The sequence below is a fragment of the Salmo trutta genome, chromosome 12 (genome assembly GCF_901001165.1).
Source record: "Salmo trutta chromosome 12, fSalTru1.1, whole genome shotgun sequence".
NCBI classification, from domain to species: domain Eukaryota; kingdom Metazoa; phylum Chordata; class Actinopteri; order Salmoniformes; family Salmonidae; genus Salmo; species Salmo trutta.
Window position 1 is genome coordinate 73,234,507 of NC_042968.1, and position 65,328 is coordinate 73,299,834.

General features: G+C 41.8%; 3 protein-coding genes and 1 pseudogene across 4 annotated transcripts in view; all 4 read right to left on the reverse strand.

Moving 5' to 3' along the window:
• The window catches only part of LOC115204132 (bile salt-activated lipase), a 7,094-nt gene extending 2,627 nt beyond the window's left edge, over window positions 1–4,467 (reverse strand). The window contains exons 1-8 of the mRNA XM_029769471.1: window positions 4,385–4,467; window positions 3,678–3,828; window positions 3,367–3,486; window positions 2,720–2,917; window positions 1,593–1,723; window positions 923–1,030; window positions 711–825; window positions 300–486 (exon numbers count right to left, since the gene is read on the reverse strand). Coding sequence (XP_029625331.1) covers window positions 300–486; window positions 711–825; window positions 923–1,030; window positions 1,593–1,723; window positions 2,720–2,917; window positions 3,367–3,486; window positions 3,678–3,828; window positions 4,385–4,456 — 1,082 coding nt within the window. The 5' untranslated portion in view covers window positions 4,457–4,467. The remainder of the gene's footprint in view (window positions 1–299; window positions 487–710; window positions 826–922; window positions 1,031–1,592; window positions 1,724–2,719; window positions 2,918–3,366; window positions 3,487–3,677; window positions 3,829–4,384) is intronic.
• An 11,646-nt stretch (window positions 4,468–16,113) lies between these two features.
• Window positions 16,114–35,534, reverse strand: LOC115202608 (general transcription factor 3C polypeptide 5-like; annotated as a pseudogene).
• A 961-nt stretch (window positions 35,535–36,495) lies between these two features.
• LOC115204133 (bile salt-activated lipase-like) lies at window positions 36,496–38,794 on the reverse strand. 2 transcript variants are annotated; one of them, XR_003880309.1, is made up of 5 exons: window positions 38,744–38,794; window positions 38,038–38,188; window positions 37,727–37,846; window positions 37,071–37,277; window positions 36,496–36,695 (listed from the first exon to the last, which is right to left on the reverse strand). XR_003880309.1 is itself a non-coding variant. In XM_029769472.1 (4 exons), exons 1-4 carry the CDS (start codon window positions 38,786–38,788, stop codon window positions 37,168–37,170), a joined length of 426 nt encoding a protein of 141 aa, XP_029625332.1. In that variant the 5' UTR covers window positions 38,789–38,794; the 3' UTR covers window positions 36,804–37,167. The 2 variants fall into 2 exon arrangements, 1 of the variants encoding a protein (XP_029625332.1); XM_029769472.1 differs by lacking the exon at window positions 36,496–36,695 and having other exon boundaries at window positions 36,804–37,277.
• Window positions 38,795–50,864: 12,070 nt separating this feature from the next.
• Window positions 50,865–63,756, reverse strand: gtf3c5 (general transcription factor IIIC, polypeptide 5). The gene is made up of 11 exons (XM_029769473.1): window positions 63,362–63,756; window positions 62,840–63,038; window positions 62,009–62,207; window positions 61,539–61,734; window positions 59,854–59,958; window positions 59,269–59,383; window positions 59,062–59,142; window positions 58,864–58,949; window positions 58,656–58,738; window positions 55,882–56,024; window positions 50,865–51,141 (listed from the first exon to the last, which is right to left on the reverse strand). The coding sequence occupies exons 1-11, from the start codon at window positions 63,596–63,598 to the stop codon at window positions 50,990–50,992; spliced, it is 1,596 nt and encodes a 531-aa protein (XP_029625333.1). The 5' UTR covers window positions 63,599–63,756; the 3' UTR covers window positions 50,865–50,989.
• Window positions 63,757–65,328: the final 1,572 nt, after the last annotated feature.

Consider the following 65,328-nt stretch of genomic DNA (forward strand, 5'->3'; position numbering starts at 1 on the left):
GCTACACCATGCACATGGCCAACACCGAACAGAGTGCCCTCTTCCTCCCAGGTAAATAATCAGCCCTCTTCCTCCCAGGTAAATAATCAGCCCTCTTCCTCCCAGGTAAATAATCAGCCCTCTTCCTCCCAGGTAAATAATCAGCCCTCTTCCTCCCAGGTAAATAATCAGCCCTCTTCCTCCCAAGTAAATAATCAGCCCTCTTCCTCCCAGGTAAATAATCAGCCCTCTTCCTCCCAGGTAAATAATCAGCCCTCTTCCTCCCAAGTAAATAATCAGCCCATAGCATAGCCACTCACACAGGGACGTTTTCACTTGGATTGTTGATATTGGGGATGTCCTGGCCAGTGAAGAGGTGGGCATCCATGCTGTTGACCCCGGCGAGGTAGTCAATGTCAGCGGCGTTGTGGAACAGGTTACCTGGGTGATCAGGCAGGAAGTCCCCATCGATCACAGGGGAGAGGACCAGGTTGTCTACCATGGGGGCTAGAGAAGACAGGCAGAGACAGATATACCTCTTGATGCTATCGGCAGGACATGGCCATCACCAAATTACTGTGTAAAATGGTGGGCTGAGGAGACGTGAGCATCAGGCTAATGCTCATCTATACAGGTATCATTACGGCATCAATGCATGCAAATCACATCCTCCTCAGCATGTTGCTCACAGTGTGCCACAGCCCCGTACATTAATCTCAGTGAATACTCACTGGAGGGAGAACCACTCATGGACGTGGTACCGGCCAGGGTGAGAACCTTAGCGTCAATAAGTTTCAGGCAGGCCATCATCTGATCATCCTTGGGGCAGCCCACCTTCTCAGCAACCTAAAGAGACAGAAAGGGGGATGAAACATCCCTTTAACAGCCAATATCCCTCTCTGTCAGTCCATATTCCACCTCATTGTAACAGAAGTACACATACCTTCTCTGCAAAGGCACGGGGGTTCATGTTGATAGCCCAGGGGCAGAGAGCAACACCACTCTGGGAGATTGCCCTGCGGATCAGCCCTTTGTTATGGGGAGACAGTGTCTGTGTGGCGGTAAAGTACATTCAAACTCGAATTAGTACATTGCATTCAAACTCAAATTAGTACATAGTACATCTGTACCTATCTTTGCTTACAATCATAGCAGGAGAACCCTGCTTAATGCTTACACATATCTAACTATCTAAAAAGTTAAATGTTAAAAAGGTCTGAAATACAAGTTTTTTCCATCAACCTTTTTAGACACAGGACACAGAGTTCTCCGACATCTCAGGAACTTGTGACAAACAGCTGACTATGTAGCGTACAGGACATCATGGTCCAGAATAAAGAAGCAGAAATCTCACTGTTCTCATTGTTAAATGTATCACCACCCTACCAACTAACTGCATAGACACAACAGTTAACAGAAACTAGACACTTTGACAATTAACGTATGCTTTATGACAGGGAGACACTGAATAATCATGACATTTTAATGAAGAGTATATAACATTAAGACTGAAGAAACATCATTCTACTAGACTTTCTTTGTATTTTGACATCACTACCTTTGCCCTGAGAGCTCTGTATTAAAAGTGTTCCTCTCCTTTTTTAGTCCCACACCTGTAAGCTGGAGCTAACAGCGCCGGCAGACTCCCCGAAGATGGTGAGGTTGTTGGGGTCTCCTCCAAAGGCCCGGATGTTCCTGTTTACCCAAGCAATGGCAGCGTGCTGGTCCCACAAACCATAGTTACCTGACATGGAAGACAGCTCTGTGAGCCAGCAGCAGTACTCTACCTACTAATTTCCCGTGGGCAGATTCTGCATGTCAGGGCATTCTGCATGCTCCAGGCATAAGCAGTCGCTTATGGAACTCAGTCTGGGGTCTTAACTTACTGTTGAGAGTTTGAGTAGTAGAATACATAAGGAGTGATTTCAAAATGTTGTTGTGCATCAGCAGTTTCTCTTGTTATGTCTGTTACTGACAGTCACTCAATTAGCCATGTCAGCTAAGAATTTTTTGATTGGTAAGTTAGTCTAGCCAGCAATCATTGCCGAATACCGATTGGGCATGCAGGGCACGTGGCCAGGGGACTTGACCTCCAGGGGGCCCCCATTGATTTTGTTTGTCACTCTCACTCAGATATCATTAACATGGCATAAATTACGTTTTGGATAAATGTGTAGAATATCAGGAAATTTGCTTTAAAACGGCAAAAAAAGTCTCTCCACACCATGGCTAGATGGGTAGAGTTTCTTTTTGAGTTACCTTTCGCGAGGTTGGACACTTTGTTTTTGAGGGAAGTTTCAATTTCTAACACATACAGTATGGACACGGAGTTAAAGCATTCACGACACTGACCAAATTTCTCAAAATGTAACTTCCGGGTTAAGAGAGATTATCTACGTACACGAAGTTAAAGCAATCACGACGTAGACCAAATTACTCAAGATTTTACATCCTGGTTAAGAGAGATTATCTACCTGCTCACATACTGTACATCTGGCTCCAACAGAATGGCTCAAGTTTCTGAAAGAGCCAGTTGATTACTAAAAGTTAGAAAAACACAGTATTCTTAAACAGTATTCTCATATATTGGATTCAGTCACCTGAGAATCAGTACATGAAGAAAAGGTCAATGTCATACATCAGCTGATGTGACACTGATTGTGCCACGGCCATTCACCCACCCACCTAGCCAGCCAGCCAGCCAGCCAGCCAGCCAGGCAAAGCGTTGGTTGACACCTACCAGGTCCACTGGCATCTCCAGAGCTGAGGAAGCCCAGGGTGCCCACACGGTAACCCAGGGTCACCACGATTACATTGCCTCTGTTAGCAATCTCCTCCCCGTCATACAGATAGTTATCCAGGAAGTTAGCGCCCATAGAGCCACCAACCTGGAAACCACCTCCATAGATCCACACCATTACTGGCAGACCTGTGGAGACTAGAAAGAGAGGAGAGATATTTCAATACATTTGTAGAATTACACCATATAGTCATATCAATATTAGTATTACTACAATTGAGCAGTTCATACTGTATGATGTCTCAATATGTGGATGGAAGACAAGGGCTGATGCCTTATTAGCTGTTGTCCTACTCTAGTGACAGGTAAAGACACAGGCACAGGTGTAGGATCTTAATTTGAGCTAGTTTGCTTCAGAAGGAAAATAATCCTGCAGCAACAGCAAATGTGAATTATTATGTGGATTATAGTCAATGGACATTTTCGTTGAGGTTTATACAACTTTCGAAAGAGAAAATCAAGTCGGAAATTTCAAAGTGGAAATGACAAACTTCAGAAGCTTTTTTAAACCTCAAATAGATTACAAGTTTTAGTTCACTGCAACTGGGTGATCAAATTAAGATCCTACATTTGTACATAATACATACCGCTGCTGCCCTGGGGGACCCATATGTTCAGGTAGAGGCAGTCCTCTTGGCCACGGGTGTCAGACTGGAGCAAGTTCAGCTGCATACACCTCGGTTTGAACTTAGTGGCCTTGAGAACACCTGGAAGGAGACACAGGGAGAAGCAGTCAGTCAACTGAGATCAGTGTTAGTAAGAGTAAGGTCTGATACATGAATGTCAAATATTTATTTTAAAATCTGCTTCAGTATTGCTATATTGTTTTGTACAAATAACATGATATTCCTTGCTGAATGGATAGACATCTGAGGCATTTCGTTTTTTTGGTACCCACCATCCCATCCAGGGTGACGCTTGGGCTTCTCAAACTTGCCGGGCTTGTCAGCGAAGGGGATTCCTTTAAAGACGTCCATGGTACGGAACAGTCCATCTGAATTAATGTTCTTCCCCTGCACCATGCCTCCCTCAGTGTACACCACTCCAAGCTACATGTCCACACCCAAAGGGCAGATACCAACTCATTAAACATTCACTAATATGTGCATGTGTAAAGTGTGAAACTGTTTTTATAATAGGCACCAATCTATTCAGTGCTGCTGTTTTATGGATGTAGTGTCATTGTTTTTTGTTGTTCCTAAGAACGAACTGTTGCAAAAAAGATGTTCAGCTGTTGAATTCACACCGCTTGTCAACCCATTGCTGATAAACATGTGAAAAAACCTGCAGCGTGAGTACAAATGCAGGAGATGTTCTTAACTCTTTGATGTTTTAAGCCTTTGTGTTTTACTATTGTTTATTTTCTCAGTATAAACTCTTTTATACTTAGTAGCCTTTTTTTTGTCCAACTACATTTCTATAGTATCTTCTTCACCTCAACGAGGTGATCAAAACAACAGATCGTAAGAGAAAACATAGCTACATTAAAACAGCTACATTAACAAATATCACATTTGGAAATGTGTTTTACTAAAAAAGCTAATCATTTCTTTAACTACAGTAAAGATCAAATGATCAAAACCAAATCAACTAAAAAGGACTTACAGTGGCAGCAGAGGCGGACCCCAGGAACAGGGCAGCAGAAACCAAAATCCCCAGCGTCTTCATAACAGTCATCCAAAGACACCTGTAAGCACACCTTTTATATAGGAGGAGGCCCCTCCCATATTATACCATCACGGAGCCTGTTTTGTTCAAGACAAAGTCCATAAAGGTGCCCGCAGGTTAAGTTTTGTTCTGCTCCTAGCAGAACTCGGTGAGGCAAAAGGGAACGTTTGTGCTAGCTAGTGCTGAATGATCAGTGCTTTTTGAGTTTGTTTCGGTTTGATTATGACATTGCCTTCCCTGTAGCTCAGTTGGTAGAGCATGGTGTTTGCAACACCAGGGTTGTGGGTTCGTTTCCCATGGGGGGCCAGCACAGGGGAAAAAAAAAAAAAAATGTATGAAATGTATGCATTCACTACTGTAAGTCGCTCTGGATAAGAGCGTCTGCTAAATTAGTAAAATGTAATTGTTTTCACAGTTTTCGATTTCAATTATATATTTTTTAATTAAATGTGTTATGCATTATGTGGGTTGAATGTTGTAACCCAGATTAAAATAATGAATTAAAAAAATAATCGAATGTAATTTTATTGGTCACATACGCATGGTTAGCAGATGTTATTGCAAGTGTAGCGAAATGCTTGTGCTTCTAGTTCTGACAGTGCAGTAATATCTAACAAGTAATCTAACAAATTCACAACAACTACCTAATGCACACAAATCTAAAGGGATGGAATAAGAATATATACATAGAAATATATGGATGACCGAGCGGCATAGGCAAGATACATATGAGATGAGTAATGTAAGATATGTAAACATTATTAAGGTGGCATTATTTAAAGTGACTAGTGATCCATTTATTAAAGTGGCCAATGATTTGAGTCTGTATTTAGGCAGCAGCCTCTCTGTGTTAGTGATGGCTGTTTAACAGTCGGATGGACTTGAGATAGAAGCTGTTTTTCAGTCTCTCGGTCCCAGGGTTGATGCATCTGTACTGATCTCGCCTTCTGGATGGTAGCGGGGTGAACAGGCAGTGTCTCAGGTGGTTGTTGTCCTTGATGATCTTTTTGGCCTTCCTGTGACATCGGGTGCTGTAGGTGTCATGGAGGGTAGGTAGTTTGCCCCCGGTGATGCGTTGTGCAGACCGCACCATCCTCTGGAGAGCCTTGTGGTTGAGGGCGGTGCAGTTGCCGTACCAGGCTGTGATACAGCCTGACAGGATGCTCTCGATTGTGCATCTGTAAAAGTTTGTCAGGGCTTTGGGTGACAGGCCAAATTTCTTCAGCCTCCTGAGGTTGAAGAGGCACTATTGCGCCTTCACCACATGGTCTGTGTGGGTGGACCATTTCAGTTTGTCTGTGATGTGTACACCAAGGAACTTAAAACGTTCCACCTTCTCCACTACTGTTCCTTTGATGTGGATAGGGGGGTGCTCCCTTTGCTGTTTCCTGAAGTCCATGATCATCTCATTTGTTTTGTTGACGTTGAGTGAGAGGTTGTTTTCCTGACACCACACTCCGAGTGCCCTCACCTCCTCCCTGTAGGCTGTCTCGTCGTTGTTGGTAATCAAGCCCACTGCTGTTGTGTCGTCTGCAAACTTGATGATTGAGTTGGAGGCGTGCATGGCTACACAGTCGTGGTTGAACCGGGAGTACAGGAGGGGGTTGAGCACGCAGCCTTGTGGGGCCCCAGTGTTGAGGATCAGCAAAGTGGAGATGTTGTTTCCTACCTTCACCACCTGGGGGTGGCCTGTCAGAAAGTCCCGGACCAAAATGCACAGGGCGGGGTTGAGAGCCAGGGCCTCAAGCTTAATGATGAGCTTGGAAGGTACCATGGTGTTGAATGCTGAGCTGTAGTCAATGAACAGCATTCTTACATAGGTATTCCTCTTGTTCAGATGGGATAGGGCAGTGTGCACTGTGATGATTATTGCATCATCTGTGGACCTGTTGGGACGGTATGCAAACTGAAATTGGTCTAGGGTGGCAGGTAAGGTGGACGTGATATGATCCTTGACTAGCCTCTCAAAGCACTTCATGATGACAGAAGTGAGTGCTATGGGGCGATAGTCATTCAGTTCAGTAATCTTTGCCTTTTTTGGTACAGGAAAAAATGTGGCCATCTTGAAGCATGTGGGGACAGCAGACGAGGATAGGGAGCTATTGAATATGTCAGTAAACACACCAGCCAGCTGGTCGGCGCATGCTCTGAGGACGTGGCTAGGGATGCCGTCTGGGCTGGCAGCCCTGCGAGGGTTAACACGCTTAAATGTCATACTCACGTCGTCCACGGAGAAGGAGAGGGGGGCCCACAGTCCTTGGATATCGGGCCGCGTCGGTGGCACTGTATTATCCTCAAAGCGGGCAAAGAAGGTGTTTAGTTTGTCTGGAAGCAAGACGTCAGTGTCCGTGACATGGCTGGTTTTCTTTTTGTAGTCCATAATTGACCGTAGACCCTGCCATATACGTCTTGTGTCTGAGCCGTTGAATTGCAACTCCGCTTTGTCCCAATACTGACATTTCGATTGTTAGATTGCCCTGCGAACTACGCTGTGTATTTTTGGCCATATTCCCATTCATCTTTCCATGGTTAAATGCAGTTGGTTGCGCTTTCAGTTTTGTGCGAATGCCGCCATCTATCCACAGTTTCTGGTTAGGGTAGGTTTTAATAGTGACAGTGGGTACAACATCTCCAGTGCACATCCTTATAAAGTCACTCACCAAATCAGAGTATAAATTGATGTTATTCTCTGAGGCTGCCTGGGAACATTTCCCAGTCCGCATGATCAAAAGAATCTTGAAGCGTGGATTCCGAATGGTCACACCAGCGTTGAATGGTTCTTGTCACGTGTGCATCCTGTTTGAGTTTCTGCCTATAGGACGGTAAGAGCAAAATGGAGTTGTGGTCGGATTCGCTGAAGGGAGGCGGGGGAGGGCCTTGTACGCATCGCGGAAGTTAGAGTAGCAGTTGTCCAGTGTATTGCCCGCGCGAGTGCTACAGTCAATGTGCTAATAGAATTTAGGTAGCCTTGTTCTCAAATTTGCTTTGTTAAAATCCCCAGCTACAATAAATGCAGCCTTGGGATATATGGTTTCCAGTTTGCATAGAGTCCAGTGAAGTTCCTTGAGGACTGTTGTGGTATCTACTTTGGGGGATATACACGGCTGTGACAATAATCAATGAAAATTCTCTTGGGAGATAATATAGTTGGCATTTGATTGTAAGGAATTCTTGTTCAGGTGAACAAAAGGACTTGAGTTCTTGAATGTTGTTATGATTACACCATGAGTCGTTAATCATGAAGCATACACCCCCGCCCTTCTTCTTCCCAGAGAGATGTTTATTTCTGTCGGTGTAACACATGAAGGAACTCAGTGGCTGTACCTACTCCTCCAACATATCTCGAGAGAGCCATGTTTCTGTGAAACAGAGAATGTTACAATCTCTGATGTCTCTCTGGAAGGCAACCCTTGCCCTAATTTTGTCTACCTTGTTGTCTAGACACTGGACATTGGCAAGTAATATACTCGAACCGATGGGTGGTGTGCACACCTTCGAAGTCTGACCAGCAGGCCTCTCCGTCTACCTCTTCTGTGGCGGCGTTGTTTTGGGTCTGCCTCTGGGATTAGATCCAATGTCCGGGTGGTGGTCTGAACAAAGGATCCGCTTCGAGAAAGTCGTATTCCTGGTCGTAATGTTGGTAAGTTGACGTCGCTCTTATATCCAATAGTTCTTCCCGACTGTATGTAATAACACGTGACATTTTCTGGGCTAACAATGTAAGAAATAATACATAAAAAAAAATACTGCATAGTTTCCTAAGGACTCAAAGCAAGGCGAACATCTCTGTCGGCGCCATTTTGACTACATCACTATTCAGACCCTTTGTCAATTGATTGGACATGATTTGGAAAGGAACTGTGGGGAAATTCTAAAGAAGAGAGAGACTGTAGATTCTTCTAACAACAAATGTATTTTTAGATTTGCAAAAATGAAGCAATCAGCCATTAGTAAGAATAGTTCAGAGTGTAAAGCTTAACGAACATACTGTAGTTGGGTCTCAGCTTTTATAAAAAAAAGTACCACCTCTTTTGTCTACATGGCAGTTTAGCAGAAGTGTGGAAACGGGCGGAACATAGTGTAAAAGGCGATTGGTTTGTCTCTGCAGATTAAGATAGCCCGAGGTTGATAGCACGAGGGCTCAACCATATATAACTGCATTTTGTCACAGTTCACACCATAATGTGCTCTTTCCTGCAAGGCTCCATACAGCTGACTTCCTGCAGATAGTAAACCCAGGGGATGTCTCACATGCCGCGGTCACACCTAAACGGATCTCAGCTATACGCCCAGTCTTATGTCTAAGTCACACAAAGACAAGTTTGTATCAGGTGAGAAAAAACACTAGCACATAACAAGAGACTATTCTTTTAGCAGTAAAACACGGGATAGCAGGACAGATTATGTAATTTTCCATGACAGCACACACCTGTCTATATAAGGTCCCACAGTTAACAGTGCATGGTCAGAGCAAAAACCAAGCCATGAGGTCGAAGGAATTGTCCGTAGAGCTCTGAGACAGGATTGTGTCGAGGCACAGATCTGGGGAAGGGTACCAACACATTTCTGCAGCATTGAAGATCCCCAAGAACACAGTGGCCTCCATCATTCTTAAATGGAAGAAGTTTGGAACCACCAAGACTCTTCCTAGTGCTGGCCGCCCGGCCAAATTGAGCAATCGAGGGTGAAGGGCCTTTTTCAGAACCCGATGGTCACTCTGACAGAGCTCCAGAGTTATGGAGATGGGAGAACCTTCCAGAAGGACAACCATCTATGCAGCACTCCACCAATCAGGCCTTTATGGTAGAGTGGCAAGACGGAAGCCACTCCTCAGTAAACGACACCTGACAGCCCGCTTGGAGTTTGCCAAAAGGCACCTAAAGATTCAAAGACCATGAGAAACAAGATTATCTAGTCTGATGAAACCATGATTGAACTCTTTGGCCTGAATGCCAAGTGTCACGTCTAGAGGAAACCTGGAACCATCTTTACGGTGAAGCATGGTGGTGGCAGCATCATGCTGTGGGGATGTTTTTCAGTGGCAGGGACTTGGAGACTGGTCAGGATTGAGGGAAAGATGAACGGAGCAAAGTACAGAGAGATCCTTGATGAAAACCTGCTCCAGAATGCTCAGGACCTGAAACTGGGGCGAAGGTTGACCTTCCAACAGGACAATGTCCCTAAGCACACAGCCAAGACAATGCAGGAATGGCTTCTGGGACAAGTCTCTAAATGTGTCACACCTCCTCCCACTCCTCCTCTCTTGCGCTCAAGGGCGCCAGGCTGCCCATCATTATGCACAACTGTCACCATCATTACGCGCATCAGCGCTCGCTGGACTCCATTGCCTTGTTGATTTCCCCTCCTATATCTGTCTGTTCCTCGGTTAGATCCCTGTGTCAGCATCATTGTCATTTTTGTTTTCCCCTGTTCAGACGCTGTACATATTCTGCCTCTATCCGTGTTTCATTAAATGTTCACTGCCTGTATTTGCTTCTCATCTCCAGCGTCTGTGCTCCCCATCCAACCTGACAGAGCTTGAGAGGATCTACAGAGAAGAACGGGAAAACTCCCCAAATACAGGTGTGCCATGCTTGTAGCGTCATAACCAAGAAGACTCGAGGCTGTAATCGCTGCCAAAGATGCTTCAACAAAGTACTGAGTAAAGGGTCTGAATACTTATGTAAATGTTATATTTTCGGTTTTAATTTTTTATAATTTAGCAAACATTTCTAAAAAAACATGTATTCGGGGAGTAGATTGACTCTATTGTTTGTAGATTTATGAGGGAAAAAACTATGGAACCAATTTTAGAATAGGGCTGTAACCTAACAAACTGTGAAAAAGGTCAAGGGGTCTGATTATTATCTGAAGGCACTGTTCCTAGTCAGCTTGTTGTTGTGTGTTTTATGCAAGATAAATACTCCAGTTGAGGTGCATTCACGAGTGCATAGGAAGAGAGACGTGCATTCTGACAAGAAGTCAATGCACAACAATTCTTGAAATCATGGGGGGAAAAACAACAGTTTTAATGGCATTTGTTAAAAGGAGGGGGATCCCAGCTTTCCATTCCTATTTTATTTATGCATCAACTGCTAAATATGCACGATCTGCACCATTTTAAACAGGGAGTTTTTAGCAGCAGCATGTGAGTGCTTTGGGGTGTGCTTTGCGGAGAGTTGGGCAAAATGTAAGAGGGATCAATTGTAGAGTAACTTGGGGTAAAACACCAACCTACCCAAGTTACCCTAACAAGTAGGCCTACATTATTTTCACTGTGTTTATGCCTGTTTTTTGGGGACCTTTTCCCCGCACTGCACATTTTTTAGGATGCTTATGCTGTCTGACAAGATCACTATTTTAGTAGTTCTTCAAAGTAAATAGGGCATACTTTTTTGACTGCTGAATAAAAACTATCAATCACTTAGATCATGTATTTTCAGGTAGAGATTTCACGAAGCAACTGCTGTCTGTTGCATGTCTGCCTCCACACAGACCGGACAAGTAAGCGCACAATTAATTATGGTCATTGTAGTTAATTACCAAGTTTTTGCACCAAACTATATAGAATATTAGCCTGTTGAAAACTACAACTCCCTACTATTTCGCACAGGTCGAGCTTGATCTGATTTATCTCTAGAGAAACTGCTCACTGAGCTCACAGAAAAAAATGAACTAAATGGAATTCAAATAATTGAGCCAATGACGGTCAATTAGTTGTTTAAAAAACGGAAAACCCCTGAAATGTTGGTTAATCGCTCAGCACTAGTGCTTCCATATTCCCTTAAAAGACCTTCACTTGAAAAATCCGAAAAAAGCGGCAATATTACTGTAGCAACAACATAACCAGTAACACTTCTTCAAAATAGTCATAATTAATTTAAGATAAATCAACAAAATCTATAAAAAAATGTAGGTTTTGCCAAGGAGGTCTTAGTCACACCATTTTACATTTAACTAAGATCTTTGGTGCAGTTTTTCTGAAGTGAAAAAATGTGCAAGACTAGTAGTCTCTCGTTGACTGACAGCAAACACTTAATTGACGAACCCCATCCATAGTTCCTTCTCCTACTAGGAGTAGTAGTGTTGAACAATCACCAACGAAGGGGCATAGACTTCAGCTACCGAACTTCGACTTGCTTCATGAAAACATTTTATGTGCACGAACAGCTGGGAAAAAACCTGCTGAAGACCAAAACGGAAAAAAAGTTTGGACACATTCTACATTGTAGAGTAATAGTGAAGCCATGAAAACTATGAAACAACACATATGGAATCATGTAGTAACCAAAAAAGTGATAACAAATCAAAATATCTTTTATATTTGAGATTCTTCAAAGTAGCCATCCTTTATATTGATGACAGCTTTGTATACTCTTGGCATTCTCTCAACCAGCTTCATGAGGAATGCTTTTCCAACAGCCTTGAAGGAGTTCCCACATATGCTGAGCACTTGTTGGCTGCTTTTGCTTCACTCTGCAGTCCAACTCATCCCAAACCATCTCAATTTGATTAAGGTTTGGTGATTGTGAAGCCCAGGTCATCAGATGCAGCACTCCATCACTCCCCTTCTTGGTCAAATAGCCATTACACAGCCTGGAGGTGTGTTTGGTCATTATCCTGTTGAAAACAAATAGCTTGCTTCTAGAAAAAATGTTGTGTGCACGAACAGCCAAAAAGAAACCTGCCGAAGATCAAAACTAACAAAAACGTCACAAAATTTCGCCATAATGTATTGCCAACTGTTTTGACTGGGAGGCATACGGTATCTTCCCCTCTACCCAGACAGTTGGGAACAGAGAAACATAAACATGGGAGGGACATTGTCACTGTAGCTTCCATGGTGGGCCCTGGTATATGACATGTTTATTTTCAACTGATTCAAGATGACCATTTATACTAGGGTCTATAACCCTCAAGTTCAAATCTGGACCTCGAAGGCGTTTTTTCATTGATCCCCTCTAATCAGGGACAAATTTAGACCTGTGATACCAGGAGGGGGCAATAATTATCAAATCAAATTTCAAATCAAATGTATTTATATAGCCCTTCTCACATCAGCTGATATCTCAAAGTGCTGTACAGAAACCCAGCCTAAAACCCCAAACAGCAAGCAATGCACGTGTAGAAGCACGGTGGCTAGGAAAAACTCCCTAGAAAGGCCAAAACCTAGGAAGAAACCTAGAGAGGAACCAGGCTATGAGGGGTGGCCAGTCCTCTTCTGGCTGTGCCGGGTGGAGATTATAACAGAACATGGCCAAGATACAAATACTTTTTGTGATCAATCGACACTAACCAAAGAGGTTTGACCAAATTGAACAACTCCTTTTAATTTGTATTTCATTCCCAATAGAACTAATTAATTGTTTCTCTCTAACATGACTACAAGAACTGATTACATGATTTCATTGAGAAAAGTAACTTAATTAAATTATCAGGTAGAACAGAAAGACCTTAGGGTAACATTTGAATACCCCTGGTCTATAAGATGTTCAGTCACACACACAACAACTGTCACGTCCTGACCAGTGAAAAGGGTCATTTGCCATAGTAGTATGGTCAGGGCGTGGCAGGGGGGTTGTTTTGTGTGTTTTGGGGTTTGTTTGTTTCCAGGGGAATGTGTTCTAGTTTTCATTTTCTATGTTTCGTTTTCCAGGTTTGGCCGAGTATGGTTTCCAATCAGAGGCAGGTGACTTTCATTGTCTCTGATTGGAAGCCATACTTAGGCAGTCTGTTTTCCTTTGGGTTTTGTGGGTGGTTGTTTTTTCGTATAGTTAGTACCTTACGGAACTGTCGTTTGTCGTTTGTTTATTTTGTTGAAGTGTTCTCTTTAAAAAATAAAAGAAGATGAGCACTCAACACGCTGCGCTTTGGTCCCCTTCATACGACCCTTGTGACAATAACGTAATTTCCTGTCACAAACTCAGATACCTCCAGCTGTTGTTTCTGAAGTTTAACTTTTTATTTTATTTTTTATAAGTGTTTGTGTCAACACCTTATACCAGCTAGGCTGCAATGGAGCCCACATCGCCTGGAATAGCTAACAAACGTGTCCTGCGCTGTAGAAGCTGTGTTTATTACACTCTTGTCCGGGACAATATTGACAATCCGGAGTTACAATGTGCCAATTGTTTGCTAGTGGAGGATTACATGAATGAGGTGGCTACGCTTAGCAAGCAAATCTCAATTCTGTCTGAATATATGGGCAAAACGCAAATTGGAACTTTCTCGTTCTCAACTCTTATGGCTGGACGCTGCTCGGGCCTGATGGATGTTTCCCCGCCTTGTCATTTGTCCCTATCCGAATGGCCTGTGCTACCTGGAACTTGCCTGCCAAGGAAGTCGCCTCCATCTGCTTATCCTGCTGACTCCAACTACGCTGACTCCAGTAGCAGCTTCGTCGTTGAGTTTGGCTCTTTTCCCTCTTTCTGGATCTGACGGGGCACTGCCTGCTGTGGGTGGTCTGGACCTATCGGCGGGAGCAGCGGCCGTACGCTATCCTGCTTCTCGTGGACCCTTGAAAGATTCAACAAATTATGTGAGGGGTAGGAATGGGCACATTTCTCTATTCCCTTCTCAGGCCGTTGTACTGGGCAGTTCAATGGTGAGAAATGTCTCAGTCCCTGGAGTAAAAACATTGTGCTATCCAGGAGCACGAGTACAGGACATCAATAAGCTGCTCCCAAACATTTTAAACCAGCATCAGGAAATGTTGTCTATCATAGTTCATGTGGGATTCAATGACATTATGAAGGGCAGCTGGATTTTAAGGCATGTTTTAACTTCTATGGGCTACGTGGGACGCGAGAAATATCAGGGCAGCAAATTCAAAACAACAAAATGTCATAATTCAACTTTCTCAAACATACAACTATTTTACACCATTTTAAAGATACACTTCTCCTTGATGTAACCACATTGTCCAATTTCAAAAAGGCTTTACAGCGAAAGCAAAACATTAGATTATGTTAGGAGAGTACATAGTCAAAAATAATCACACAGCCATTTTCCAAGCAAGGACATGTGTCAATAAAACCCAAAACACAGCTAAATGAAGCACTAACCTTTGACGATCTTCATCAGATGACACTCCTAGGACATTATGTTACACAATACATGTATGTTTTGTTCGATAAAGTTCATATTTATATCTAAAAACAGCATTTTACATTGGCGCGTGATGTTCAGAAAATGTATTCCCACCAAAACCGCTGGTGAATGTGCACATCAATTTACAAAAATACTCATCATAAACGTTGACAAAATATATAACAATTAGTTAAAGAATTATAGATAGACTACTCCTGGATGCAACCGCTGTGTCAGATTTTAAAATAGCTTTACGGAGAAAGCACATTTTTCAATATTCTGAGTACATAGCTCGCCATCACAGCAAGCTATACAGACACCCGCCAAGTTCGGGGTCACCTAAACTCAGAATTAGTATTATAAATATTCTCTTACCTTTGCTGATCTTTGTCAGAATGCACACACAGGACTGCTACTTCCACAAGAAATGTTGTTTTTGTTCGAAATAATCCATATTTATGTCCAAATACATCTGTTTTTTTTCGTGCGTACAGATCACTTATCCAAAGGCATAACGCGCGAGCGCAGTACCAGAGATGAAAAGTCAAAATGTTCCATTACTGTACTTGGAAGCATGTCAAATGCTGTTTAAAATCAATCTTTATGGTATTTTTTACGTAAAATTGCGATAATATTCCAACCGGACAATAGCATATTTATTCAAGAAGAAAAAGAAGGAACGGCGCGCTCGCAGGACCGCGCATATTCAATCCCTTTGTCCACAGGCAGTCCACTGATTGACTGAGCTCCTATTATCTGCCCAGTGACAGGAGAATTCTGCAAGAACTTTCTGAAGGCTTTTGACAGCCAATGGAAGCCTTAGGATGTGCAACGTGACCCCACATAAACTGTAGTTTCGATAGAGAATCAAAAGAAGAACTACAATTCTCAGACTTTCCATTTCCTGGTTGGATTTTTCTCAGGTTTTTGCCTGCCATATGAGTTCTGTTTTACTCACAGACACCATTCAAACAGTTTTAGAAACTTCAGAGTGTTTTCTATCCAAATCTACTAATACTATGCATATTCTAGTTTCTGGGCAAGAGTAGTAACCAGTTTAATTTGGGTATGTTTTTTCATCCGGCCGTGAAAATACTGCCCCCTTCACCCCAACAGGTTAATTAACCAGGGACAGATTTAGACCTGGGATACCAGATGGTGGCAAAAATTATCAGGTAGAACAGAAAGACCTCAGGGTAGGATTTGCTTACCCCTGGTCTATAAGATGTTCAATCACATTACTAAATATTTTGCAGCTCATGTAACTCAATCTTTACAATCGATAGATTAGTTAGGTGTCAGAGAATATGCAGACAGGCAGCAAAACAAATGGCATCCTGGTGGATGGTATACAGGTATGTGACCTTGGGTGTGGGCAGTAGTATGCATGGTGACAGAGTTAGATTGCAAACACATGCTATTTTTGGAGGTGTGTTGACAGTGTTTCCTGTCACTTTTTCCATTGGTTATGTGTACAGCCAGAAACTCACCAACTGATAGCTTATTGATAACTGATACACTTCTTCTCCTGAATACATTTTTCCATTGTGGACAATAAAAAGAGGAAAGACCCCTCCTTAATTTAAACATATTTATTCACACTAATTTGCAAATACACAAAAACATACGTTTTTACAGTGAACAAAGCAAGTTTGTACAATTCCAGTCCATTTGTCAGGGCAGGAATAGACCGTGTCCATCCTCACATATAATCCAGCATCTCTGTCTGCATCTCATTGTCACTCCTCTTCATCATCATCCTCTCCACTCCCTAGGGTCTTTCTCCTGGTAACAGAACTCTCAGGCCCAGAAGACTATGGTGCTGCAGAAAGCACAGATATACTGTATGATTGACATAGAAACAACTAAAACATTCACTGAGTGTCCCCATATTTGATTTAAATCTTACATCAGCAAGTCATCAAAACATACACTGTATACTCACACAAACACACTTATTTCATGTACAATTAATTCATCCACATGTCATCTAACATACTAGATTGCACTCCTTATTGTGCCCACACTTGCACACCGGCAGTGGGGAAGTAACCAAAACCTCAGACAGACTGTTGTGTCCAAAGCTAGAGGAAAGTATTCTCATGGTGACTGGGCCTACAGTATGGTTAATCTTGGACCACACTAGTTCACTTCACATCAGGGATAGGAGGAAGTAGGGGGTGCGGAAGGTGCGGCCGAATCCCCTGGTCAGCGAACCGTTGAAGTTCAGATGGGTGAAATGGAAAAGCAAGTGAAGTCAGGACATCGACTGTAGAACTATAACCTCTCACATGTAGAATAATATAATATTAACTCCTACTGAATTAAGTATTTCTTGCAGTAAATTCATACATCAAATGATAATTTTGCCAGGGAACAGGAGTGGAGAAATGTGATTTACTTCTTTCAGCATCTTGAGAGAATGTGAATATGCGGTTAGGGACTGTGTATAAATATTTTTCAGCAATATAAAGGCTGACAGTATTCCAACCAACCACATAAAATATACATCCCAGTAGAACTTAATATTATCAGTAAAAAGTTGGATCGTTTTCCCAGCCTTTCATTTCCTTAAAACCAGTCAAACTGAGGTTATTTGGACATTTTGAACAGAAAATCTATCCGCTGTTTTAGAGTTATTGCATTTTCTCCCCAATCACTTAATGCCCTCGTTCCGTGAGAGAAGCAGTTTTTGGAAACTCTGGTCCAGGACTCTGGTCCAGGACAGAGAGAAATGGTAGAAAAGAAGCTGCATCTATTTAAATATAGGCAAGTTGAGTAAATAATTGCCTACCAAATGTCAGAAATGATATGCACTACATCTGAACATGAATAAAAAGCAGCTTGACCTGTGGGAAGGACTGTAGTCATCACTTGTTGTGTTTAGTAACAGTTTTATCCCCGACCAGGGGGTTCTCCTTCAACTCTTATGAAAGAACTGCAAGTCAAACTTTGCCAGGTCGATGATAGGTGAAAGCTGCACCAGTGTTAGAGAGAGAGGTCTCACCTGGCCTCTTGGCACGGATAACCTGCTTGATCATGGAGGACATGATATCTCGGAGGTCATCAGAGGTGTGGGACAGACACCAGCCATCCCTCTCGTCACACTCCTCCTCCTGGCCATCGCTCCGACTGATCACGTTCCTTATGCTGAGCCAGGAGCAGGGAAATAACATTAGACACACACAGAAAACAACATGCAGAGACCTTTGCCACTGCAATTCCAAACGAGATTGGCCCAAAGTTAAAACTTTTTCCACATTTTGTTGTGTTATAGCCTGAATTGAAAATGGATTACATATTTTTTTTAAACTGTCACTGGCCTACACCCAATATCCCATAATGTTAAAGTGTAATTATGTAAAAAAAAAAAAAAAACATATATTTCATTAAAAATGAAAAGCTGAAATGTCTTGAGTCAATAAGTATTCAATTGGAAAGCCTAAAGAAGTTCAACAGTATTATTAACCTCTCTGGGCCAGTGGGACGCTGTATTTACACGGCCGGATAAAAAACGTACCCGATTTAATCTGGTTACTACTCCTACCCAGTAACTAGAATATGCATATAATTATTGGCTTTGGATAGAAAACACCCTAAAGTTTCTACAACTGTTTGAATGGTGTCTGTGAGTATAACAGAACTCATATGGCAGGCAAAAACCTGAGAAGATTCTTTACAGGAAGTGCCCTCTCTGACAAGATCTTGTTCTTCTTGTCTCTGTTTATTGAAGACTGAGGATCTTTGCTGTAACGTGACACTTCCTACGGCTCCCATAGGCTCTCAGAGCCCGGGAAAAAGCTGAATGATATCGAGGCAGCCCCAGGCTGAAACACATTTGCGCTTTTGGCAAGTGGCCGATCAGAGGATAATGGGCTTAGGCGTGTGCACGAGTCGACCCAGTGCTTTATTTTCTTTCGTCTATTTACCTAAACGCAGATTCCCGGTCGGAATATTATCACTTTTTTACGAGAAAAATGGCATAAAAATTGATTTTAAACAGCGGTTGACATGCTTCGAAGTACGGTAATGGAATATTTAGATTTTTTTGTCACGAAATGCGCCGTGCTCGTAACCCTTATTTACCCTTTCGGATAGTGTCTTGAACGCACGAACAAAACGCCGCTGTTTGGATATAACTATGGATTATTTGGGACCAAACCAACATTTGTTATTGAAGTAGAAGTCCTGGGAGTGCATTCTGACGAAGAACACCAAAGGTAATCAAACTTTTCTAATAGTAAATCGGAGTTTGGTGAAGGCTAAACTTGCTGGGTGTCTAAATAGCTAGCCCTGTGATGCCGGGCTATCTACTTAGAATATTGCAAAATGTGCTTTCACCAAAAAGTTATTTTAAAATCGGACATATCGAGTGCATAGAGGAGTTCTGTATCTATAATTCTTAAAATAATTGTTATGCTTTTTGTGAACGTTTATCGTGAGTAATTTAGTAAACTGTTAGTAAATTCACCGGAAGTTTGCGGGGGGTATGCTAGTTCTGAACGTCACATGCTAACGTAAAAAGCTGGTTTTTGATATAAATATGAACTTGATTGAACAAAACATGCATGTATTGTATAACATAATGTCCTAGGTGTGTCATCTGATGAAGATCATCAAAGGTTAGTGCTGCATTTAGCTGTCTTCTGGGTTTTTGTGACATTATATGCTAGCTTGAAAAATGGGTGTCTGATTATTTCTGGCTGGGTACTCTGCTGACATAATCTAATGTTTTGCTTTCGTTGTAAAGCCTTTTTGAAATCGGACAGTGTGGTTAGATTAACGAGAGTCTTGTCTTTAAAATGCTGTAAAATAGTCATATGTTTGAGAAATTGAAGTAATAGCATTTCTAAGGTATTTGAATAACGCGCCACAGGATTCCACTGGCTGTTACGTAGGTGGGACGATTTCGTCCCGCATACCCTAGAGAGGTTAAGAAGAATTTAAGCTTTCTGCCAATATCAGATATTTTTACATTTACATAGATATGTCTATGTCCTAGGAAATGTTCTTGTTACTTACAACCTCATGCTAATCGCATTAGCCTATGTTAGCTCAACCGTCCCATGGATGGGATACCGATCCCAAATAATTATTTTTTAATGACTACCTCATCTCTGTACCCCACACATACCAGATACAATGTTATTTTACAGTAAACAAACTGACAACAGACTTTCAGCACTCTTATAGGGAAGGATATTCAACAAGCACAGCACTTACAAAAATGACTGATGATTGGCTGAGAGAAATTGATGATAAAAAAGATTGTGGGGGCTGTTTTGTTAGACTTCAGTGCGGCTTTTGACATTATTGATCAAAGTCTGTTGCTTGAAAAACGTATGTGTTATGGCTTTACACACCCCACTATATTGTGTATAAGGAGTTACCTTTCTAACAGATCACAGAGGGTGTTCTTTAATGGAAGCCTCCCCAACAAAATCCATGTAGAATCAGGAATTCCACAGAGCAGCTGTTTACTTTTTTCAATCTTTACTGAAGACATGCCACTGGCGTTGAGTAAAGCCAGTGTGTCTATGTATTCAGATGACTCAACACTATACACGTCAGCTACCACAGGGACTTAAATTACTGCAACATTTAACAAAGAGCTGCAGTTAGTTTCAGAGTGGGTGGCAAGGAACAAGTTAGTCCTAAATATTTCAACAACTAAAAGCATTGTATTTGGGACAAATCATTCACTAAACCCTTAACCTGAACTACATCTCGTAATGAATAATATAAAAATTGAGCAAGTTGTAAACTGTCATGGTCCAAACATATGGTCCAAACATATACAACAGTAGCTAAGATGGTGAGAAGTCTGTCCACAATAAGGTGTTCATAACAGCACTATCAACAAGGCAGGTCCTACAGGCACTAGTTTTGTTGCACCTGGACTACTGTTCAGTCATGTGTCAGGTGCCACAAAGAGGGACTTGGCTCAGAACAGGGCAGCACGGCTGACCCTTGGATGTACACAGAGAGCTAATTAATAAAATGCATGTCAATCTCTCCTGGCTCAAAGTGGAGGAGAGATTGACTTCATCACTACTTGTATTTGTGAGAGATATTGACAAGTTGAATGCACCGAGCTGTCAAACTAGTGGTACACAGCTCGGACACCCATGCATACCCCACAAGACATGCCACCAGAGGTCTCTTCACAGTCCCAGAGTCAAAAACAGACTATGGGAGGTGCTCAGAGCCATGACTACAAGGAACTCCACATCAAGTAACTCATGCAAGCAGTAAAATTTGACTACAAAAACAGATTAAAATACACCTTATAGAACAGCAGGGAATGTGAAGTGACATACACAGGCACATTCATACACACACACACGATAACATATGCACTATAAACACACATACACATGGATTTTGTGTTCTAGATATGTGGTAGTAGAGTAGAGGCCTGAAGGCACACACTTAAGATGTTGTGAAATTTGTTGTCACTGTATTGTAATGTTTAAAAAATGTATAACTGCTTTAATTTTGCTGGACCCCAGGAAGAGTGTAATGGGGATCCATAATAAACACAAATACAAATACATACAATTATCTTTAAGGTCCCTCAGTCGATAAGTGAATTTCAAACACAGATTCAACCACGAAGACCAGGGAGGTTTTCCAATGACTCGCAAAGAAGGGCACCTATTGGTAGATGGGTAAAAATAGAAAAGCAGACGATGAGTATCCCTTTGAGCATGGTAACGTTATTAATTACAATTTGGATGGTGTATCAAAACACCCAGTCACTACAAAGATACAGGCGTTGTTCCTAACTCAGTTGCCAGAGAGGAAGGAAATCGCTCAGGGATTTCACCATGAGGCCAATGGTGACTTTAAAACAGTTACAGAGTTTAATGGCTGTGTTAAGAGAAAACTGAAGATGAATCAAAAACATTGTAGTTAATCCACAATACTAACCTAATTGACTGGGTGAAAAGAAGGAAGCCTTGTTTACAACAAGGCACTAAAGTAATACTGCTAAGTATTTGGCAAAGCAATTCACTTTTTGTCCTGAATACAAAGTGTTATGTTTGGGTCAAATCCAATACATTACTGAGTACCACTCTCCATATTTTCAGGCATATGGGGGCTCCATCATGTTATGAGCTTGTAATTGTTAAGGACTGGGGAGTTTTCCAGGAAAAAAGAAACCTGGTTCAGTCTGCTTTCCACCACACACTAGGAGATTAATTCACTTTTCAACAGGAAAATAACCTAAAACACAACGCTGAATCTACACTGGAGTTGCTTACCAAGAAGAATGTGAAGGGTGTGGCCAAGTTACAGTTTTAACTTAAATCTACTTGAAAATCTACGACAAGACCTGAAAATGGTTGTCTAGCAATGATCAGCAATCAATTTGACAGAAAGACTCACAGCTGTAATCAATGCCAAATATGCTTTACAAAGTATTCACTCAGGGGTATGAATACTTATGTAAATGAAATATTTCTGTATTTCATTTTCAATAGATTTGCTAAATATACTAAAAACTTTTTTTTAGGACTTTATGGGGTATGGTATGTAAATGGATGGGAAAAATAATACATTTATTTCCTTTGGAATTCAGGCTGTAACACAACAAAATACGGAATAATAATGAATACTTTCTGAAGGCAGTGTTGTTATGATGTTTTGAATCTTTCTGAATTGAAATCCATAGAAAGGTCCCCTGTGGGAAGGATGTTTGGCATATCTTTGAAGTCTGTACCCAAAATCATTACTGAGAAATAATTGATTAATGCTAGCCAATTTTTCACATACCCCAGCCTTCTTTTAGACACTATAACAATGAGTCTGTAGATGCTGTAGATGCTACAAAGCCATTCTTGGTGTCATTTGAAACCTTACTGTGTGCTCTGACCCATTTATTTATTGAAATTATCGGCCAATCACAGCCCTCCTTTAGGATTGCATATTCAGTAAGTCACCAGCAGAGGGAGTTCGTTTGAATACATTTTCCCATTCAATGTGTTGGTGTTGCCCATAAAATACATCATAACTTCAAGTAGCAGAGAACCAACTGGAAATGTTATGTATTTGTAGAGTATATTGTTTAAAACAATATGCCAAATAATGAAAATCAACAAGGGTACTTAAGAAATGTAGGTTTATATTTTTAATGAAGCATAAACTAATGTACAGAAATGGTATTCTTAATCTCAACACTACTCATTTCAGAGCACACAGTACTATTTCAAATGACACTAAGTCTGGCTTTGTAGCATCTATAGACTCATCGTTGTAGTGTCTTAAAGAAGACCTGGGTAAATCCAAAATGTAAAAAATGTCCCAACTTGAATTAGTTATTTCTCAATCGTTATTTTGGATACAGATTTCAAAAGGTACGCCAAACATACTTCCCCCAAAGGACCTTTCTACGGATTTTATTTCAGGAAGATCAAAAACATTAGAAATATATTTGGGCCAATCTCTAATGGAATCGCCCATATACCATGTTGGATTTTACCTCTCCACATCCAGATCACAGAGCTGGTAGAACATCTGCCTGTGGGGTGGCAGGGTCCCATATCGGAATATGTATGAGGAATCCTGGACATACAGGAGACAGGGTAGAGGGGGGTTAGCATATGATGTCTTATTACGGTGGCATTATTCTTGTAAGTACAGTGTATCATGTAGAATGTAAAAAAGTATTTAGTCTCTTACCTTTAGCTGGCACCTGGTTATATTTGCACTATGTCCACTAGCAGGGCCCTCAGGGGGTAAATCTGTCACATTAGCAGCCTGGGGCACTGAACAACAAAGAGGGACATTAGTGAGACAATCATCACTAATACACACACGCACGCACGCAAGCACAGACCCAGTCACACAAACACACCAGACATATGCCCAGTTACCCACCTGCTTTGTTAAGTGTGATTGGCAGGGTATAGTTGAAAGTGCTCCTCTTGGCCTTCACTGGCATGTCATTTATAGTATATCCTAAAGACAGTCACAGGGGGGAAAACACGGTCTCATAAAACAACGCATGATGACTGGACTAACAAAGCTGTGACATTACATTGCATAATTTGAACCAAACCTCCACCCTGCCCCCACTCTTCACGCTGCTTGGTACTGCACCTGGAATTCTTTGGCCTCTGGTGTCATAGTCAAATCTCACCTAGAGGCTCCTCCAGGGGAGGTTTTTGATGGAATTTGTATGGCATATAGGAACAATGGGTTGTTCCGTTGACTCAATCTTGATGACTTCACTGTGAGGACTGTTTCTTTTTTTCCCACTGTTCATTTTTGTTGAACATTCTATCAATGAAATACACTATATATACAAACGTATGTGGACACCGATTCTAACGAGTGGATTTGGCCATCTCAGCTACACCCATTGATGACAGTGTATAAAATCGAGCACACAGCCATGCAATTTCCATAGACAAACATTGGTAGTAGAATGGCCTCACAGACGAACTCAGTGACTTTCAACATGGCACCATCATCGGATGCCACCTTTAAAACTAGTGAGTTTTCATCAATGTCTGCCCTGCTAGAGCTGCCCCAGTCAACTGTAAGTGCTGTTATTGTGAAGTGGAAACATCTAGGAGGAACAACGGCTCAGCCGCGAAGTGGTAGGCCACACAAGCACACAGAACAAGACCGCCGACTGCTGAATTGCATAGAGCGTAAAAATCGTCTGTCCTCAGTTGCAACACTCCCTACCGAGTTCACATGCCTCTGGAAGCAATGTCAGCACAAGAACTGTTTGTCGGGAGCTTCATGAAATGGGTTTCCACGGCTGAGCAGCAGCAGACATGCATAAGATCACCATGCGCAATGCCAAGCGTCGGCTGGAGTGGTGTAAAGCTCGCCGCCATTGGACTCTGGAGCAGTGGAAACCCGTTCTCTGGAGTGATGAATCAGGCCTCACCATCTGGCAGTCCGACGGATGGATCTGGGTTTGGCGGATGCCAGGACAGCACTACCTGCCCCAATGCATAGTGCCAACTGTAAAGTTTGGTGGAGGAGGAATAATGGTCTGGGGCTGTTTTTTGTGGTTCGGGCTAGGCCTTTTAGTTCCAGTGAAGGGAAATCTTAACGCAACAGCATACAATGAACTTCTAGATGAATCTGTGCCTCCAACTTTGTGGCAACAGTTTAGGGAATGCCATTTCCTGTTTCAGCATAACAATGCCCACACGAGGTCCATATACAAATGGTTTGTCGAGATTGGTTTGGAAGAACTTGACTGGCCTGCACAGAGCCCTGACCTCAACCACAATGAACATCTTTGGGATGAATTGGAATGCCGACTGCGAGCCAGGCCTAATTGACACAAACATCAGTGCCCAACCTCACTAATACTCTTGTGGCTGAATGGAAGCAAGTCCCCCACAGCAATGTTCCAACATCTAGTGGAACGCCTTCCCAGACGAGTGGAGGCTGTTATAGCAGTAAAGGGGGGAACCAACTCCATATTAACGCTAATGATTTTGGAATAACATGTTCGACGAGCAGGTGTCCACATACTTTTGGTCATGTGGTGTATCGATCAAATAGATGTTCATTGTTTTCATGTCTTGTTTTTCTCTCTCTTGCCACCATCCACTTCTACTTCTCTCAAGAGGTTAATTTCAAGTCAAATTAATTGAATAGGACATGGCAAGTAAATAGAGAGATGCCCTATTTCCCTTTATTGAGCCCCTGCTGGTCTGGGTCTGCTCACCATATAGATTAGTTAGGTGTCAGAGAATATGCAGACAGCCAAACAATTGGCATCCTGATGAATGGTACAGTGAGGGAAAAAAGTATTTGATCCCCTGATGATTTTGTATGTTTGCCCGCTGACAAAGAAATGTTCAGTCTATAATTTTAATGGTAGGTTTACTTGAACAGTGAGAGACAGAATAACAACAAAAAAATCCAGAAAAACGCATGTCAAAAAATTTACAAATTGATTAGCATTTTAATGAGGGAAATAAGTATTTGACCCCCTCTCAATCAGAAAGATTTCTGGCTCCCAGGTGTCTTTTATACAGGTAACGAGCTGAGATTAGGAGCACACTCTTAACTTCTTTGGGATGGGGGCAGTATTTTCACGGCCGGATAAAAAACGTACCCGATTTAATCTGGTTACTACTCCTGCCCAGAAAAATAGTATAAAATTTGATTTTAAACAGCGTTTGACATTCTTCTAAGTACAGTAATGGAATATTCTGAATTTTTTTGTCACGAAATGCGCTCGCGCGTTACCCTTCGGATAGTGACCTGAACGCACGAACAAAACGGAGGTATTTGGATATAACTATGGATTATTTGGAACCAAAACAACATTTGTTGTTGAAGTGGAAGTCCTGGGAGTGCATTCTGACGAAGAACAGCAAAGGTAATCCAATTTTTCTAATAGTAATTCTGAGTTTAGGTGACCCCGAAGTTGGCGGATGTCAAAATAGCTAGCCGTGATGGCCGACATAGCGATTGCATAAAGGAGTTCTGTATCTATAATTCTTAAAATAATTGTTATGTATTTTGTCAACGTTTATCATGAGTAATTTAGTAAATTCACCTGAAGTTTGCGGTGGGTATGCTAGTTCTGAACATCACATGCTAATGTAAAAAGCAGTTTTTTGATATAAATATGAACTTGATTGAACAAAACATGCATGTATTGTATAACATAATGTCCTAGGAGTGTCATCTGATGAAGATCATCAAAGGTTAGTGCTGCATTTAGCTGTGGTTTGGGTTTATGTGACATATATGCTTGCTTGGAAAATGGCTGTGTGATTATTTGTGTCTATGTACTCTCCTAACATAATCTAATGTTTTGCTTTCGCTGTAAAGCCTTTTTGAAATCGGACAATGTGGTTAGATTAAGGAGAGTCTTATCTTTAAAATGGTGTAAAATAGTTGTATGTTTGAGAAAATTGAATTATGGTATTTTAGTTGGTTTTGTATTTCGCGCCGTGCGATGCCATTGGCTGTTGGCTAGGGGTTCCGCAGGCGGAACAGGGTTCCGCTAGCGGAACGTCTGTCCTCAACAGGTTAAAGGGAGTGCTCGTAATCTCAGCTTGTTACCTGTATAAAACACACCTGTCCACAGAAGCAATCAATCAATCAGATTCAAAACTCTCCACCATGGCCAAGACCAAAGAGCTCTCCAAGGATGTCAGGGACAAGATTGTAGACTTACACAAGGCTGGAATGGGCTACAAGACCATCGCCAAGCAGCTTGGTGTGAAGGTGACAACAGTTGGTGCTATTATTCGCAAATGGAAGAAACACAAAAGAACTGTCAATCTCCCTTGGCCTGGGGCTCCATGCAAGATCTCACCTCGTGGAGTTGCAATGATCATGAGAACGGTGAGGAATCAGCCCAGAACTACACGGGAGGATCTTGTCAATGATCTCAAGGCAGCTGGGACCATAGTCACCAAGAAAACAATTGGTAACACACTACGCCGTGAAGGACTGAAATCCTGCAGCACCCGCAAGGTCCCCCTGCTCAAGAAAGCACATATACATGCCCGTCTGAAGTTTGCCAATGAACATCTGAATGATTCAGAGGACAACTGGTGAAAGTGTTGTGGTCAGATGAGACCAAAACGGAGCTCTTTAGCATCAACTCAACTCGCCGTGTTTGGAGGAGGAGGAATGCTGCTTATGACCCCAAGAACACCATCCCCACCGTCAAACATGGAGGTGGAAACATTATGCTTTGGGGGTGTTTTTCTGCTAAGGGGACAGAACAACTTCACCGCATCAAAGGGACGATGGACAGGGCCATGTATCGTCAAATCTTGGGTGAGAACCTCCTTCCCTCAGCCAGGGCATTGAAAATGGGTCGTGGATGGGTATTCCAGCATGACAATGACCCAAAACACACGGCCAAGGCAACAAAGGAGTGGCTCAAGACGAAGCACAGACGAAGCACGAAGCTAGTGGCCTAGCCAGTCTCCAGACCTTAATCCCATAGAAAATCTGTGGAGGGAGTTGAAGGTTCGAGTTGCCAAACGTCAGCCTCGAAACCTTAATGACTTGGAGAAGATCTGCAAAGAGGAGTGGGACAAAATCCCTCCTGAGATGTGTCCAAACCTGGTGGCCAACTACAAGAAACGTCTGACCTCTGTGATTGCCAACAAGGGTTTTGCCACCAAGTATTAAGTCATGTTTTGCAGAGGGGTCAAATACTTATTTCCCTCATTAAAATTCTAATCAATTTGTAAAATTTTTGACATGCGTTTTTCTGGATTTTTTTGTTGTTATTCTGTCTCTCACTGTTCAAATAAACCTACCATTAAAATTATAGACTGATCATTCCTTTGTAAGTGGGCAAACGTACAAAATCAGCAGGGGATTAAATACTTTTTTCCCTCACTGTATCAGGTATGTGACCTTGTGCTTGGGCTGTAGCATCCATGGTGACAGTTAGATGGCAGATATACGCTATTTGTGGAGGTGTGTTTCCTGTTGCTTTTTCCATTGGCTGGTCTAGGTCTCCTCACCATATAGTAGGCCACAATAGGGAGCAGCAGCTTCAGTTTATCAGGGTGGATGTCAAGGTTGGCCTTGACCGCGTACCTGGACCAGATGGGCAGGCTCTCAAACATCTACACACAGTGTGGTTTGGGAAAAGATAACACAGATGGGATATCAAAGCAATGTAAGTAACATTTCCCATGTGTATATTTTCCATATCACATGTCTCAACAACAGCTTCTCTTTTACGTATTTGTATTTCTCCTAAGGAGCCTTTATGAGAGAGAAGTCAGACATGAACGAGAACTACATGATTCAAAATAGATCCAATTTATCTCAGGAAATCATAAAAATACCTTATTGAGCAACACATTTCTCATATGTGCAGACAAATACCTTATGAACATTCTCTGTACATAGCGATTTGAAAAATCTAGGCTAGGTGGGCAGGTAACGTCAGTGATGTAGTGGTAAAACAATTAGGTGGGTAAACGCTCCCTTTATTTTCAATGCATTTTTTTCCCACAGAAAACGTCATTAAGGTCTGAGAGCATCCATTGTAATTCCCTCTAAATCATAGAGATAAAATACAAACTAGCCCATAGGCTAGGGATCATCAACTAAATTCAGCCGTATGCGGATTTTTATCTTGAGCTGTTCGTCAGAGGGCAGAAAGATAATGACAAATAATTTGTAGACTGCAAATATGATATTTGACAAAAACATAATCATTTCAAAACTTGCTTACATTTGTATACGATCACTTATACTGTATCTCTCTATTATGTGTGGGGATACTTTGGAACAGACTTCCAAAATGTAAATCACAGATGATTTGCTGGTGTTTTTACAATGTTTTATGTCAGAAAATCTGGGGAGCTCAGAAAACTTTGGGGGCCAAATAAAATCACCTACTGGCCAAATTCATCCCATGGGCCACCAGTTGGGGAACCCAGCTATAGGCTAACACCCAAGTAAATGTTTCAGTCTTGAAATAGCATTAGGATTAAAAAACAAAGGTTTAAACTGAAAAAATCTATGTTCCTATGCATATGTAATTAACACATCTGTGATTAACAATAATACAAATAGTTTAAAATATCACCCGTTGTGTGTGACTTCCTGGAGTCTTCACAATAACCTCAGAAGCCCAATGCAAAGTATACTAACCTCCTTCAGTTGTTCCTCTGCCTTTATGTCACTGGAGTGAACACACACTCTCTTCCAGTTGACCTTGGCAGCCTCCAGGGGCTCCGTGGGTATGTTCTGGTCGTTAAAAGTGAGGAAGATGGCATTATGAGGCCGGCGGGCTCGACTCAAACCAATCAGATTATCCCTGGAGACTGTTGGGGGACAATGGCCTTCTCTGCACAGAAGACACAAGACCACAATGGTTTAGCTATGGGTTGGCCAATGGCGACATCTATTAGCACCTGCATCTTTATAACTAAATAAGGGGCTTCCTGTCTTGCTCCTGTTGTTGAACACACCATTTTGTAAAGTTGTTGTTTGGAATTCTTACGCATTATTGCTGACACACATGTTGACTTCCATTGGCATATTTGTTTTGGAGCTGAACACACTACCTCTGATGAGGGTGAAACTGTGTAGTGTAGCGCTGCTCCAATGCCCCTGCTTATTTGTGTTGGATTTCAGGTCGGTAGTTATAGTCCACAGCACAGTCCAGGCGAGAGAAGATGGGTGGAGGAAGGAAGAGGGGCACAGGCTGCTCAAAGAACTCATTATTCTCTGGTTTACGCAAGATGATCTTATCGTAGAGGGATGTGTGTGAGCCGTCCTTTGCTGAATGCACTGCAAGATACTGGAAGTCTGTCACCCCTGCAACAATTAACAATATAGAATTGCACGGGGCACTGTTGCCGGACACTCTGGACGGGGCACTGTTGCCGGACACTCTGGACGGGGCACTGTTGCTGGAAGTCCTGGACAGGGAATGCGCACTGGAAGCCCCAGACTGGAGACACGCACCCCAACGCTAGTGCGAGGAGCAGGAGCAGGACGAGCTAGACTGGGCTGACGCACTGGAGGCCTGGTGCGTGGGGCTGGTCCTGGAGGTACCAGACTGGAGACACGCACCCCAAGGCTAGTGCGAGGAGCATGAGCAGGATGAGCTGGTCATGGGCTGACACACTGGAGGCCTGGTGCGTGGGGCTGGTCCTGGAGGTACCAGACTGGAGACACGCACCCCAAGGCTAGTGCGAGGAGCGGGAGCAGGACGAACTGGACTAGGCTGACGCACTGGAGACCCGTTATCATGAATAAGTGTGCTTCAAACTGTTTGCTTGAAATTATTTGTAGTTATCATCTCTATCTGTGCATATCTTCTCTATCTGTGCTACAACTCAGTTTCCCCACCGAGGGGACCGAGGCATGGATAGCTTGACTTTTGCAAAGTTGGCTCCACAGTGCCGGTTTAATGCAGGGGCTTACCCCTGGGCCCAGTCCCGTGGGTGGACCAAGAGGCAGCAACAAAAAAAAGTATTCAGACCATGTGACTTTTTCCACAATTTGTTACATTACAGCCTTATTCTAAAATTGATTAAATAGATTTTTTCTTTTTTTATTCTGATGATAATGGCATTGACGGATAGGGCTTCCGTGCTTCAAGCTCTTAGTAAACTTTGCAATATTTTGTTTTTTATGTGTTATTTCTTAAATGATTAGCCCAGGAAATGTTTTATGTTATTACATACAGCCAGGAAGAACTTTTGGATATCAGAGCAGTGGTAACTCACCAGCATTACCAGCAATGTGACCAGGAATACGAATTTCCCGAACTGTTCGTATCCCCCAGGGCAATTGAACTGATCCCAGAGGCTGTTCCAAAACTTCGACTCTTAGTCCAACTCAGGAGGTGGGCACACCACCAATCGCTTCCAAGTATATTACTCGCTAATGTTCAGTCTCTGGATAATAAAGTAGATAAGCTCAGGGCAAGGATTTACTTCCAGAGAGCCATCAGGGATTGTAACATACTCTGTTTCATTGGAAACATGGCTCTCTCGGGATATACTCTCTGAGTCCGTTCAGCCAGTTGAGTTCTCAGTTCATCACGCAGACAGGAACAAATATCTCTCTGGGAAGAAGAAAGGCAGGGGTGTATGTTTCATGATTAACTACACATGGTGTGATTGTGATACCATACAGGAACTCAAGTCCTTTTGTTCACCCGACCTAGAATACCTCACAATCAAATGCCAACCATATTACATCCCAAGAGAATTATCTTCGGTTATAGTCACAGCTGTGTATATTCCCCCTCAAGCCGATACCACGACAGCCATCAAAGAACTTCACTGGACTTTATGCAAACTGGAAACCACATTTCCTGAGGCCATATTTATTGTAGCTGGGGATTTTAATAAAGCAAATTTGAGGAAAACGTTATGAAAGTTTTATCAACACATTGACAGTAGTACTCTCGCTGCTAAAACACTCGACCACTGCCACTCCAACTTCCAGGATGCCTACAAGACCCTCCCCCGCCCTCCCTTAGACAAATCTGATCATGACTCGATTTTGCTCCTCCCTTCCTATAGGCAGAAATTCAAACAGGAAGTACCCGTGCAAAGGACTATTCAACGCTGGTCTGACCAATCGGAATCCACGCTTGTTTTGATCACGCGAACTGGGATATGTTCCGGGTAGCCTCCGAGAACAATATAGACGAATATACTAATACGGTGACTGAGTTTATCAGGAAGTGGATAGGAGATATTGTATCCACTGTGACTATTAAAACCTACCCTAACCAGAAACCGTGGACAGATGGCAGCATTCGCGCAAAACTGAAAGCGCAAGCCATTGCAAGGTGACTGGGAATATGGCAGTGTAGTTATTCCCTCCGTAAGGCAATCAAACAGGCAAACGTCAGTATAAAGACAAAGTGGAGTCGCAATTCAACGGCTCAGACACTACATATGTGGCAGGATCTACAGACAATCACAGGGAAAGGGAAATCCAATCACAATCAAAGGGAAATCCAGTCACGTCGCGGACACCGACTTCTTGCTTCCAGACAAGCTAAACACCTTCTTTGCCCGCTTTGAGGATAACACAGTGCCACCGACGCGGCCCACTACAAAGAACTGTGGGCTCTCCTTCTCCGTGGTCGACGTTAGTAATACATTTAAGCGTGTTAACCCTCGCAATGCTGCCGGCCCAGACGGCATCCCTAGCCACGTCCTCAGAGCATACGCAGACCAGCTGTCTGGAGTGTTTAAGGACATATTCAATCTCTCCATATGCCAGTCAGTTGTCCCCACATGCTTCAAGATGTCCACCATTGTTCCTGTACCCAAGAAAACAAAGGTAACTGAACTAAATGACTATAGCACTCACTTCTGTTATCATGAAGTGCTTTGAGAGACTAGTCATATCACCTCCACCTTACCTGACAACCTAGACCCACTTTAATTTGCTTACCGCCCCAACAGATCCACAGATGATGCAATCGCCATCACACTGCACACTGCCCTATCCTATCTGGACAAGAGGAATACCTATGTAAGAATGCTGTTCATTGACTACAGCTCAGCATTCAACACCATAGTACCCTCCAAGCTCATCATTAAGGTCAAGGCCCTGGGTCTGAACCCCACCCTGTGCGACTGGGTCCTGGACTTCCTGACGAGCTGCCCCCAGGTGGTGAAGGTAGGAAACAACATCTCCACTTTGCTGATCCTCAACACTGGGGACCCACAAGGATGCATGCTCAGCCCCCTCCTGTGCTCCCTGTTCACCCATGACTGTGTGGCCACTCACGCTTCCAACTCAATCATCAAGTTTGCAGACGACACAACAGTAGTAGGCCTGATTACCAACAATGACGAGACAGCCTACAGGGAGGAGGTGAGGGCTCTGGGAGTGTGGTGCCAGGAAAACAACCTCTAACCCAACGTCAACAAAACAAAGGAGCTGATTGTGGACTTCAGGAAACAGCAGAGGGAGCACCCTCCTATCCACATCAACGGGACGGCAGTGGAGAAGGTGGAAAGCTTCAAGTTCCTCAGCATACACATCATTGACAAACTGAAATGGCCCACCCTCACAGACAGTGTGGTGAGAAGGCGCCTCAGAGCCTCTTCAACCTCAGGAGGCATAAGAAATTTGGCTTGGCACCTAAAACCTCACAAACTTTTACAGATGCACAATTGAGAGCATCCTGTCGAGCTGTATCACCGCCTGGTACGGCAACTGCACCGCCTTCAACCGCAGGGCTCTCCAGAGGGTAGTGCAGTCTGCCCAACGCATCACCGGGGACAAATTACCTGCGCTCCAGGACACCTACAACACCTGTCACAGGAAGGCCAAAAAGATCATCAAGGACAACAACCACCCAAGCCACTGCCTGTTCACCCTGCTATCATCCAGAAAGCGACGTCAGTACAGGTGCATCAAAGCTGGGACCGGGAGACTGAAAAACAGATTCTATCTCAAGGCCATCAGACTGTTAAATAGCCATCACTAGCACATTAGAGGCTGCTGCCCTATACATAGAGTTGAAAACACTGGCCACTGTAATAATTGGAACACTAGTCACTTTAATAATCTTTAAATATTTTGCATTACTCATCTCATATGTATATACCGTATTTTATCTTATTCTACTGTATCTTAGTCTATGCCACTCTGACATTACTCGTCCAATTACTTATATATTCTTAATTCCATTCCTTTAGATCGTGTGTATTGTTAGATATAACTTTTTAGATATTACTGCACTGTTGGAGCTAGAAACACAAGCATTTCGCTACACCCGCAATAACATCTGCTAAACACGTGTATGTGACATAAAATTGTATTTGATTTTGATTTGACAACACCCCATAATGACAAAGCAAAAACAGGCTTTTAGATTTTTTGCTAATTTATTAAAAATAAACTGAAAATCCACATCTACATAAGTATTCAGACCCTTTACTCAATACTTTGTTGAAGCACCTTTGGCAGCGATTACAGCCTTGAGTCTTTTTGCATATGACGCTACAAGCTTGGCACACCTGTATTTTGGTAGTTTCTCCCATTCTTCTCTGATCATCTAAAACTCTGTCATGTTGGATAAGGAATGTCGCTGCACAGCTATTTTTAGGCCTCTCCAGGGATGTTCGATCGGGTTCAAGTCCGGGCTCTGGCTGGGCCACTCAAAGACATTCAGAGACTTGTCCCGAAGCCACTCCTGCGTTCTCTTGGCTGTGTGCTTAGGGTCGTTGTCCTGTTGGAAGATGACACTTTTTTCACTGTAGGGATGGTGCCAGATTACCTCCAGACGTGATGCTTGGCATTCAGGCCAAAGAGTTCAATCTTAGTTTCATCAGACCAGAGAATCTTGTTTCTCATGGTCTGAGTCTTTAGGTGCCTTTTGGCAAACTCTAAGTGGGCTGTCTTGTGCCTTTTACTGAGGAGTGGCTTCGTCTTGCCACTCTACCATAAAGGCCTGATTGGTGGAGTGCTGTAGAAACAGTTGTCCTTCTGGAAAGTTCTTCCATCTCCACAGAGGAACTCTAGAGCTCTGTTAGTGACCATTGGGTTCTTGGTCACCTCCCTGACCAAGTCCCTTCTCCCCCCCGATTGCTCAGTTTGGCCGGAAGGCTAGCTCTAGGAAGAGTCTTGGTTGTTCCAAACTTCTTCCATTTAAGAATGATGGAGGCCACTGTGTTCTTGGGGACCTTAAATGCTGCAGAAATGTGTTGGTACAGTTCCTCAGATCTGTGCCTCGCCACAATCCTGTCTCGGAACTCTACAGACAATTCCTTCGACCTCATAGCTTGGTTTTTGCTCTGACATGCACTGTCAACTGTAGGACCTTATATAGACAGGGATGTGCCTTTCCTAATCATGTGCAATCAATTGATTTTACCACAGGTGGACTCCAATCAAGTTGTAGAAACATCTCTAGGATGATCAGTGGAAACAGGATGCATGTGAGCTCAATTGCGAGTCTCATAGAAAACTATGTAAATAAGGTATTTCTGTTTTTTATTTGTAATAAATTATAAAACGTTTGAAATTCAACAAATTCACTTTTAACAAGGCACATCTGTTAATTTAAATACATTCCAGGTGACTACCTAATGAAGCTGGTTGAGAGAATGCCAAGAGTGTGCAAAGTTGTCATCAAGGTAAAGGGTGGCTACTTTGAATAATCTCAAATATATTTTGATTTGTTTAACACCTTTTTGGTTACTACATGATTCCATGTGTTATTTCATAGTTTTGATGTCTTCACTATTATTCTACAATGTAGAAAATAGTAAAAATAGAGAAAAACCCTGGAATGAGTAGGTGTATCCAAAGTTTTGACTGGTACTGTATATATCACAATCTGTTGCTTCATTGGCCCGTGCTATTGTTTGAATTCAAGACCAGATTGATCTCAGTTTGTCATTGTCAGAGTAGCCACTCATTTCGGTCAATTGTGTGGTATAAAAAAAAATCTGTATCTGGTGGGCTCACTTGACCACAGTAAAAAAATCCTACTGATGTAATAGTTTGCAGGCTTTTCGTCAGGTGTGGCATACATGTTCTATAGGTCTTGAGGTAGAGCGCCTTGGAAACGAGCTGCAACACTTGGGAGATGGGCCACACCTCCGACAAGTGAGAAGTCAAGCTTGGGATGAGTGCAACACAATCGTCTTTACACCATTGCTTTTACTTTCTGATTTCATCTCCCCTTTCTATACCCAGTATTGGTGGGTGCTTCTTATTGATAAATGGATCTAAACTATGATGTGTGAGTGGTTGTCTGAAGTAGGCTATAAAGATGCCACTGGTAAAGTTCCAAGACAATAGTTGCAGCTTTTCTCAGTTTCTAGACTCAGGTTCTACCTGATCCTTCACCCCAACAAATGTCAACCTGCTCCTGGTGACTGTGAGCTACTCATCTAATGTCTGGAACACTATTGGAGGGATGCAACACCATTCTTCCATGATAAATTCCATCATTTGGTGTTTTGTTGATGGAAAACTCTGTTTCAGTCGCCGCTCCAGAATCTTCCAAAGCTATTCAATTGGGTTGAGATCTGGTGACTGACACACACGTTAAACCCCCTATGCTCCTTTGTGACCCCTCTTTCAAAGTCACTTAACGCTCTTCTTCTAGCCATGGTAGTAGCCAAAACAATCGACAACTGGGTATTTTTACACATTACCCCAAGCAGAGGTGGAAAAAGTACTCAATTGTCATACTTGAGTAAAAGTAAAGATAACTTAATATAAAATGACTCAAGTAAAAGTAACCCAGTAAAATACTACTTGTGTAAAAGTCTAAAAGTATCTGGTTTTAAATGTACTTAAGTACAAATGGTGGAAAAAGTACTAAATTGTCATACTTGAGTAAAAGTAAAAGCTATACATCAAATTCCTTATATTAAGCAAATCAGACAGCACAATTTCCTTTTTTTGTATTTTATTGACAGCCAGGGGCACACTCCTACAGTCAGACATAATTTACAAACTAAGCATTTGTGTTTAGTGAGTCTGCCAGAACACAGGCAGTAGTGATGACCAGGGACATTCTCTTGATAAGTGCGTGAATTGGACATAGTTACCTGACATGGAAGACAGCTCTGTGAGCCAGCAGCAGTACTCTACCTACTAATTTCCCGTGGGCAGATTCTGCATGTCAGGGCCGGCTCCAGGCATAAGCAGTCGCTTATGGAACTCAGTCTGGGGTCTTAACTTACTGTTGAGAGTTTGAGTAGTAGAATAAATAAGGAGTGATTTCAAAATGTTGTTGTGCATCAGCAGTTTTTCTCTTGTTATGTCTGTTACTGACAGTCACTCAATTAGCCATGTCAGCTAAGAATTTTTTGATTGGTAAGTTAGTCTAGCCAGCAATCATTGCCGAAAACCGATTGGGCATGCAGGGCATGTGGCCAGGGGACTTGACCTCCAGGGGGCCCCCATTGATTTTGTTTGTCACTCTCACTCAGATATCATTAACATGGCATAAATTACGTTTTGGATAAATGTGTAGAATATCAGGAAATTTGCTTTAAAATGGCAAAAAAGTCTCTCCACACCATGGCTAGATGGGTAGAGTTTCTTTTTGAGTTACCTTTCGTGAGGTTGGACACTTTGTTTTTGATGGAAGTTTCAATTTCTAACACATACAGTATGGACACGGAGTTAAAGCATTCACGACACTGACCAAATTACTCCTCCCCGTCATACAGATAGTTATCCAGGAAGTTAGCGCCCATAGAGCCACCAACCTGGAAACCACCTCCATAGATCCACACCATTACTGGCAGACCTGTGGAGACTAGAAAGAGAGGAGAGATATTTCAATACATTTGTAGAATTACACCATATAGTCATATCAATATTAGTATTACTACAATTGAGCAGTTCATACTGTATGATGTCTCAATATGTGGATGGAAGACAAGGGCTGATGCCTTATTAGCTGTTGTCCTACTCTAGTGACAGGTAAAGACACAGGCACAGGTGTAGGATCTTAATTTGAGCTAGTTTGCTTCAGAAGGAAAATAATCCTGCAGCAACAGCAAATGTGAATTATTATGTGGATTATAGTCAATGGACATTTTCGTTGAGGTTTATACAACTTTCGAAAGAGAAAATCAAGTCGGAAATTTCAAAGTGGAAATGACAAACTTCAGAAGCTTTTTTAAACCTCAAATAGATTACAAGTTTTAGTTCACTGCAACTGGGTGATCAAATTAAGATCCTACATTTGTACATAATACATACCGCTGCTGCCCTGGGGGACCCATATGTTCAGGTAGAGGCAGTCCTCTTGGCCACGGGTGTCAGACTGGAGCAAGTTCAGCTGCTTACACCTCGGTTTGAACTTAGTGGCCTTGAGAACACCTGGAAGGAGACACAGGGAGAAGCAGTCAGTCAACTGAGATCAGTGTTAGTAAGAGTAAGGTCTGATACATGAATGTCAAATATTTATTTTAAAATCTGCTTCAGTATTGCTATATTGTTTTGTACAAATAACATGATATTCCTTGCTGAATGGATAGACATCTGAGGCATTTCGTTTTTTTGGTACCCACCATCCCATCCAGGATGACGCTTGGGCTTCTCAAACTTGCCGGGCTTGTCAGCGAAGGGGATTCCTTTAAAGACGTCCATGGTACGGAACAGTCCATCTGAATTAATGTTCTTCCCCTGCACCATGCCTCCCTCAGTGTACACCACTCCAAGCTACATGTCCACACCCAAAGGGCAGATACCAACTCATTAAACATTCACTAATATGTGCATGTGTAAAGTGTGAAACTGTTTTTATAATAGGCACCAATCTATTCAGTGCTGCTGTTTTATGGATGTAGTGTCATTGTTTTTTGTTGTTCCTAAGAACGAACTGTTGCAAAAAAGATGTTCAGCTGTTGAATTCACACCGCTTGTCAACCCATTGCTGATAAACATGTGAAAAACCTGCAGCGTGAGTACAAATGCAGGAGATGTTCTTAACTCTTTGATGTTTTAAGCCTTTGTGTTTTACTATTGTTTACTTTCTCAGTATAAACTATTTTATACTTAGTAGCCTTTTTTTTGTCCAACTACATTTCTATAGTATCTTCTTCACCTCAACGAGGTGATCAAAACAACAGATCGTAAGAGAAAACATAGCTACATTAAAACAGCTACTTTAACAAATATCACATTTGGAAATGTGTTTTACTAAAAAAGCTAATCATTTCTTTAACTACAGTAAAGATCAAATGATCAAAACCAAATCAACTAAAAAGGACTTACAGTGGCAGCAGAAACCAAAATCCCCAGCGTCTTCATAACGGTCATCCAAAGACACCTGTAAGCACACCTTTTATATAGGAGGAGGCCCCTCCCATCTCTCTAGCCATATTACACGATCACAGAGCATGTTCTGTTCCAGGCAGAGTTTCACAATGTCCATAAAGGCGCGTGCAGATTAGGTTCTTACTGCTTGTAGCAGAACTCAACGAAGCGAAAGTGAACATTTGTGCTCGCTAGTGCAGAGCAATTAGTGCTTTTTGAGTTTGGTTTCTGTTCGATTATGAAAAAATTATCACGGTTTTCAATTTCAATCATTTTTTTATTTTTTATTAAATGCACTATGCATTATGTGAGTTAACAATCATTTATTCACATTACTTTAAATTACTTCACTTTAATAACATATTTGAGTTGTGTATATTACATTTTATTTTATTAATATTATTTAATTCCAAGTCATCATCTCATTTCTATAGAGCTGCTGCCCAGTGTTTCTGCTGCAGGCATTTATATGCGGCATTGCACCACAGGAAAATTATTCTGTAGAGGTGCACATTGAAGATGCTAGAACAGTTCTCATTTACTCAGTGTTATCTGTAATTATGGCAGCATCCACATTAATGTAGAAGTGTTTAGAAACATATTCTTAACTTGAATAAAAGTGACTCCAAAATTACACAATACATGATTTACCATTAATTTCTATTGGGCACAAAATAATCTGAAACACAACCAAAATAAACAGTAAATGCATCCAAAAAGCTTGACATAATCATTGTGTGCTAGGAATATGGGATAATTTCAAATCCAGAGCCAAAACAACAAAAAAAGTTGTCACTCTCCCAATACTTTTGGAGCTCATTGTATTTACCTAGTCAGCTTGTTGTTGTGTGTTTTACGCAAGATAAATATTCCTCTTGAGCCGCATACAGGAGTGCCACAGGAAGGGAGACATGCATTCTGACAAACAGTCAATGCACAACAATTCTTGAAATAGCGGAGGAAAAACAGCAGTTTTAACGGCCTTTGTTGAAAGGAGGGGGATACCAGCTTTCCATTCCTACTTGATTTATTTCTCAACTCATAAATATGCTGGAACTGCACCATCTTAAAGTGGGAGTTGTTAGCAGCAGCATGGCTGTGAGTGCATAGGGGAGAGTGGGGCTAAATGTAACAGTAGAGTAACTTGGGTTAAAATACCTCCTTTTTTTTGCTGCCTATGCTGTTTGACAAAATCACTATTTTAGTTGTTTTTCCAAAGTAAATGCGGCATACTTTTATGACTGCTGAATAAAAAATAGCAATCACTTAGATCATATATTTTCAGGTAGAGATATCACGAAACAACTGCTGTCTATTGCGTGTCTGCCTCCACACAGACCGGGCAAGTAAGAGCACAATTACTTATGGTCATTGTAGTTAATAACCATGTTTTTTCCCCGCTAAACTATGTAGAATATTGGCCTGTTGGAAACTACAACTCCCTACTATAACGCACACGTCGGACTTGATCTGATTTATATCTAGAGAAACTACACATTGAGCTCACAGAAAAAAAATACGAAATGGAATTCAAATAATTGAACCGAATGATGGTCAATTAATTGTTTCAAAAAAATCAAAAAAATACTGCGATTTCGGTTAATCGCTCACCACTAGTGCTTCCATACTCCCTTAAAAGACAACTTAAAAAAAATAAAAAAACGGAAATATTACTGTAGCAACATAGCCAGTAACACTTCCTCAAAATAGTCAGAATTGATCTAAGATAGATCGAGAAATCTGTAATAAATGTTGAAGTTTTGCCAAGGAGGTCTTAGTCACACAACTTTACATCTAACTAAGATGTTTGATGCAGTATTTCTCAAGTGAAAATATTTGCATGAAAACTAGTAGTCTCTCTTTGAATGACAACAAACACTTCATTAAAGAATTCCGTCCATAGTTCCCACACCTACTAGGAGTAGTACTGTTGACCAATCACCAACGAAGGGGCATAGACTTCAGCTACCGAAATTCGACTTGCCTCAAGAAAAAAGGTTGTGCACGAACAGCCGGGAAAAAAAACTGCCGAAGACCAAAACGAACAAAAACATCACTAAATTGCATCATGATACACAGTACCAGTCAAAAGTTGACACACCAACTCATTCCAGAATTTGTATTTATTTTTACTATTATTCTACATTGTAGAATAATAGTGAAGACACCAACACTATGAAATAACACATATGGAATCATGTAGTAACCAAAAAAGTGTTGAACAAATCAAAATATATTTTATATTTGAGATACTTCAAAGTAGCCACCCTTTTCACACTATTGCCATTCTCTCAACCAGCTACATGAGGTAGTCAGCTGGAATGCATTTCAATTAAAAGGTGTGCCTTGTTAAAAGTTAATTTGTGGAATTCCTTTCCTTCTTAATGTGTTTTAGCCAATCAGTTGTATTGTGACACAGAAGATAGCCCTATTTGGTAAAAGACCAAGTTCACATAATGGCAAGAACATCTCAAATAAGCAAAGCGAAATGACAGTCCATCATTACTTTAAGACATGAAGGTTAGTCAATAGGGAAAATTTCAAGAACTTTGAAAGTTACTTCCAGTGCACTCGCAAAAACCATCAAGCGCTATGATGTAACTGGCTCTCATGAGCACCGCCATAGGTAAGGAAGAGCCAGAGTTACCTCTGCTGCAGATGATAAATTCAGTAAAGTTAACTGCACCTCAGATTACAGCCCAAATAAATGCTTCAGAGAGTTCAAGTAACAGACACGTCTTAACATTAACTGTTCAGAGGAGACTGCGTGAATCAGACCTTCATGGTCGAATTGCCGCAACGAAACCACTACTAAAGGACACCAATAAGAAGAACAGACTTGCTTGGGCCAAGAAACACGCACAATGGACATTAGACTGGTGGAAATCTGTCCTCTGGTCTGATGAGTCCAAATTTCAGATTTTTGGTTCCAAACGCTGTCTTTGTGAAACCCAGAGTAGGTGAACGGATGATCTCCACATGTGTGGTTCCCACCGTGAAGCATGGAGGTGGTGGAGTGATTGTGTGGGGGTGCTCTGCTGGTGACACTGTCTGTGATTTATTTAGAATTCATATTTAACCAGTATGGCTACCCCATCATTCTGCAGCGATACTCCATCCCATCTAGATTGCGCTTAGTGGGACTATTATTTGTTTTTCAACAGGACAATGACCCAACACACCTCCAGGCTTTGTAAGGGCTATTTGACCAAGAAGGAGAGTGATGGAGTGCTGCATTAGATGACCTGGCCTCTACAATCCCCTGACCACAATCCCCGACCTCAATCCAAATGAAATGGTTTGGGATGAGTTGGACCGTAGAGTGAAGGAAAAGCAGCCAACAAGTGCTCAGCACATGGGAACTCCTTGAAGAGTGTTGGAAAAGCATTACAGGTAAAGCTGGTTGAGAGAATGCCAAGAGTGTGCAAAGCTGTCATCAAAGCAAAAGGGTGGCTACTTTGAAGAATGTAAAATCTAACATATGTTTTGATTTGTTTAACACTTTTTTAGTTACTACATGATTTCATGTGTTATTTCATCATTTTGATGTCTTAAACTATTATTCTACAATGTAGAAAATAGGTCAAATGAAAACCCTTGAATGAGTAAGTATGTCCAAACTTTTGACTGGTACTGTATGTGCCAACTGTTTTGACTGAGAGCCATACGGTATCTTCCCCTAAACCCATACAGTTGGTAACAGAGAAACATGAAACATGGGAGGGACGCTGTCACTGTAGCTTCCATGGTGGGCCTTGGTATATGACATGTTAATTTTCAGCTGATTCAAGATGACCATTTATACTTGGGTCTACATTTTTTTTACATTTACATTTAAGTCATTTAGCAGACGCTCTTATCCAGAGCGACTTACAGTAGTGAATGCATACATTTCATACACTTTTTTTTTTGTGCTGGCCCCCCGTGGGAATCGAACCCACAACCCTGGCGTTGCAAACACCATGCTCTACCAACTGAGCTACAGGGAAGGCTACAGGGAAGGTCTATAACCCTCAAGTTCAAATCTGGACCTCGAAGGCGTTTTTTCATTGATCCCCTCTAATCAGGGACAAATTTAGACCTGTGATACCAGGAGGGGGCAATAATTATCAGGTAGAACAGAAAGACCTTAGGGTAACATTTGAATACCCCTGGTCTATAAGATGTTCAGTCACACACACAATAACGTAATTTCCTGTCACAAACTCTGATACCTCCAGCTGTTGTTTCTGAAGTTTAACTTTTTATTACATTTTTTTTAATAAGTGTTTGTGTCAACTCCTTATACCAGCTAGCCAGCTAGGTTGCAATGGAGCCCGCATCGCCTGGAATAGCTAACAAACGTGTCCTGCACTGTAGAAGCTGTGTTTATTACACTCTTGTCCGGGACAATATTGACAATCCGGAGTTACAATGTGGCAAGTGTTTGCTAGTGGAGGATTACATGAATGAGGTGGATACGCTTAGCAAGCAAATCTCAATTCTGTTTGAATATATGGGAAAAACGCAAATTGGAACTTTCTCGTTCTCAACTCTTATGGCTGGACGCTGCTCGGGCCTGATGGATGTTTCCCCGCCTTGTCATTTGTCCCTATCCGAATGGCCTGTGCTACCTGGAACTTGCCTGCCAAGGAAGTCGCCTCCATCTGCTTATCCTGCTGACTCCAACTACGCTGACTCCAGTAGCAGCTTCGTCGTTGAGTTTGGCTCTTTTCCCTCTTTCTGGATCTGACGGGGCACTGCCTGCTGTGGGAGGTCTGGACCTATCGGCGGGAGCAGCGGCCGTACACGATCCTGCTTCTCGTGGACCCTTGAAAGATTCAACAAATTATGTGAGGGGTAGGAATGGGCAGATTTCTCTATTCCCTTCTCAGGCCTTTGTACTGGGCAGTTCAATGGTGAGAAATGTCTCAGTCCCTGGAGTAAAAACATTGTGCTATCCAGGAGCACGAGTACAGGACATCAATAAGCTGCTCCCAAACATTTTAAACCAGCATCAGGAAATGTTGTCTATCATAGTTCATGTGGGATTCAATGACATTATGAAGGGCAGCTGGATTTTAAAGAACTGATTGGGTCACTGCTTGACACCAACAAACGCCCCATAATATCCGGCCATATCTGGCCCTCCCTAAATCATGGCATTGAACGCTTGAGCAGACTTATAGCCCTCCATAACTGGCTACGAGACTATTGCAGCTCTGTGGGTGTAACATTATTGACAATTGTGATACCTTCTTGAAACAAAGTACGCTTTATAAGGAGGATGGGATCCACCCAAATCATTTGGGTTCCTGGATCCTTTCACAGCATTATAAGGCTGCGTTGAGACAATGACTTACCAATGACCCAAACCCAGCTGAATTAATCCCTACCATTGTATTGCTGAGTTATCATAATGCCTCAGCAAATGTACATTATCCCAGGGGCGTTGGAAGACACAATGTAAGTAACCTAATTTATGTCCCTCTAACTGCCCTGAATGCCTCTGCTGGTCCCACAGCTAAAGTATGCAGTATGTGTGCCTATATCATGTGCATATGAACTAGAGCTATACTGATAGCACTGCAGTGTGCCCTATTAGGAAGTCCACTGTGTGCAGCACACCCAGCACTAACATAAATAGCATGATCATGTCTACTTCTGCTAAGCTTCCCAGTAAACCAATGAAAACAATCAAGAATCTCAGAAAAGTGCTAAAAATAGCCCACGTTAACATATGTAGCCTAAGAAATAAGGTTCATGAAGTAAATAACTTGCTAGTAACTGATGACATTCACATTCTGACAATCTCTGAAACACCTTTGATGATACAGTGGTTGCAATATGGTTATAACATCCACAGAAATGCCAATGGGGGCAGTGTTGCAGTCTATATTAAGAACCACATACAGTGGGGGGAAAAAGTATTTGATCCCCTGCTGATTTGCCCACTGACAAAGAAATGATCAGTCTATAATTTTAATGGTAGGTTTATTTGAATAGTGAGAGACAGAATAACCAAAAGAATATAGAGAAAAATGCATGTCAAAGATCTTATAAATTGATTTGCATTTTAATGAGGGAAATAAGTATTTGACCCCCTCTCAATCTGAAAGATTTCTGGCTCCCAGGTGTCTTTTAAAAGACACCTGTCCACAGAAGCAATCAATAAATCAGATTCCAAACTCTCCACCATGGCCAAGACCAAAGAGCTCTCCAAGGATGTCAGGGACAAGATTGTAGACCTGCACAAGGCTGGAATGGGCTACAAGACCATCGCCAAGCAGCTTGGTGTGAAGGTGACAACATTTGGTGCGATTATTAGCAAATGGAAGAAACACAAAAGAACTGTCAACATCCCTCGGCCTGGGGCTCCATGCAAGCTCTCACCTCGTGGAGTTGCAATGATCATGAGAACGGTGAGGAATCAGCCCAGAACTACACGGGAGGATCTTGTCAATGATCACAAGGCAGCTGGGACCATAGTCATCAAGAAAACAATTGGTAACACACTATGCCGCGAAGGACTGAAATCCTGCAGCACCCGCAAGGTCCCCCTGCTCAAGAATACTTATACATGCCCGTCAGAAGTTTGCCAATGAACATCTGAATGATTCAGAGGACAACTGGTGAAAGTGTTGTGGTCAGATGAGACCAAGATGAGGCATCAACTCAACTCGCCGTGTTTGGAGGAGGAGGAATGCTGCCTATGACCCCAAGAACACCATCTCCACCGTCAAACATGGAGGTGGAAACATTATGCTTTGAGGGTGTTTTTCTGCTAAGGGGACAGAACAACTTCACCGCATCATTTGACGGGTCAATGTACTGTCAAATCTTGGGTGAGAACCTCCTTCCCTCAGCAGGGCATTGAAAATGGGTCGTGGATGGGTATTCCAGCATGACAATGACCCAAAACACACAGCCAAGGCAACAAAGGAGTGGCTCAAGAAGAAGCACATTAAGGTCCTGGAGTGGCCTAGCCAGTCTCCAGACCTTAATCCCATAGAAAATCTGTGGAGGGAGTTGAAGGTTCGAGTTGCCAAACGTCAGCCTCGAAACCTTAAAACCTCTAGGGGCTGTGTGGGACGCAAGCGTGCCACCCCTGGTACACCCTATCAACAACAGGTGAAATATCAAGAGCGCCAAATTTGAAAACAATTAAATGTCATAATTCAAATTTCTCAAACATACAACTCTCTTACACCCTTTGAAAGATAAACATCTCCTTAATCTAACCACGTTGTCCGATTTCAAAAAGGCTTTATGGCGAAAGCATAAAGTTAGATTATGTTAGGAGAGTACATTGACAATAGCTGTGTGTAATGTTTTGTCAATTCAAAGACAGGCGTTACCAAAAGCAGAAAACCAGCAAAAATTATGCACTAACCTTTGACAATCTCCATCAGATGACACTCCTAGGACATTATGTTAGACAATACATGCATTTTTAGTTCTATCAAGTTCATATTTATATCCAAAAACAGCGTTTTACTCTGGCGTTGATGTTCAGGAAATCGTTTCCCTCCAATAACCGCCAGTCAAATCAGCACAACAAATTAAATAATTACTATTCGAAAACATTGGTAAAATATTATATTGTCATTCAAAGAATTATAGATTTACATCTCTTGAACGCAACCGGCTTGCCAGATTTAAAAATAACCTTACTGGGAAATCACACTTTGCAATAATCTGAGCACTGCACCCAGAAAAATACGCTTTGCGATACAGACTAACCGCCATGTTGGAGAGATCTAAAATCGAAAATACTATGTAAATAATCCATTACCTTTGATTCTCTTCATCAGATGTCACTTCCAGGAATCCCAGGTCCATAACGAATGTAGTTTTGTTCGAAAAAGCTCATAATTTATGTCCAAAAAGCTCCGTGTTGTTAGCACATGATCTATCGGACTTCACTTCATGAACGAGGGGAAAAAAAATATTTACGTTCGTTCAAACATGTCAAACGTTGTATAGCATAAATCATTAGTGCCTTTTTTAACCAGAACATGAATAATATTCAAGGCGGACGATTGCATTCTCTTTTAAAACGTATTGGAACGAGAGTACCCAACATGAACTCGCACGCCAGAGTCTAATCGGCCATCACTGTTCCATGGCTCTTGTTCGGTCAGATCTCACAGTAGAAGACTCAAAACACTTTGTAAAGACTGGTGACATCTAGTGGAAGCCATAGGAAGTGCTCAAAGATTAATAAACCCCTGTGTGTTTCAATGGCATAGGCTTAAAGGTAATTCAACACATCAGGTATCCACTTCCTGTCAGAATTTGTCTCAGGGTTTTGACTGCCATATGAGTTCTGTTATACTTACAGACACCATTCAAACAGATTTAGAAAATTCAGAGTGTTTTCTATCCAAACCTGAACAATAATATGCATATTCTAGCTTCTGAGTTGGTGTAGGAGGCAGTTAAAAATGGGCACATATTTTTTTCAAAATTCTCAATACTGCCCCCTAGCCCTAAGAAGTTTTTAATGACTTGGAGAAGATCTGCAAAGAGGAGTGGGACAAAATCCCTCCTGAGATGTGTGCAAACCTGGTGGCCAACTACAAGAAATGTCTGACCTCTGTGATTGCCAACAAGGGTTTTGCCACCAAGTACTAAGTCATGTTTTGCAGAGGGGTCAAATACTTATTTCCCTCATTAAAATGCAAATCAATTTATAACATTTTTTACATGCATTTTCTGGATTTTTTTGTTGTTATTCTGTCTCTCACTGTTCAAATAAACCTACCATTAAAATTATAGACTGATAATTTCTTTGTAAGTGGGCAAATGTACAAAATCAGCAGGGGATCAAATACTTTTTTCCCTCACTGTAGATAATTATTCTGGTGCATGCTGTTTCCATTGATCATCCTTGATATTTTTCTACAACTTCGAGTCCACCTTTGGTAAATTCAATTGATTGGACATGATTTGGAAAGGCACACACCTGTCTATATAAGGTCCCACAGTTGACAGTACATGTCAGAGCAAAAACCAAGCCATGAGGTCGAAGGAATTGTCCCTAGAGCTCCAAGACAAGATTGTCGAGGCACTGAGGGTACTAAAACATTTATGCAGCATTGAAGGTCCCTAAGAACACAGTGGCCACCATCATTCTAAAATGGAAGAAGTTTGGAACCACTAAGACTCTTCCTAGTGCTGGCTGCATGGCCAAACTTAGCAATCGGGGGAGAAGGGCCTTTGTCAGGGAGCTCCAGAGTTCCTCTGTGGAGATGGGAGAACCTTCCAGAAGGACAACCATCTATTCAGCACTCCACCAATTAGGCCTTTATGGTAGAGTGGCCAGATGGATGCCACTCCTCAGTAAAAGGCACATACAGCTTGCTTGGAGTTTGCAAAAGGGCACCCTAAATGACTCTCAGACCTTAATGACTTGGAGAAGAACTGCAAAGAGGAGTGGGAAAAAATACCTCCTGAGATGTGTGCAAACCTGGTGGCCAACTACAAGAAATGTCTGACCTCTGTGATTGCCAACAAGGGTTTTGCCACCAAGTACTAAGTCATGTTTTGCAGAGGGGTCAAATACTTATTTCCCTCATTGTTCAAATAAACCTACTTTTTTCCCTCACTGTAAATAAGGTATGTTTTTTATTTTTAATAAATTACCCAAAACTTTTTTTTTTTAATTATATTTGTCAATATGGTATATTGTGTGTAGATTGATGAGGGGAAAATGTATGGAACCAATTTTAGTATGGAACCAAATATGGTCTGAATACTTCCCGAATGCACTGTAAGTCTGGCTGCACAACCGATTTTCAAAAGAACTGCAAATTAGGAAATGATGTGACTAAACTGAAAAAAAGAACAAGAAACTATCTGATGAAACAAATATAAATTATATAACGAATGATAGTAAAAAGCTTAGGAACACCTTAAATGAAATTAAGGGCATAAAGGCAAACTCCGCTCCATCATTCATTGAATCAGGTGGCTCATTTATGACAAAACCCACTGATATTGCCAACTACTTTAATGATTTTTTCATTGTCAAGATTAGCAAAGTTAGGCATGACATGCCAGCAACAAAACGATGACACTATACATCCAAGTATATTTGACCAAATAATGAAAGACAAGCATTGCAATTTTCAATTCCATAAAAAGGAAGAGGTGAAAATATTATTGTTGTCTATCAACAATGACAAGCCACCTGGGTCTGACAATTTAAATGGAAAATTACTGAGGATAATAGTGGACAATATCTTCAATTTAAGCCTACTAGTGTGTGCCCTCAGGCCTGGAGAGAAGCAAAAGTTATTACGCTACCTAAGAATAGTAAAGCCCCCTTTACTGGCTCAAATACCAATCAGCCTGTTATCAACCCTGAGCAAACGTTTGGAAAAAATTGTGTTTGACCAGATACAATGCTATTTTACTGTAAACAAATTGACAACAGACTTTCAGCACGCTTATAGGGAAGTACATTCAACAAGCACAGCACTTAAACAAATGACTGATGATTGGCTGAGAGAAATCAATGCTAAAAAATATTGTGGGGGCTGTTTTATTAGACTTCAGTGCGGCTTTTGACATTATCGATCATAGTCTACTGTTGGAGAAACTTTAGGACTAACTTATTCCTTGCCAGCCGTTCTTTAACAAACTGAAGCTCTTTGTTAAGTGTTGCAGTCATTTCAGTTGTTGCAGTAGCTGACGTGAAAAGTGTTGAGTCATCTACATACATAGATACTCAAAGCCAGTGGCATGTCGTTAGTAAAGATTGAAAAAAAGTAAAGGGGCCTAGACAGCTTCCCTGGGGAATTCCTGATTCTACCTGGATTATGTTGGGAGAGGCTTCCATTAAAGAACACCCTCTGTGATCTGTTAGAAAGGTAACTCCTTATACACAATATAGTGGGTCTATCGGATGACTCAACACTATACACGTCAGCTACTACAGCAACTGAAATGACTGCAACATTTAACAAAGAGCTGCAGTTAGTTTCAGAATGGGTGGCAAGGAATACGTTAGTCCTAAATATTTAAAGAAAACTAAAAGCATTGTACATGGGACAAATTATTCACTAAACCCTAAATCTCAACTAAATCTTGAAATTAATAATGTGGAAATTGAGCAAGATGAGGTGACTAAACTGCTTGGAGTAATCCTGGATTGTAAACTTACGATCGAAACATATTGATACAATAGTAGCTAAGATGGGGAGAAGCCTGTCAATAATATAGCACTTGTCTGTTTTTTTAACAACACTATCAACAAGGCACTACAGGCCCTAGTTTTGTTGCACCTGGACTACTGTTCAGACGTGTGGTCACGGTGCCACAAAGAGGGACTTAGGGAAATGTTGAATGCAGCGAGCTGTCTGTTTGAACTACTGGCACACCTCTCAGACCCCCATGCATACCCCACAAGAAATGCCACCATAGGTCTTTTCACAGTCCCCAAGTCCAGAACAGACTATGGGAGGCACACAGTGCTACATAGAGCCATGACTACATGGAACTCTCCCACATCAAGTAACTCATACAAGCAGTACAATTATTTTAAAAAAAGAGATAAAATTACACATTATGGAACAGCGGGGACTGTGAAGAGACACAAACACAGGCACTTGCACACACGTAGATTTTGTGTCATAGATCTGTGGTAGCAGTGGCCTGAGGGCACACAATGTGTTGTGAATGTATTGCAATGTTTTAAAATTTGTATAACTGACACTTTTGCTGGACCCCAGGAATCCATAATAAATACAAATCAGAGCTCATCGCGTTATTAAATATTTCGCAGCTCAATCTATACAATTTAGAGATGAGTTATGTGTCAGAGAATATGCAGACAGGCAGCAAAACAAATGGCATCCTGGTGGATGGTATACAGGTATGTGACCTTGGGTGTGGGCAGTAGTATGCATGGTGACAGAGTTAGATTGCAAACACATGCTATTTTTGGAGGTGTGTTGACAGTGTTTCCTGTCACTTTTTCCATTGGTTATGTGTACAGCCAGAAACTCACCAACTGATAGCTTATTGATAACTGATACACTTCTCCTGAATACATTTTTCCATTGTGGACAATAAAAGGGGGAAAGATCACTCCTTAATTTAAACATATTTATTCACACTAATGTGCAAATACACAAAAATTTATGTTTGTATAGTGAACGAAGCAAGTTTGTACAATTCCAATCCATTTGTTAGGGCAGGAATAGACCGTGTCCTTCCTCACATATAATCCAGCATCTCTGTCTGCATCTCATTGTCACTCCCCTCTGAGGGATGAAACTCATCTTCCTCATTCTCCTCTTCATCATCCTCTCCACTTTCTGGGGTCTTTCGCCTGGTAATAGAACTCTCAGGTCCAGAAGAGTATGGAGCTGCAGAAAGCACAGATATACTGTATGATGGACTTAGAAAAAACAAACATTCAATGTCCCCATAATTGACTCAAATCTTACAGCAAGTCAACAAAAGATACACACAAAAACTCACTTATTTAATGGACAATTAATTTATGCACACGGAACTCTACACAATTCCTGGAAGCTGAAAATGTCCCAGTTCTTCCATGGCCTGCATACTCAGACATGTTACCCATTGAGCATGTTTTCGATGTGTATGACAGCGTGTTCCAGTTCCCATCAATATCCAGCAACTTCGTACAGCCATTGAGGAGGAGTGGGACAACGTGGTACAGGCCACAGTCAACAGCCTGATCAACTCTATGCAAAGGAGATGTGTCGTGCTGCATGAGGCAAATGGTGGTCACATCAGATACAGACTGATTTTCTGATCCATGCCCCTCATTTTCTTTTAAGGTATCTATGACCAACAGATGCATACAAACTCAGCAAAAATAAAAACGTCCTCTCACTGTCAACTGCATTTATTTGCAGCAAACTTAACATGTTGAATCTTATGTTCATACAAATATTTACACAACTTTTTTTATTTCACCTTTATTTAACCAGGTGGGCTAGTTGAGAACAAGTTATCATTTACAACTGTAACCTGGCCAAGATAAAGCAAAGCAGTGCAACAAACAAGAGTTACACATGGAATTTAAAAAAAACTGTCAATAATACAGTAGAAAAAGTCTATATACAGTGTGTGCAAATGAGGTAGGATAACAGAGGTAAGGCAATAAATAGGCCATAGTGGCAAAATAATTATAATATAACAATTAAAACACTGGAGTGATAGATGTGCAGAAGATGAGTGTACAAGTAGAGATATTGGGGTGCAAAGGAGCAAAAATAAATAAAATGGACAACAGTATGGGGATGAGGTAGTTGGATGGGCTATTTACAGATGGGCTATGTACAGTGATCTGTGAGCTGCTCTAACAGCTGGTGCTTAAAGCTAGTGAGGGAGATATGAGTCTCCATCTTCAGTGATTTTTGCAGTTCTTTCCCGTCATTGGCAGCAGAGAACTGGAAGGAAAGGCAGCCAAAGGAGGAATTGGCTTTGGTGGTGAACAGTGAAATATACCTGCTGGAGCCTGTGGTACGGGTGGGTGCTGCTATGGTGACCAGTGAGCAAAGAATTATAGATGATGACCTGGAGCCAGTGGGTTTGGCGACGAATATGAAGCAAGGGCCAGCCAACGATAGCATACAGGTCGCAGTGGTGGGTAGTATATGGGGCTTTGGTGACAAAACGGATGGCACTGTGATAAACTGCATCCAATTTGCTGAGTAGAGTGTTGGAGGCTATTTTGTAAATGACATCGCTGAAGTCAAGGATCGGTAGGATAGTCAGTTTTACGAGGGTATGTTTGGCAGCATGAGTGAAGGATGCTTTGTTTTGCGAAATAGGAAGCTGATTCTAGATTTAATTTTGGATTGGAGATGCTTAATGTGAGTGTGGAAGGAGAGTTTACAGTCTAACCAGTCACCTAGGTATTTGTAGTTGTCCACATATTCTAAGTCAGAACAGTCCAGAGTAGTGATGCTGGGCAGGGACAGGTATGGGCAGCGATCGGTTGAAGAGCATGCATTTAGTTTTACTTGCATTTAAGAGCAGTTGGAGGCTACGGAAGGAGTGTTGTATGGCATTGAAGCTCGTCTGGAAGTTAGTTAACCCAGTGTCCAAAGAAGGGCCAGAAGCATACAGAATGGTGTCGTTTGCGTAGAGGTGGATCAGAGAATCATCAGCAGCAAGAGCGACATCATTGATCTATTCAGAGAAGAGAGTCTGCCCGAGGATTGAACCCTGTGGCACACCTATAGAGACTGCCAGAGGTCCGGACAACAGGCCTTCCGATTTGACACACTGAACTCTATCTGAGAAGTAGTTGGTGAACCAGGCGAGGCAGTCATTTGAGAAACCAAGGCTGTCGAGTCTGCCGATAAGAATGTGGTGATCGACCTGGCCAAGGCTTTCGACTCTGTCAATGAATACGGCTGCACAGTATTGTCTCTTTATCGATGGCGGTTATGATATCGTTTAATACCTTGAGTGTGGCTGAGGTGCACCCGTGACCAGCTCGGAAACCAGATTGCATAGCAGAGAAGGTACGGTGTGATTCGAAATGTTTGGCGATCTGTTTGTTAACTTGGCTTTTAAAGACCTTAGAAAGGCAGGGTAGGATAGATATAGGTCTGTAGCAGTTTGGGTCTAAAGTGTCTCCCCCTTTGAAGAGGGGGAGACAACTTTCCAATCTTTGGGGATCTCAGACGATACAAAAGAGAGTTTGAACAGGCTAGTAATAGGGGTTGCAACAATTTCGGTGGAAAGTTTTAGAAAGAGAGGGTCCAGATTGTCTAGCCCGGCAGATTTGTAGGCGTCCAGATTTTTCAGAACATCAGCTATGTGGAACTGAGACATAAACTGAACATGTTCCACAGACATGTGACTAATAGAAATTGAATAATGTGTCCCTGAACAAAGGGGGGAGGGGGTCAAAATCAAAAGTAACAGTCAGTATCTGGTGTGGCCACCAGCTGCATTAAGTACTGCAGTGCATCTCCTCCTCATGGACTGCACCAGATTTGCCAGTTCTTGCTATGAGATGTTACCCCACTCTTCCACCAAGGCACCTGCAAGTTCCTGGACATTTCTGGGGGGAATGGCCCTAGCCCTCACCCTCCAATCCAACAGGTCCCAGACGTGCTCAATGGGATTGAGATCCGGGCTCTTCGCTGGCCATGGCAGAACACTGACATTCGTGTCTTGCAGAAAATCACGCACAGAACGAGCAGTATGGCTGGTGGCATTGTCATACTGGAGGGTCATGGGAGGATGAGCCTGCAGGAAGGGTACCACATGGGGGAGGAGGATGTCTTCCTCGTAACGTACAGCGTGCAATGACAACAAGCTCACTCCGATGATGCTGTGACACACCGCCCCAGACCATGATGGACCCTCCACCTCCAGAGTACAGGCCTCGGTGTGACGCTCATTCTTTCGAAGATAAACGCGAATTTGATCATCACCCCTGGTGAGACAAAACCGCGACTCGTCCGTGAAGAGCACTTTTTGCCAATCCTGTCTGGTCCAGCAACGGTGGGGTTGTGCCCATAGGGGACGTTGTTTCCAATGATGACTGGTGAAGCCCTGCCTTACAACAGGCCTACAAGCCCTCAGTCCAACCTCTCTCAGCCTATTGCGGACAGTCTGAGCACTGATGGAGGGATTGTGTGTTCCTGGTGTAACTCGGGCAGTTGTTGCCATCCTGTACCTGTCCCGCAGGTGTGATGTTTGGATGTACCGATCCTGTGCAGGTGTTGTTACACATGGTCTGCCACTGCGAGGACGATCAGCTGTCAGTTATGTAGTGCTGTCTTAGGCGTCTCACAGTACGGACATTGCAATTTATTGCTCTGGCCACATCTGCAGACCTCATGCCTCCTTGCAGCATGCCTAAGGTATGTGCACGCAGATGAGCAGGGACCCTGGGCATCTTTCTTTTGGTGTTTTTCAGAGTCAGTAGAAAGGCCTCTTTAGTGTCCTAAGTTTTCATAACTGTGACCTTAATTGCCTGTCATCTGTAAACTGTTAGTATCTTAACGACCGTTCCACAGATGCATGTTAATTAATTGTTTTATTGAACAAGCATGGGAAACAGTGTTTAAACCCTTTACAATGAAGATCTGTGAAGTTATTTGGATTTTCACAAATTATCTTTGAAAGACAGGGTCCTGAAAAAGGGACGTTTCTTTTTTTGATGAGTTTATGTATTCCCAGTTATGTGAAATCCATAGATTAGGACCTAATGAATGTATTTCAATTGACTGATTTGAAACTGTTTGAAGTTGCCCGTTGCATTTATATTTTTCTTCAGTATAGATGCACTCATTGTTCCCACACTTGCACACCGGCAGTGGGGAAGTAACCAAAACCTCAGACAGACTGTTGTGTCCAGAGCTAGAGGAAAGTATTCTCATGGTGACTGGGCCTACAGTATGGTTAATCTTGGACCACACTAGTTCACTTCACATCAGGGATAGCGGAAGTAGGGGGCGCGGAAGGTGTGGCCGAACCCCCTGGTCAGCGAACCGTTGAAGTTCAGATGGGTGAAATGGACATCGACTGTAGAACTATAACCTCTCACATGAAGTATAATATAACATTAACTCCTGCTGAATTGGATGCATTTCTTGCAGTAAATTCATAAACCAAATGTTAATTTTGTCTCGGGAACAGGAGTGTAGAAATGCTATCTTTTTCAGCAATATAAAAGCTGACAGTATTCCAACCAAACACATAAAATATGCATCCAAGAAGAACTGCAATATTACCAAAAAACAAGTTGGATCATTGTCCCGGCCTTTCATTTCCTTAAAACCAGTCAAACTGAGGTTCTTTGGACATTTTGAGTAACAAAATTGCCTACCAAATGTTGGAAATTATATGTAATAAGTATCTAAATTTGGCATAGCAACTATTTTTTCATGCACAACATCTGAACATTAATAAAAAGCAGCTTGACCTGTGGGAAGGACACTTGTTGTGTTTAGTAACAGTTTTATCACCGACCAGGGGGTTCTCCTTCAACTCTTATGAAAGAACTGCAATTCAACACAAACTCAAAACCACCTATACACCATGAAGTTCGACCTGGCAGAGTTTATCATAGGTGAATGCTGCACCAGTGTTAGAGAGAGAGGTCTCACCTGGCCTCTTGGCACGGATAACCTGCTTGATCATGGAGGACATGATATCTCGGAGGTCATCAGAGGTGTGGGACAGACACCAGCCATCCCTCTCGTCACACTCCTCCTCCTGGCCATCGTTCCGACTGATCACGTTCCTTATGCTGAGCCAGGAGCAGGGAAATAACATTAGACACAAACAGACAACAATATGCAGAGACCTTTGTCACTGCAATTCCAAAAGGAAATTGGTCCAAATATACAGTGCCTTCAGAAAGTATCCTCACCCCTTGACTTTTGCCACATTTTGGTGTTACAGCCGGAATTTAAAATTGATTAAACTTAAGATGTTTTTTGTCACTGGCCTACACACCAAAACCCATAATGTCAAAGTGGAATTATGTTTTTCAAAATGTTTACAAATTACTTACAAACGAAAAGTTGAAATGACTTGAGTCAATAAGTATTCAACCCCTTTGTTATGGCAAGCCTAAATAAGTTCAGGAGTAAACATTTGTTTAACAAGTCACATAAGTAGCATGGACTCACTGTGTGCAATAATAGTGTTCAACATGACTTTTTAATGACTACCTCATCTCTGTACCCCACACATTCCCGAGTGGAGCAGCGGTCTAAGGCAGACCCTGGTCACTGCAGACCCTGGTTCGATTCCAGGCTGTATCACAACCGGCCGTGATTGGGAGTCCCAATCACACAATTGGCCCAGCATCATCCGGGTTAGGGTTTGGCCGGGGGTAGGCCGTCATTGTAAATAAGAATTTGTTCTCAACTGACTTGCCTAGTTAAATAAAGGTTAAATGAAAAAAAAACATAGATAATTGTAAGGTTCCTCAGTCGAGCAGTGAATTTCAAACAGATTCAACCACAAAGATCAGGGAGATTTTCCAAAGCCTCTCAAGGAAGGGTAGATGGGTAAAAATAAAAAAAGCAGACAATGATGCATGGTGAAGTTATGAATTACACTTTTGATGGTGTATCAAAACACCCAGTCACTACAAGGATACAGGCATTGTTCCTAACTCAGTTGCCAGAGGGGAAGGAAACCGCTTAGGGATTTCACCATGTGGCCAATGGTGACTTTAAAACAGTTACAGGGTTTAATGGCTGTGTTAAGAGAAAACTGAAGATGGATCAACATTGTTGTTACTCTTCAATTCTAACCTAATTGACAGAGTGAAAAGAAGGAAGCCTGTACAGAACAAAATCAAATCTTGCTTGCAACATGGCATTAAAGTAATACTGCAAAATAATTACCTTTTTTTCCCTGAATACAAAATGTTGTTATGTTTGGGACAAATCCAATACATTACAGAGTAACACTCTCCATATTTTCAAGCATAGTGGCTGTTGCATCATGTTATGGGTATGCTTGTAATTGTTAAGGACTGGGGAGTTATTCCAGGAAAAAGAAAGAATGGAGCTAACCACAGGCAAATTCCTAGAGGAAATCCTGCTTCAGACTGCTTAACCAACAGACACTGGGAGATGAAATCACCTATCAACAAGACAATACCCTGAAACACAACGCCAAACCTACACTGGAGTTGCTTCCCAAGAAAAATTTGCATAGTGTGGCCGAGTTACAGTTTTGACTTAAATCCACTTGAAAATCTGAAAATGTTGAAGACCTGAAAATGTTTATCTAGCAATGATCAACAACCAATTTGACAGAGCTTGAAGAATCTTGAAAATAATAAAATGGGGAAATGTTGCACAATCCAGGTGTGGAAAGCACTTAGAGACTTACCCAGAAAGACTCACAGCTGTAATCAATGCCAAAGATGCTTCTACAAAGTACTGACCCAGGATTGTGAATACTTATGTAAATGAGATTTCTGTATTTTTCACAAATGTTTGACTGTCATTATGGGGTAGTAGTGTGTGTAGATGGGTGAGAAAAATAATACATTTAATTCCTTTTGAATTCAGGCTGTAAAACAACAAAATGTGGAATAATTCAAGGGGTATGATTACTTTCTAAAGGCACTATAGTTATGTTTAGAATCTATTATTAAATAAATCCATAGAAAGGTCCCTTGGGGGAAGGATGTTTGGCATACCTTAGAATAATTGATTAAGTTAAGCAATTTTTCACGTTGGCCTTACACACACCTTATTTTAGACACTACAACAATGACTCTGTAGATGCTAAAAAGCCATTCTTGGTGTCAATTGAAACCTCACCGTGTGCTCAAACCCATTTTATTTATTGAAATTAAAGGCCAATCACAGCCCTCCTTTAGGATTGCATATTCAGTAAGTCACCAGCAGAGGGAGTTCCTTTGAATACATTTTCCCATTCAATGTGTTGGTGTTGCCCATAAAATATATCATAACTTCAAGTAGTAGAGAACCAAATGGAAATGTTATGTACTTGTAGAGTATATTGTTTAAAACAATATGCCAAATAATGAAAATCAACAAGGGTACTTAAGAAATGTAGGTTTATATTTTTAATGAAGCATAAACTAATGTACAGAAATTGTATTCTTAATCTCAACACTACTCATTTCAGAGCACACAGTACTATTTCAAATGACACTAAGTCTGGCTTTGTAGCATCTATAGACTCATCGTTGTAGTGTCTTAAAGAAGACTTGGTAAGGCTAAAATGTTAAATATAATTATTTTCGATACAGATTTAAAAAGGTACGCCAAACATACTTCCCCCAAAGGACCTTTCTACGGATTTTATTTCAGGAAGATCAAAAACATTAGAAATATATTTGGGCCAATCTCTAATGGAATCGCCCGTATACCATGTTGGATTTTACCTCTCCACATCCAGATCACAGAGCTGGTAGAACATCTGCCTGTGGGGGGGCAGGGTCCCATCTCGGAATATGTATGAGGAATCCTGGACATACAAGAGACAGGGTAAAAGGAGATTGGTATCTGAGGTCTTATTACTGTGACATTCTTGTTAGTACAGTATAATATGTATAGAGTGAGTAAGTTGTGGGGAAGTCTTTAGTTCCTTACCTTGAGCTGGTACCTGGTTATATTAGCACTACGCCCACTAGCAGGGCCCTCAGGGGGTAAATCTGTCACATTAGCAGCCTGGGGCACTGAACAACAAAGAGGGACATTAGTGAGACAATCATCACTAATACACACACGCACGCACGCAAGCACAGACCCAGTCACACAAACACACCAGACATATGCCCAGTTACCCACCTGCTTTGTTAAGTGTGATTGGCAGGGTATAGTTGAAAGTGCTCCTCTTGGCCTTCACTGGCATGTCATTTATAGTATATCCTAAAGACAGTCACAGGGGGGAGAACATGGTCTCATAAAACAATGCATGATTAACCAAGGCTGTGGGATTAAATTGTCCCTCCAGATTAGATTGAACCAAACCTCCACCCTGCCCCCACTCCTCACCGTGCTTGGTACTGCAGCGGATCCTGAAGTCCAGCACCTGGTATTTCTTGGCCTCTGGTGTCTTGCAAGGGTCGTAGCCAAATCTCACCCAGAGGCTCCTCCAAGGCCCTGTCACCTAGAGGATACACATATCAGATTTCAATGGAATTTGTATGGCAAATAAGAACAATGGGCTGTTCTGTTGACTCACTCAATGATTATATTGCGAGGACTCTCTGTTTTTCCCACTACACTTTTATTTAATATTCTATTGATCAAATAGATTTTCATGTTTGCGTCTTCTTTCTCTCTTGCCACCATCCACTTCTACTTCTCTCAAGAGGTTAATTTCAAGTCAAGTGAATTGAATAGGACATGGCATATAAATAGAGAGATGCCCCATTTCCTTTTATTGAGCCCCTGCTGGTCTGGGTCTGCTCACCATATAGATTAGTTAGGTGTCAGAGAATATGCAGACAGCCAAACAATTTGCATCCTGATGAATGGTATACAGGTATGTGACCTTTGGCTGTAGTATCCATGGTGACAGATAGCAGACATATGCTTTCTAACGCTTTTTCCATTGGCTGGTCTAGGTCTCCTCACCATATAGTAGGCCACGATAGGGAGCAGCAGCTTCAGTTTATCAGGGTGTAGATCCAGGTTGGCCTTGACCGCGTACCCGGACCAGATGGGCCGGCTCTCAAACATCTACACACAGTGTGGTTTGGGGAAAGTTAACTGAGGGTATATCAAAGCAATAGACTTAACATTTCCGATGTGTACATTTTCCATAGAAAAATAACATAGGAACATCATTTGTACATGGTGATGTAAAAAATAGGTGGGCAGGTAATGCCAGTGATGTAGTTGTAAAAAAATAAAAATAAAAAATAAGCGGGTAAACTCTGATCACCGGTCGCGGTGAAAAAAGTAACGCTCCCTATACTTTCAATGTACAGTACCAGTCAAAAGTTGACACACCTACTCATTCAAGGGTTTCTTTATTTTTAGTATTTTCTACATTGTAGAATAGTGAAGCATCAAAACTACACATGCGGAGATCATCTGTTCACCTACTCTGCGTCTCACAAAGACACGATGGTTGGAACGAAAAATCAGACCAAAGGACAGATTTCCACTGGTCTAATGTCCATTGCTCGTGTTACCTGGCCCAAGCAAGTCTCTTCTTATTGGTGTCCTTTAGCAGTGGTTTCTTTGCAGCAATTCGACCATAGAGGCCTGATTCACAGTCTCCTCTGAACAGTTAATGTTGAGATATGTCTGTTACTTAAACTCTGAAGCATTTACTTGGGCTGAAATTTCTGAGGCTGGTAACTTTAATGAACTTATCCTCTGCAGCAGAGGTAACTCTGGGTCTTCTTTTCCTGTGGCGGTCCTCATGAGAGCCAGTTTCATCATAGTGCTTGATGGTGTTTGCGACTGCACTTGAAGTAACTCAATGTTCTTGATGATGATGATGGACTGTCGTTTCTCTTTGCTTATTTGAGCTGTTCTTGCCATAATATGGACATGGTCTTTTACCAAATAGGGCTGTCTTCTGTATACCACCCCTATCTTGTCACAACAACTAATTGGCTCAAGCGCATTAAGAAGGAAAGAAATTCCATAAATTAACATAAGGCACACCTGTTAATTGAAATGCATTCCAGGTGAATACCTCATGAATCTGGTTGAGAGAATGCCAAGTGTGTGCAAAGCTGTCATCAAGGCAACAGGTGGCTACTTTGAAGAATCTCAAATATAAAATACATTTTTATTTGTTTAACACTTTTTTGGTTACTACCTGATTCCATATGTGTTATTTCATTGTTTGTCTTCACTATTATTCTACAATGTAGAAAACAGTAAAAATAAAGAAAAACCCTTGAATCAGTAGGTGTGTCCAAACTTTTGACTGGTACTGTATTTCACAACAAAAGGTGGGTAAACTTTTGGGCAATAACAAAAAAACTGTTCACCCTCCACTAGCACACTGGGTATCGTCATCAAGTTCTATGAGTGTCTATTGTAATTCCATCTAAATTAGAGAGACGAAATACAAACTAACCTACAGGCTAACACTTAAGTAAACACTTCTGTCTTGAAATAGCATTAGAATCAAAAAAACAAAGGCTCAAACTGAAAAAAAGCTATGTTCCTATGCATATGTGATTAACATAATAAAAAATAGTTTCAAACATGAAAACATCCCCCCTGCATTTGACTTCATGCAGTCTTCACAATGGCTTGTGAATAAACCTCAGAAGCCCAATGCAAAGTATACTAACCTCCTTCAGTTGTTCCTCTGCCTTTATGTCACTGGGGTGAACACACACTCTCTTCCAGTTGACCTTGGCAGCCTCCAGGGGCTCCGTGGGTATGTTCTGGTCGTTAAAAGTGAAGAAGATGGCATTATGAGGCCGGCGGGCTCGACTCAAACCAATCAGATTATCCCTGGAGACTGTTGGGGGACAATGGCCTTCTCTGCACAGAAGACACAAGACCACAATGGTTTAGCTATGGGTTGGCCAATGGCGACATCTATTAGCACCTGCATCTTTATAACTAAATAAGGGGCTTCCTGTCTTGCTCCTGTTGTTGAACACACCATTTTGTAAAGTTGTTGTTTGGAATTCTTACGCATTATTGCTGATACACATGTTGACTTCCATTGGCATATTTGTTTCTGAGCTGAACACACTACCTCTGATGAGGGTGAAACTGTGTAGTGTAGCGCTGCTCCAATGCCCCTGCTTACTTGTGTTGGATTTCAGGTCGGTAGTTATAGTCCACAGCACAGTCCAGGCGAGAGAAGATGGGTGGAGGAAGGAAGAGGGGCACAGGCTGCTCAAAGAACTCATTATTCTCTGGTTTACGCAAGATTATCTTATCGTAGAGGGATGTGTGTGAGCCGTCCTTTGCTGAATGCACTGCAAGATACTGGAAGTCTGCCATCCCTGCAACAATTAACAATATACAGTGAGTGTACAAAACATTAAGAACCCCTTCCTAATATTGAGCAGCGCAACCCCCCCCCTGCCCCAAACAAAATTTGGCGTAAGCATTCTACAGGGATGCTGGCCCAGGTTTTAGTTCAATGCGTCCCACAGTTGTATCAAGTTGGCTCGAAATCCTTTGGGTGGTGGACCATTCTTGATACACACGGGAAGCTGTTGAGAGTGAAAAACCCAGTAGTGTTGCAGTTCTTGACACAAACCGGTGCACCTGTCACCTACGAACATACCCCCTTTCAAGGGCACTAAAATCTTTTGTCTTGCACCTTCAACTTCAATTGAGACATACAATCCATCTCAAGGCTTAAAAACCCTTCTCCTCCTCTTCATCTACACTCACTGAAGTGGATTTAACAAGTGACATCAATAAGGGATCATAGTTAGCCTGGATTCACCTGGTAAGTCTGTCATGGAGCAGGTTTTCTTAATGTTTTGTACACTCAACTTACATCAACAAATACACAATTAAGAGTAATTAACAGCACAGATCAGAGTTGGGAGGCAATGGGAAGAAATCATAAAGCGATATAAAGGGGTCACAGACACTCAAGTGTTTGAAGTTTAAGAAGTTTAACCTTGGAATTTGTATGTCGTCCCGATGACACCCAGGATGTCCATGTTGATTTGGGCTTCCTTGGGGTTGCCTTTACGCACCCTCCTTTTCATGCGCAGCAGCAGGTTGGTGGAGGGGTAACGGTTTCCACAGACAGGGTGACAGAACGGGTCCTGGGGACGAAAGCGAAGTTCCAACCGTCTGCTGGGGTCAGCATAGGTCTGTGGAGAAACACTTCCTTTTTAGTTCATCATCATTATTATGAACACAAATAGTGGTGGTGATTATGGGAACAACATCATGTGAGCATGCATGTCTGAAGTAGCTAGCACCTGTTACCTACAGTAAACTAATATGGTGTGAATGATAACATTTTTCATTAAAACATGTAGCTAGCTGTATATATATATATATATATATATATATATATAGAGAGAGAGAGAGAGAGATAAACATTTCAAGCAGAGTAACGTAGCTAGCTAGTTAGTGACAAGTCGCGCATGCGCTGATTGGCGTGTGTAGCTAGCTAGAATTGCTTGCTCACCTTGGACATCCCTTGTATACCCCCAATACTTTCCAGCATCTTGTCCACATTGGAGATAATACCTGGATATTCCACACAGACGAGTTTATTGTCCTCTGATAGGGAAAGAGTCGACGAACTCTCAGGCACAACACTGGCAGTGAACGTCTCATCGCTTGTGCTGCCCGAGACAGACTGGCGCGTGCCGGTTATCTCTTTCATTGTAAAATTCAAATCGTCCAACCCCGATGCTGCCATCTCACCTTTGGATAAGTAACTGTCACAGTTTGAGTTAATAGCGTTATTTGAATATCCTTAAGTTGACTAATTAGATAAACAATTTACAGATTAAAGTGTTGTTTCCTGGTTCGTAAAAAGCTCAAACATTTCGACCAATAAATCCCTACGGGTGGAAACAATTGGACGTGTTTATAGTTCCGGCCGGCCAGAGAGAATGATTAGACTTGACGAACATCGGCTATGGAAGAAGCATGTTTGATGTGTTTACTTTATCCATATAAAACCCTTAGGCTATATTCAGCCTGGTCTAATAAGTCTCACTACGGTCAGTATTATGCGTGATCCTTGGAACAGCCCAAGTTTCCTGATATCACAGACCCTCAAACTAGATCTGAAGTCTAAGCAATTTCAAGCCAGAAGGGGGCAGGAGAGAGACAGACTAGTGTAACGATTGTCAGTCTGTACTGCAAGAAAAAGGCTATACAATTAGATGTGTCCTTGTAGTCTCTCTCGTGCTGCTAACATCTTAGTTTCCTTCACCTACCCCACACTGGGCTTAAACCAGTGATCCCTCTCCTTGACATTCCAACAGGTTGAACCACCTGAAAGCTATCAACTGGATGGATCCATCCAGGACATTTCAAGCTAGCTGTGGAGTGAGCTTATGGCACGTTCTTAATTGCGTTACACTAGCTAAAAGTCAAAAGACAGTTCCACCACTTCATAAACAGTTGTTATGCTTTTAATATATATGCGCTAAAGACTTGATACACATTTTGATGTTTTATCGTTTTTGTTAGTCATACTGCACGATTCCTCGGACAGAAGATGGCGCCAACAGAGAAGGGCGATGTCTTACGAGCTCCAACCCAACTTTGCCATTAAGTGACTTTTTTTGGTACTCACTCCCGGTGTGCTCCCACCCAAGTCAAGTACTGTACTTAGGTAAAAAGACAAATAAGGTTCCGTTTGCAACACTGATGTAAAAATGGTATCCACAAGTTCATTTGCCTCGGGGGAAGTAGATATAGGGCCTCACTGCCAAAATCCTGAAATCTCCCTTTAATGTATACTTATGTCTTACACGGGATCCTGCCCCTAGGGTTTTCTTGTTATTTACAAAATGAATGATCTGGTCTTGCTGTTAGAAACTTTGAAACAGTGGTTTGTGCATTTGTATCACGTCCTCCTCCCTCAAGTGTGGTGTAATCTGTATAAGACAATACACTCATAACATCCTCCATCAGAAAGAGAATCAGATTCTACAGAGGAGTAATATTACATCAACAAAGCAAGTTGTGTTAGAATATGTTGGAAAGGCCTACAATTTAGCAATGTTCTATTTAGTGATATACATTTGTGTTTACTTATTTAAAATCCGACTTTGTGCCTTAAGGGCAATATAAGCTAATATGATGTGACTCAAGATAAACAGTATATGTTCTCCATTGGCTTCTTGTTTTTTTGTAGGCTTGATGATGGCTGGTTTCCTTCTGATAGATAGTCAAGTTGTGAAACTTTTGTTTTGACGCCCTGTTTCAGTTTTACCACTTCAGATCCATTCCAACACAGTCACAGTGTATATTACAAATAACTACATTTCCCTCCATCCCCTGAAATGGAGAGGATTTTGGTGTGTAACAGCAGTTTGAATAAGAACCCTAGTGCCATGCTTTTCTAGAGTAGAGCCAGATAAGGCATTTGTGCTTCCTGCGTCGGGACGTATTATGAAGTTCTGTGCTTTGAGG

Excerpts from the sequence above, each read along its gene's own strand:
- LOC115204133 (XM_029769472.1), bottom strand. The coding sequence starts at position 38,788 with ATGACCGTTATGAAGACGCTGGGGATTTTGGTTTCTGCTGCCACT. Across the intron at positions 38,189-38,743 it reads TTTTGGTTTCTGCTGCCACT|CTTGGAGTGGTGTACACTGA; the intron begins GTAAGTCCTTTT and ends GTGGACATGTAG. Across the intron at positions 37,847-38,037 it reads GCGTCATCCTGGATGGGATG|GTGTTCTCAAGGCCACTAAG; the intron begins GTGGGTACCAAA and ends GTCTCCTTCCAG.
- gtf3c5 (XM_029769473.1), bottom strand. The coding sequence starts at position 63,598 with ATGGCAGCATCGGGGTTGGACGATTTGAATTTTACAATGAAAGAGATA. Across the intron at positions 59,959-61,538 it reads CAGAGGAACAACTGAAGGAG|ATGTTTGAGAGCCGGCCCAT; the intron begins GTTAGTATACTT and ends CACTGTGTGTAG. Across the intron at positions 58,739-58,863 it reads TAACCAGGTACCAGCTCAAG|GATTCCTCATACATATTCCG; the intron begins GTAAGGAACTAA and ends TTGTATGTCCAG.